Consider the following 72,089-nt stretch of genomic DNA (forward strand, 5'->3'; position numbering starts at 1 on the left):
GAAAACTTACAAAATGAAAACAAAATGCTTATTAATATTTGAGTCATAAATCAATTACTTTAAACAAATGTGTATGTCACATGAAATAACATTATTATTAGTACTAGTATATAGTACAGGAAAAAAGGTTTAACCGCAAATCTTAAACTGACTTCTAGTAGAACAATCACCAGTAAAACATACCTGCTTAGGGGAATTATGAGATTTATCTTTAAGTCGCTCCAACATGTATTGATTTGAATGATGTCACATTTAAATCACCATCCTGATAAAAGTAAACTTATATGCTTGTTTATAACCCCACTATCCCGAAACATTGATGGTTGATGGTGGTTTCTATGAAATCTGTTTGGTCTTCTTGGCTGAGTGGGGTCAGTCCGTCACTGTGGCCTATTCAAAATTGACATGAAGGTTTCAAGTATAACTGAAGGTGTGAAGGTCATTCACATCCCTGATAAGATTTTACTAATTGAAGGTGGTTTGATTGGTCAAGTGTTCAAAAGAAGATTTTTTTTTAGTAAATATGCCCTAAAGTTGGACTCCACATTAGACCTGACTTTGGAATTGGTAAGATTTGTAAGCGAATAGGGTTTCAATGCATCTATTTTCTGAGTTAATCTTTTTGTCATTAATTTAGTAATTTGCACCTCAATTGATTGTGCTATTTTTTAAGATTATATTATTAGATAATGTGTTGGGTTGATTTGTCAGCAATATTGTTTTTAATTGGTGTTTACGTTCTGTGTTGGGTGGAAGACAAAATAATGATGTTGGATGGACATATTTTTGTGCGAATGGTTAATTGTTTTCGTGTGTAATAACAGGTAGACAAAGTGTGTGTTGGTTTAGGTATGGATGAAAAAATTGAAGGAGGATGCAACAACAATGTAGACATGGACGTTCACAATATGGATGGATAATGTGAAGTTGGGTGTTGTAGCAATGCACAAGGTGACATTAAAGGAATGTATGAAGAATGAAAAGGTGGATTCTGCAGCAATGTAGATGGGAACACTAATGGTATGGATGAAGAATGGGAAGTTGGATCCTGTAGCAATGTACAAGAGGACTTTGAAGGCATTGATGAAGAATCTGGATATGAATGGTGCAGCAACAAACAAGAAGAGATGGCACTGGTAATAGTTTGGTCATGAAGTTTATATGTAGTGTAAACATATAGTTAGTGGAAAAAATGTGTTGGTTTGGGCTGTTGTTTATTGTAGGTTTAATTTTTAATTTTTAATTTTTGTTGATTTGATTTGGTTCATTTAAATGTAGGGAGATGAGGACATGTCAGTGTACTCCAATGATCAGTGTTGGAGTGGTGATATGTTGATTGTGATGATGAGGTTTCTTCTCAATATGAATGTGAAGTAGACCAATCCAATCAGGCTTCTGATATAAATGAAGGTCATGCCATCGAATGTTTGCAAGATGTTGTTGATCTCGACATTAGTAGTATCAGTATTAGAGAATTACATAAACATCATTTTTCAAGCTTGGACAACATCTCAAGCTGAGGCACTTCACGTGCTGATTAAGAAGTTTGTTGGTTCACGGTCCAATTTGACTAAGTTTTGTTAGCATTACCAACTTTGTTTGAATTTCATGCGTTATAGGCAAATGGAGTATGATTTCAATTCTAGCTATGGCAACCCCATGCTTGTTACTAGTTTTCCACAACTTGAGAGGTCAGTTGCCAAATTTTACACCAAGGAGATATTTGCATTATTCATGAAAGTGTTGTTTAGGGCATCTTGGTTTAGAGTTATTAATTTTAGACATACATTAGGCTACACTATTTACAAAGTTATGAAATATAAAGTTATTGGCAAAGCATTCATCATATCATCACCATAAATCCCAGGTGTTTACGATTTTCATACTAGTAGTACTGTCTAATTTTAACTTTTTACATCACCATAAAATATAGAATAAATATTTTAATATGAATAATAAATTTAATTGATTCAATCAATAAATAAATAAATTTAATTGACAAAATGATTATCACGATTCATTCTGTTACAGTAAATCCTAATTAATTACTTCATAATTTTAATGGTTAAAATTAATTATGACTAATTTAATTTGTAGAGTATATGTTGACACACTTATCCCATGTTGACAGAAAAATGGATTATCATTCACGAAGCAGTAACATTAGTCTTTGCTGCCCTTTACCAGTACAATTGTAATCATAGAGTTATAGATAGTGACAGGTATTAGGACGGCAAGCATTGCCCCGCCCCCTCTTTTCCAATTTCTCATATTATATTATTATTAGATACATATATTATTATATATTAAAACAAAAAAAGTAAGAGAAATTTATTGGACAAGTTGAGATAAAATAATCTTTTCCTCACACTAAAGTAAAAAAAAAACTTTTTGTTTGTTTCTCTTAGTGGTCTTGCCTATTGGGAACTCATCATTAAAAATTGAAAAGGCTTTCTCGTCTCGCAGCTATTCTTCATTGTTCAACAACAAACCATAAATATTTGTTCCATTTTCTTGTCTCTTCCTTCTCAATAAGGTAACTACTTATACTTTATTAAATGAATCATATAATGCGTTGTAGCAACTACCAAGTTTTTTTTTAGTTTTTTTTATGCAGGTTGCAAGCTGTTACAAGTTTGTAACTCCTCTCTTTTACCTTTCTTAAATCAATCCATCAAGATTAAAGCTTTTAAAATGATATGGTATTGAAACATTCTTAATCAGTATTTTTTTATAATGATTGTAGTTTTTTTATTTATAATTATAGATTTATATTATTAGGAGAGAAAGTTAACTCAATGACTTTTATTTATAGATTTATGTTATTAGAGAATGATTGTAGTATGTAGACATAGTTTTTTATTTATAAATTAATGTCTAATTATTGTCTATGAAATATACCAGTATAAGAATACAAATCCAATATAACTTATAATTCAAATTTCAAAATACTTGCAATTTTTTATCTATAAATTTATGTTATAGTGGTACTATTTTATCAAATATTTGAGCGTTTAAAATAATTTGAATTGTTATCAATAATTTATATATTTTTGTTTCTAATTTTATTTTTTTATCAATAATTTTTGTAGAGATTGTTATGGGAAAACAACTACTTTTGATGCATATTATAAAAGACAACGTAATGAAGCTCCCCAAGTAATAAGTAATCCATCAACTCTTCCATCATCTTCACAAGAACAACAATTTAAAGTTCCTAGAAGTAGATATCTCCTCACTTGAGAAAGATCCAGGAAAGCATCTTTTTATTCGAAAATATTTGGTTGACCAACGTGACAAGATTCGTAGAGTTTACATCAATGTTGGACCATATCAACCTAAAAATATAGTGTTTCCAACTTCTACCATTGGAAAATATGTCGACAATTTCAACCTTCTTGGTATAATAAGTTTCCAAGTTGGTTGGTATTCACCTCAAAATGGAAGAACGTCAATGATGGAAAGAATTGTGCATTTCTATGTCATGAAGGAGTTAGTCCTAACTCAATGCATAAAAGATGTCTAAAATTTTGTGTTGATTTACTAGATCAATCTCAACATATTGAAAAAGTATTTGACAAACCAAGTGTTGAAATTATAGCAAACAACCGCTTAGGGCTAAAAACTTCTATTGATGCAGTTTGATGGCTCACATTTCAAGCATGTGCTTTTCGAGGCAATGATGAAAGTCTTCAGTCACTAAATAGAGGAAATTTTATTGAGCTAATAAAGCTTATGATGTCTTATAGTCCTAATGTTGCTAATGTTCTTGAAAATGCTCCAAGAAATGCTCAATATATCTCACCAAGTATTCAAAAAGAGATATTGTATATTTTTGCTAGAAGGCACGAGCTGCAATATGTGAAGAGAATGATATTTCTAATTTTTTTCATATTGATGAAGCTAGAGATGAATAAAAAAGAGAACAAATGGAAATAGTGTTGAGATTTGTGGATAAAGATGGGCATGTTCAAAAGAGATTTTTTGATCTTATTCATGTTGTTGATGCTTCTTCTTTAACATTGAAGAAAGAAATTTCAAGTGTTCTTTCTCGCCATTGTCTTGATATTCAAAATATTTGTGGCCAAGGGCATGATGGAGCTAGCAACATGTGTGGTGAGTGGAATGGGTTACAAGCCTTATTCTTGAAGGATTGTCCTTATATCCAGTGTCTTGCTCATTGCCTACAACTTGCTCTTGTTGCAGCTGCTAGAGAAGTTAGTCATGTTCATCAATTATTTTCAAGTTTATCATTGTTTGTGAATGTTGTGGCTGCTTCTACTAAGTGGCATGACCAATTGCAAGCTCCACATGCGACAATAATAGCAAATTTGATTGCTAGTGATGATATTGAAACGGGTAGTGGATTAAATCAAATTGGAACATTACAAAGAACCATAGATACTCAATGGGGATCTCACTTAAATTCTGTCCAAAGCCTATTGATGCTACTTGTGAAGTTCTTCAAAATGCTAGTGAAGATGGTAATTATTCCCTCCATGGTGATGCTAACGGTGCTTATGATATTCTCACATCTTTTGAGTTTATTTTTTTGTTACATCTTGTGATAGATATATTAGTGGTTACACATGATCTTTGTCATGCTTTGCAATGCAAGAATCAAGATATTTCGAATGCAATGTATTTGGTTTCCAAAACTAAAAGTTTGCTCCAAAAAATGAAAGAATCAGGTTAGGGTAGATTCTTCAAGGAAGTCACATCATTTGTGAGAAGCATGAAATTATTGTTCCTGGCATTAATACTTTGTATATTCCTAGAAGAGGTCGAGCTTACCACAATGTTGATCATATTACAGTTGAACATTATTATTGTATAAATTTGTTCATTGCTACCCTTGACACCCAATTACATGAGCTTAATAATAGATTATGTGACAATATGGTGGAATTGATTACTTTGAGTTCAACTTTAGATCCTAAAGATCTTTACAAATCACTTGCTGTGGAGAAAATTTGTGATTTGCCAACAAACTTTTATCCTGATGATTTTACTAAACAAGAGAAGTTGCATCTTAGAATACAAGCTCAACATTATGAACTTGATGCTCCTTTCCATTATGAATTGAGAAATCTATCAACAATTTTTTAGCTATGTCAAAGATGGGTGAAAACAAGAAAATATTTGAATTATCCTTTGATTGATCAGTTAATTCGTTTGGTGTTGACTCTTCCTGTTTCAACTGCCATGACTTAGAGATCATAAATTGCTATGAAGATTGTGAAAAACAGTCTCAGAAACAAGATGGAGGATGAATTTCTAGCTGATTGTTTGATTACCTACATTGAGAGAAAGATCAATAAAAAGTTTGATACAGATTCTATCGTTGATGAATTTTATGATAAGAAAGAACGTCATGCACAATTTAGATAAAAGGTACAACGTATTTTATCTACTATAATTTACTGTTTATTTAACATTTAACTTTTTGGCCTCCCCTAAGTTGAATCTTAGGTCTGTCCCTGGTTATAGACCTTGCATTTTTTAGCCACCAACCTTTTATTGCACGTACTAGGACGTGTACATCCGTTTTTGTTAAGCAACACACCTTTCTCATATAGGGAGCTGATAAAACTAATCTATGGATTTGAATTGAAAAATATGGTTTTGTCTTTCACTCGTGTGATTATTAAACATTGGCTTAGTTAAATATGTTTTTAATTTTTCATATTTAGGTCATTTTATTTTTGGTCCTCCAAATTTAAAGTTGATTTTTTTGTTCCTAGAATTTATCAAATATTCTTTTTAATCCTTCACGGTATAAGTCAAACACAAAATATGAAATTTGCAATTTGTAGCAACTTTTAACTATCACAATATAATTTTCTATTTATATTTCACATTAATCTTTTTTGGAAATTAAAAACCACAAGAATCAAATACTAAAAAAAATAATTTAAAACTAATTGACAACTTTAAAATCTGCTTTTATTTTTCTTATTGACTTAATTATGGAAGTTTTAAACAAATCAAAGTCATATTTTACACATTAAAATAGAAAATCAATTTGTTGTAGTCAAAAGTTGTCACAAATTATAATATCTTATTTTTCGTTTGGCTCACACTGTGGAAAGGGACTAGAAAAAGCAATATGCAAATTCTAGGGACCAAAATAGGCAACTTAAAATTTCAAGGACTAAAAAAGAAATAACTCAAATTTTAGGGACTAAGAACATATTTAAGCCTTAAATATTCCACAAAGAAGTAAAGTTCATGTCACTCTCTCCATAATGGTCCCCAATTTTTTAAAATCTTGAATTTGGTCCTCTAGTTCTCAAAAATAAAACAATTTAGTCCTCAAATTTTTAAAAGGTTCAATTTGATCTTGAATTTTTTTTAAATGAATCAATTTGGCTGTCAAATTCTTAAAAAATAATCAATTTGGTCCCAAAATTGTTAACAACTATAGCACAATTTTGAACGGTTTAAAATATTTTGATGACTAAATTGATTCATTTTTAAGAATGTGCGGACCAAATCTTACTGAGCATACTATCGTAATGGATTTACGTAGGAATCGAGTTACTGGTTTGTCAATGGTGGCAACATGGTCTAGAAATGAAGAATGACTAGAAAGAAAGATATTGTTGGTTGGGGAAGAATTTTTTTACCTTCCAAGTTGCAGAAAATCCCAGTTGTTTCAGAAGGAGTGGGAGCAAGTTTTCAAGTCGTGATGTGAACCATGAGGCAAGCTTCTCACTAACTAAGGACCACTTGTAGTTGACCTTGAATCGTTCATAGAATAGCTATGCTTATCATTGTGTACTATATTGTATTGAATGTCCAAGTTGTGAAGGCTTTGAGTGACCCCAATTGTACTACCATGGCCACACACACTTTCAATACCCCAGGATCAAATTAATTCATTCCACAAAATGTTACCATGCATACTATCATCATGGATTTATATAGGAATCGAATTACCGGTTTTTCGATGGCAGCAACATTATGGAGAAATGAACAATGGCTAAAAAGAACGATATTGTTGGGTGGGAAAGACTTTTTTGACCTTCCACATTTCATAAAACCCTAGCCCTTTAACATGGATTGGAAGCAAGTTTTCGAGTCGCGATGTGAACCTGGAGGCAACCTTCTCACTAACTGAGGACCACTTATAGTTGACCTTGCATGATTTATAGAATAGCTCCTATAGAATCGAGTTATCGATTTGTCGATGGCGGCTACATGGTGGACAAATGAACAATGACTAGAAAGAACGATATTGTTGGTTGGGGAAGACTTTTTCAACCTTCCACATTATGTAAAACCCTAGTCGGAGTTAATAAAATATGGAGCATAATGGGATTTGAAAGTAAAATTATCAATAAATTTCACAAAGACTTTGAGTAATATTTATATAATAATGATAAATTATTTATCATAAATATGGTATAAAGTATATCAAACAAATTGATTAATTATATTTTTACCATAGAAAAATTTTAAATTACTTTTTTAATAATATCATAAAATAAATTACATTTACTTATATAATGATAAACACCATAATTATCATTCATGGGAGACAATCCTACTTGTGTCAAGCATGATCATTACAAGTGGACAACCTTTTATTTTGAGTATTTAACACAACTTCGTGCTCTATGTCTCAACAGTATATTTTGAACAATTTACATAAATTTATTATGTTTGTCTCAATAAAAATATTTAATTTAAGAAACATATGTATTTTAAGCATGCGTGATGTGTCGTTATATCTCCTATTTCTTAACCTTTTTTATCCAATTTAATTACTGATTTACTCTAATTGTGAAATTTATTATTCAGTTTTATCGATTGGGCCCACTTGACTAATTTGATGTTTTTAATTCAATTTCAAGAAAATTATAAGCAATTGGGCCGAGCCAGATTAGACTTGAAGAGAAAAGATAATTTTATTAGATTTCGTCTAATTTCATTTTAGTGCGTTCAATTTTTATTTAGTATTTTTATTTCGTTTGAGGCCAAAATAATGTAATAGGACCCAGTGACTTTGAGTGACCCATATAAATAGTAGCCTTGGGATTCGTGTAGAGGCTATTCTATTATTCAGTAGAGAATACCTAAGCTGAGTGCATGGAGTTTTAGGGTTTTACGTTCTGAGCTTTGTATTACTGTTCATGTGAATGCATTTTCCATTTTCTGCTTTCAATTGCAATTTCATTTCTGTTCCTTCTTCTGCCTTTAGCTTCATTTACGTTTTCTGCCTTTAGCTTCATTTACGTTTTCTGCCTTTAGTTTCATTTATGTTTTCTAATTTTGTTGAACTTATGGAAGGCTAAATTTCTAGTGTTGTTTCCCCCCTGAGGATGAAGCACAATTCTCTTTAAGGTTCTGTTTTTAATGTTGCTCTCTTATCGGTTTTCCCTTCACCTATTAACCCGCATGCGTTCTATTAATTTGTGCACGCTTCGTGTTCGATTAATTGCCACTATGCTTAAATTACATTTGTGCTTAATGAACAAGGGGTTAATTGGTGTATGTGTTGCTTAATCACATATTTATAGCCCTAAATTGATTTTCGCTTAGTAAATTAAATTAGGGTTGGGATTAAGTGGTTAACTGCCAGGGGTGAAATCCTCATAACCTAGGATAAGAGAATGGCTTCTAAATAAGAGGAAACAACACATTTTTAATACTATTAACTTTGTATTACAATCTGCTTGTTCTTTAATTCACAAAACAAGCATCCCCCAATTGTTATTGTTATAACAAAGCATATTATGAACATTTGGTCAGTCATTGCTCGTTGGGAAACGACCTAGGATCACTTCCTAGTTACTGCATTTTAATGTTTATTTGATTCGGATACGGCCTCGATCAAATTTGGCACCGTTGTCGGGGATTTGTGGTCCAAAAGTTCATAATAGCTAGTGATTCGTGTTTTATGTTTAGTTGTTTTACGTTTAATTATTTTGTTTAGTATGTCCGTGTTGTGTTAGTGTGTTGTTCTATTTTATTTGATGTTCTATTTTGCAATTTAGTAGTATCCCTTGTTTAGCGCTTCCCCTATTTCAGTTTTATGTTTTGCTGAGAATAATGCTTAGTGACGGAATTAGAGACTGATTTTGTGTTACTGTTCACACAACATTACATTAGTGACTGAATTAGTGACTGCTGCTGACAATTTAATTGGTGATTTTTGTTTTGATAGTTAGGGTTGTTATTTTTGGCTGAATTTTGGTGTGGTAGGTTCTTTTGACTCATTTTTTGTGTGAAAAATACCAGGAACACTTGTTGTGGCTAGATTTGAGAGATTCAAAAAAATTTGAGAACTTGTGTTTAGCAAAACTTCAAACGGCCATAACTTTCGCTCTGGGTATCAGAATGACTATAATTATATATGTATTTGGGGTAGGAAAAAATTTCCCATCACGTGGCAGCCTGCCGTAGGCTAGTTGAGGTCTCTAACTAGCCATAATCGCATGTTTACTAGTTTTTTTTTATTTTTGAAGTTTTATTGTTTTATTTTTCTAAACTTTCCTTAGGTAGTTTCCATAGTTAGACTTTGAATTTTTGTCTAAAAATTTTTGTGCTATCTTTTCATGATTTTACAGATTTGCTCACAAAATTTCAGCTCATTTGGATATTGTTTGAGTATAGCTGTAGTTTTAACCCACCTCTTTTGCCCTATCTGAGAAACACATGAACTGCTGCATATAGTGCATGACTAGAGGCAATCCAAGTGACTTACAACCCTTTGATCCTGAAATAGATAGGACATTTCATAGATTATTTAGGCATAGTGTGCATCTTGATTACCCTGGACATTTTGTACCTTTTGAGCATCCTAAGCATTCTGTTATTGGTGAGTTTGAGCATTCTGTGGTTGGTGATTTTGAACATCCTGATTTTGAGCATTATAATTTTGAGCATTCTGATTTTGAACATTCTGAAAATATGGCTCAACATCCACCTCGTGAGAGGACTCTAAGGGAAATGGCTGCACCTGATTTCACTTATGAAAGCTTATGCATTCAATACCTTGATGAGGATGTCCCATATGTTCTTAAAACTGGACTTATCCACTTGTTGCCCAAGTTTCATGGTCTTGCAGGTAAAGACCCTCATAAACATCTGAAAGAATTCCATATTGTCTGCTCCACCATGAAACCTCCAGATGTCCAAGAAGATCACATCTTTCTGAAGGCCTTTCCTCATTCTTTAGAGGAAGTGGCAAAGGACTGGCTATATTACCTTGCTCCAAGGCCCATCACGAGCTGGGATGACCTCAAGAGAGTATTCTTAGAAAAAAATTTCCCTGCTTCCAGAACCACGGCCATCAGAAAGGATATTTCAAGCATTAGGCAACTCAGTGGAGAGAGCCTATATGAATACTGGGAGAGATTTAAAAAACTATGCGCCAGCTGCCCTCACCACCAGATCTCTAAGCAGTTTCTTCTCCAATATTTTTATGAAGGACTCAGTAACATGGAGAGAAGTATGATAGATGCTACCGGTGGTGGATCCCTTGGAGACATGACCCCTGCTGAAGCCAGGAATTTAATTGAGAAGATGGCTTCCAACTCCCAACAGTTTAGTGCCAGAAATGATGCTATTGTCATTAGAGGAGTGCATGAAGTAGCCACGAATTCATCTTCACCAGCTGAAACTAAGAAGCTTGAGGGTAAATTAGATGCCTTGGTTAACCTGGTAACCCAGTTGGCCTTGAATCAGAAATCTGTACCTGTCGCAAGACTCTGTGGTTTATGCTCCTCTGCCAACCACCATACAGACATTTGCCCTTCTGTGTAGCAATCTGGAGCAATTGAACAGCCTGAAGCTTATGCTGCAAACATCTACAATAGACCTCCTCAACCTCAGCAGCAAAATCAGCCACAACAGATCAATTATGACCTCTCCAGCAATAGGTACAATCTCGGGTGGAGGAATCATCCCAACCTTAGATGGTCGAGTCCTTCACAACAGCAGCAACAACAACAGCCTTATTTTCAGAATGTTGCATGATGTAAGCTCCATTGGAGCTTGTAGGCCTAGGATCTTCTTCATCAATGGATTCCTTTACTTCTTGGAAGATGAATGACAGTGGAATGGAGAAAGGAAGAGAGAGAGGAGACGCCACTTCAAGGAGAAGATGAGTCTAGAAGAAGCTCACCACCATAAGAGGCCATTTATAAGAGCTTGGAGGAAGAAGGAGATGAATGAAGGGAGAGGGAAAGAAGAGCATGAAATTTTGTGCTCTAAATGAGCTTTGAAATCTGAAGTTTAATATTCAAATGATCAAATTTAAAAAAAATGCACACACATGACCTCTATTTATAGTCTAAGTGTCACACAAAATTAGAGGAAAATTTGAATTTCAATTCAAATTTCACTTGAATTTGTAATTGAATTTGTGGAGCCAAAATTTCACTAATTATGATTAGTGGATTTTAGTTATGGTTCAGCTCACTAATCCAAGATCAATTCCAAGATTCTCCACTAAGTGTGCTTAGGTGTCATGAGACATGTAAAGCATGAAGGACATGCACAAAGTGTGACTATATGATGTGGCAATGGGGTGTAGTGAGCAAATGCTCACCTCCCCCTATAAAATATAATTGGATTGGGCTTCTACCAATTCAATTAAATTTATTTCCCAACACACATCAAATATTCACTTAATGCATGTGAAATTACAAAACTACCCCTAATACAAAAACTAGTCTAGGTGCCCTAAAATACAAGGGCTGAAAAATTCTATATTTCTAGGGTATCCTACCTACATTATGGAGTCCTAAATACAAGGCCCAAAAATAATAAAACCTTAATCTAATATTTACAAAGATAAGTGGGCTCGTACTTAGCCCATGGGCCCGAAATCTACCCTAAGGCTCATAAGAACCCTAGGGCCTTCTCTTGCATCTCTGGCCCAATCTACTTGAAGTTTTCTATCCAATGCCCTTGCGGGGTAGGATTGCATCACTGCTGGCCCAAGCAAACCATACATTTCTCCACTAAGCCAGCAACAACAACAACAACAACAACAGCAACAGCCCTAGAAACAGCAAACAGTTGAGACTCCTCCGCAACCTTCCCTTGAAGAACTTGTGAGGCAAATGACTATGCAAAACATGCAGTTTCAACAAGAGACCAGAGCCTCCATTCAGAGCTTAACTAATCAGATGGGACAATTGGCTACATAGTTAAATCAACAACAGTCCCAGAATTATGACAGATTACCTTCTCAATCTATCCAAAATCCCAAAAACGTGAGTGTCATTACATTGAGGTCGGGAAAGCAATATCAAAGACCTTAACCAGTAGCATCTTCCTCATCCACAAATGAACCTGCCCAACTTCACTCTACTCCAGAAAAAGAGGATGACAAAAATTTAAAAAGTAAGTTGCCTAACAATTTCTATGCAGGTGAATCTTCCACTGGTAATTCTGACGTACAGAAGCAGCATATCCCTTTTCCATTCCCTCCAAGAGCAATTTCCAACAAAAAAATGGAAGAGGCAGAGAAGGAGATCTTGGAATCATTTAGAAGAGTAGAGGTAAACATACATCTGCTGGATGCAATAAAGCAAATTCCAAGATATGCTAAATTCTTGAAAGAGTTGTGCACTCATAAGCGGAAGCTTAAAGGAAGTGAAAGAATTAGCATGGGCAAAAATGTCTCCGCATTGATTGGTAAATCTGTTCCCCAAATCCCTGAAAAATGTAAGGATCTAGGTACATTCTGCATACCTTGTATTATAGGGAACAGTAAGTTTGACAATGCCATGCTAGATTTAGGAGCTTCTGTTAGTGTTATGTCTCTGTCTATTTTTAATTCTCTATCTCTTGGTCCTTTGCAGTCAACTGATGTGATGATTCATTTAGCTAATAGAAGTGTTGTCTATCCTTCTGGTTTCATAGAGGATATCTTAGTTAGAGTTGGTGAACTAATTTTCCCTGTTGATTTTTTATATTTTGAATATGGAGGAGGGATTTTCTCAAGGATCAGTTCCCATCATTCTAGGTAGACTTTTTATGAAAACTGCTAGAACTAAGATAGATGTATATGCAGGCACACTATCTATGGAGTTTGGTGATATAACTATTCATTTTAATATTCTCGATGCTATGAAACACCCATCTGAAGATCTTTTTGTATTCCGTTCTGAAATAATTGATCATATTGTTGATGAATACATGACTGATCTTCATTCTAATCTGCATGCTTATCACTCTTCATGCATTGAATCTGAATTTGCATTTGATCATATGTCAAAATTTGATGCTGAGAGTGAATCTGAATTTGATATTGATTACATGTCTGGTGATGTTTTACCTCTTGAGATTGATTTTCTAGAGTCAGATAGAACTAACCATGCTTCAGGAAGTTCATATACCTCTGACTTTCTTTATGAGGTATAGGCTGAGAAACCATCTCTTTCTACCACTATCCAGCCACCCACACCAGAATTGAAACCTCTGCCATCAAATTTAAAATACGCTTACTTGGATGATAGCAAAAGTTTTTCAGTAATTATATTTGTCTCCCTTGCTGATGAGCAAGAGGAGAAGCTGTTATCAGTTCTCAAGAAGCATAAGAAGGCTATAGGCTGGACCTTGGCGGACATTCCTGGTATTAGCCCATCCACATGTATGCATCGGATAAATTTAAAGGATGGGGCTAAACCAGTAAGACAGCCATAGAGAAGACTCAACCCGGTGATTCTTGATGTAATGAAGAAGGAGGTAACCAAGCTTTTGCAAGCTGGAATCATTTATCCTATCTCCGACGGCCAATGGGTGAGTCCCGTCCAGGTAGTCCCAAAGAAAAGCGGCCTCACCCTGATAAAAAATGAGAAGGAGGAGTTGATTCCTACTCGGGTGCAGAACAGTTGGAGAGTCTGCATCGACTATACGAGACTGAACCAGGTTACCAAAAAGGACCATTTTCCCCTGCCATTCATTGACCAGATGCTTGAACGCCTGACAGGTAAATCTCACTACTGTTTCCTTGATGGTTTTTCTGGTTATATGCAAATCACTATTGCTCCTGAGGATTAGGAAAAGACCACATTCACCTGCCCCTTCGACACTTTTGCCTATAGGAGGATGCCTTTCGGCCTGTGCAATGCCCCTGGTACCTTCCAACGGTGCATGATCAGTATTTTCAGTGATTTTTTAGAAAATTGCATAGAGGTGTTTATGGATGATTTCACTGTATATGGATCCTCTTTTGATGTTTGTCTGGATAGTCTGGAAAAGGTTTTGAATAGATGCATTGAAACTAACCTTGTTCTAAATTTTGAAAAAATGTCATTTTATGGTTGAGCAAGGTATAGTTTTAGGCCACATTATTTCCAATAAGGGAATTGAAGTAGATCCTGCAAAAAATTTTGTTATTTCACAATTGCCTTACCCTTCTTGCGTGCGAGAGGTGCGATCTTTTCTTGGTCATGCAGGATTCTACAGGCGCTTTATAAGAGATTTTAGCAAAGTAGCCCTTCCACTATCTAACTTGTTGCAAAAAGAGGTGGAGTTTGACTTTAATGATAAATGCAAAGAGGCTTTTGATTGCCTCAAAAGAGCACTAATTACCACCCCCATCATCCAGGCACCCGACTGGACAACCCCTTTTGAGTTTATGTGTGATGCATCAAATTATGCGTTGGGGGCTGTCCTTGCTCAGAAAATTGATAAATTGCCTAGGGTGATATATTATGCTTCTAGGACTTTAGATGTTGCCCAAGCGAATTATACTACTACTGAGAAAGAGCTACTAGCCATAGTTTTTGCTCTTGAAAAATTTCATTCTTATTTTCTTGGTACTTGCATTATTGTTTATACTGACCATGCAGCTCTAAAGTACTTGTTGATGAAGGCTGATTCAAAGCCTAGGTTGATCCGATGGATGCTCTGGCTCCAAGAGTTTGACTTGGAGATCCGTGATAGGAGCGAAGCACAAAATTTAGTTGTTGATCATTTGAGTCGGATCGAACGTGTGTCTGATGAGGACTCACCCATTCGGGATGATTTCCCGGATGATCATTTGTATATATTGTATGGTATTTCTGATTCTTTTTCTACTCCCTGGTTTGCTAACATTGTAAATTATTTAGTTGCTTTTGTTTTTCCTCCCTTAGCATCTAAGGCTCAAAAAGATTAAACTAAAGTGATGCTAAGCATTTTATTTGGGATGACCCCTACTTGTGGAAATTGTGCAGTGATCAGGTCATTAGACGATGCATTCCAGATCATGAGACTGACTCAGTCCTGTAGTTCTGTCATTCTTCCGCACCGGGAGGTCATCTGGGTGTTCAAAGGACAGCTCGCAAAGTGCTTGACTGTGGCTTTTATTGGCCCACCATCTTTAAAGATGCGTGGAAGACTTGTAGCACTTGTGAGCAGTGTCAGAAAGCAGGAAGTGCACTTACATGGCGACAACAAATGCCTCAGCAACCCATGCTATTCTGTGAAGTGTTTAATGTCTGGGGCATAAATTTCATGGGTCCTTTTTCTGTCTCTTTTGGTTATGTTTATATTCTCCTTGCAGTTGATTATGTTTCAAAATGAGTGGAAGCCAAGCCCACTAGAACTAATGATGCTAAGGTTGTTGTAGATTTTGTCATATCTAATCTGTTTTGCAGGTTTGGAGTACCTAAAGCAATCATTAGTGATCAAGGAACCCATTTTTGCAACAAATCAATGCATGCCTTACTTAAAAAGTATGGGGTTGTACACAGGGTATCCACACCATACCACCCCCAAACCAATGGACAGTCAGAAATTTCTAACAGGGAAATCAAGAGAATTTTAGAGAAAATTGTGCAGCCAAGCAGGAAAGATTGAAGTACCAAGCTTGATGATGCTCTTTGGACACATAGGACTGCCTACAAAGCACCCATAGGAATGTCTCCTTATCGGGTTGTCTTTGGAAAGGCATGTCATCTTCCAGTGGAGATTGAGCACAAAGCATATTGGGCAGTGAAGACCTACAACTTCTCTATGGATCAAGCTGGAGAGGAAAGAAAGTTACAACTGAGTGAGTTAGATGAGATCCACCTAGAAGCGTATGAGAATGCCAAGTTCTACAAAGAAAAGACCAAGAAGTTCCATGATAGCATGATAATTAAGAAGGACTTCATGGTTAGGCAAAAAGTGTTATTGTATAATTCTAGGCTTGGACTCATGAGTGGTAAGTTGAGGTCTAAGTGGATTGGTCCTTTTGTTGTTACTAATGTTTTTCCTTATGGTACAGTTGAGATCAAAAGCGACTCCACAAACAAAAGCTTCAAGGTCAATAGACACCGACTTAAGCCATTCCTCACAAACCTTTCTTTAGTGGACGCAATGGTGGAAGAGACTTCCTTACTCCACCCTACTTTTCCTCCACCATGACTTAGGGAGTTCTTCTTTTCCTATCTCCTTCTTTGCTTTTATTACACTTGCTCGATTCTATTTGATGGTTTAATTGCTTTTAATCTTTTAATTGTGCTACATTGAGGACAATGTGTTGTTAAAGTGTGGGGGGAGATTGTTCTTTGTTTGAGTTTTGTTTTTCTAGGTTAAATTGGGTTAAATTTGTTATGTTGGTTTTATGTTTTGTGTACAACATTGCATGTTTCTCTTTGAATTTTGGGTTATGTACAGGAAATGGGTAATTGTTTTCGAAATAGGAGTTTCTTGGCATTTTGTGAATTGAAATCCTTACCTTCTCTACATGTCAAGTTAGTTATGAAAGGTCGAATTGAAAGTAATAAATTTACCATCGGTGAGATTTTAATTCATCATTGTTTATTTTATTCGGTGTGCTTTGCCCCATTAATTACTTGCACAATAGCCTTGGCTTGATTCTTGTTGATACTTCTTGGTTCACATGCATGTTGGGAGATGATTTAGGCATTTTATTCTTATAAGCTTCTTCTAGCCAAATGAGCCTACCTTGAATTAATTCCTTTGATAGCCCTTTTGAGCCTTGTTTCCCTTTCCTTGTTTTGAAGCTCACTACAAGCCTTAAGTGAAAAACCATGATATCACCGTACCCTTAAGGAATTTTGGAGCTTTGGAATTGTTTTGGGAATAAGTGTGGGGGGGTGTGTTTCATTGGAAGATATGATTTTTGGCCATACTTGATGTATATATATATTGCCTAGTTCTTTCTTTAATCTTAAAAAATTCACAATACTTTCAACTGCTGCAAATTCATACTGTTTAAAAAAAAAGTGAAGTTGAATAAATGAGGTCTTGTTCTAAGGACTTGATTTGGTTTGAAGCCTTGGTTGATTTTGTTGATATTAGAGGTTTTGGGTTTATTACTTTTGCTTAATTTCCACTTATTCCCCATCACTCCTCTTTTCATTTAGGGTTTTAGCTACTTATCCCATACTTCTCTCTACCTTGTCCTTGGCCCCATTACAACCTTTAAAGACCTTTTGATCCTCATTGCATGTGTTTGTCAAGTTTGTTTGTCAATTTTAGAATTTTGCCAAGTTTATGCGGTGTTTGTTTTCATGGGTGCTTTGAGAGTAAACAGTAGCCTAGACACTTGAGAGATAGAGTGAATATCTTGTGAGGCTATATCACTTATATTTTAGCTGATTGACTACCTGACCATGTTTGAGATGCTTGGATGATTTTCATGACTGTCTTGATTCTTTAACTCATTACACATTGGATATTACCTATTCCTTTCATTCCCTGAGACTCAGTGAGAAATATGTAATTGCTTTGGTGTTTGTTTATCTCTCTTTAATGTCTCTGGATTTGTTCTTTGCTTTATTTTTAATTTTGCCCAGGAGTGCAAAAAGCTAAGTGTGGGGGATTTTGATGTGTTGTTATTTCTCTTATTTCTAAACCCTTTTTGTCACCAATTTAATTACTGATTTACTCTCATTGTTAAATTTATTATTCAGTTTTATCAATTGAGCCCACTTGACTAATTTGATGTTTTTAATTCAATTTCAGGAAAATTATAAGCAATTGGGCTGAGCCAGATTGGACTTGAAGAGAGAAGACAATTTTATTAGATTTCGTCTAATTTCATTTTAGTGCGTTCAGTTTTTATTTAGTATTTTTATTTCGTTTGAGGCCAAAATAATGTAATAGGGCCCAGTGACTTTGAGTGACCCTTATAAATAGCAGCCTTGAGATTCGTGTAGAGGCTATTCTATTATTCAGTAGAGAATACCTAAGCTTAGTGCATGGAGTTTTAGGGTTTTACGTTCTGAGCTTTGTATTACTGTTCACGTGAATGCATTTTCCATTTTCTGCTTTCAATTGCAATTTCGTTTCTGTTCCTTCTTCTGCCTTTAGCTTCATTTACGTTTTCTTCCTTTAGCTTCATTTATGTTTTCTGCCTTTAGTTTCATTTATGTTTTCTGCTTTTGTTGAACTTATGGAAGGCTAAATTTCTAGTGTTGTTTCCCCCAGAGGATGAAGCATAATTCTCTTTGAGGTTCTATTTTTAATGTTGTTCTCCTATCGGTTTTCCCTTCACCTATTAACCCACATGCGTTCTGTTAATCTGTGCACACTTCGTGTTCGATTAATTGCCATTGTGCTTAAATTATGTTCGTGCTTAATGAACAAGGGGTTAATTGGTGTATGTGTTGCTTAATCACATATTGACAGCCTTAAATTGATTTTCGCTTAGTAAATTAAATTAGGGTTGGATTAAGTGGTTAACTGCCAGGGGTGAAATCCTCATAACCTGGGATAAGAGAATGGCTTCTGAATCAGAGGAAACAACACGTTTTTAATACTATTAACTTCGTATTACAATCTGCTTGTTCTTTAATTCACAAAACAAACACCCCCCCAATTGTTACTGTTATAACGAAGCATATTATGAACATTTGGTCAGTCATTGCTCGTTGGAAAATGACCTAGGATCACTTCCTAATTACTGCATTTTAATGTTTATTTGATTCGGGTACAGCCTCGATCAATGCGTCAGAACGCGGCAATGACATGTGCAGGTGCATGGGTACCATACCAATATAGTAGTAAAATTATTTGTTTAGAAATATTAAATGATACATTTTGACGATGACCAAAACAAATGTCACCTCCGATTTCAAGGGTACTTCAATAATCAACATGAATATGTCGATTTTTAAAAAAATTTATGGCAAAAACAAAATATTGTTAATCAACATGAATATGTGGATTTCAAGGTTACTTACTTTGATTTCATTTTGTTAAGGGAAGGGATATCTCTCATCAACTTTCCAAAAAAATTATCATAAAATCAAAATTTGAATACATTTTCACTTAAAAGAAAAAAATGAACATCATGTTTCTAGTTTCTAGTTTTCCATTAAAACAACAAGAACATCTTGTTTTTGTATAGATGCACATCTTTGGCATTTGATAATTGATATCTAAGAGTATTAAGTTACAACAAGAACATCTTGTTTTTGTATAGATGCACATCTTGTTCTTTGTCACTTAATGCACTTCTCTGCAATAGCCATTTGCACTGCTCACTCTACAATATCCTTTGTCTTACACACGATCTCTATCTTATCCCTTAATGCACTTCTTTACAATAGTCATTGTCTTCTACTCAATCTCTATCATTGTTATTTATGATAAAAAAAAATATCAGTAAATGTGTTGTTCTTATTTTCCATGGTTTGCATGATAATGTGTTGTGCTTGTGAATTTTATATGGAGTGATTATTTTATTGGTGGAGAACTACAATGTGAGAGAAAGCCTACTTGACTGGTGCTTGGCATCGTAAACTCCTGAGTGTGAAGGATGTCACAATGATCTTGATGTTGTTCAATTACATGATTGTACCAATTATATGATGCAATTTCCTTCTCTTGCAAAGAACCAATTTCCTTACAACTATTGGGATAGAAGCTAGCATACTAAATTATGCATCTCTTGCATTATAGATCATTTTAAGCCTATTTTAATTAGCATCAATATCATTTTTATAAATCAAAATATGCGGTTTAGTATTTTGTTCTATTGTCTATTCTAATCTTTAGAATAAATATCATAAAAAGTTTGTATTGATGTATATTATAATTTATGCATTTATGCAAAACAAAATAAACATTAAAAGAATAGCATTGATGTCTAGAAACCTATCTTAGAAAGTATACATTCTAAGACGATCTCCTAAAAATCGTCTCGAAATATATACTTTCTAAGACGTTTTTTTTCTTTAAAAAAAATTGTCTTCAAATCCTATTTTTTAACTAAAAGATAGCACATAACAAAATCAATGTAAGAACCAACATTATAAGACGGTTTAAAAACCGTCATAAGAAATGTTTCCTTTTCACGATGATAATTTCAAAGACGATCTTAGAACCGTTTGAAATGTACTAAAGAATCATCTTTGAAAGATTTTTTTTCTAGCAGTGAAGGTTAGTATGATCAAATTAAAACTTCATCAAACAAATTTATAGAAACACAAAAGAACTCAAATTTAATGCTCCTCAATTTAATTGCAGAGTCAAGAGGCATGTCACACTCCTTATCATGCGAATAAAAGAACACAATTAAGAAAATAGCCAAAATAACGAGAAACACATTTTAATTTGCACAGTCATGTCATGTTTGTGAGAGAATGGTTATGCAAATGCAACCCAACAACCTCAACTACTTCTGTGGGTCTCTAGTTTCTGAATTCTACAGCAAATTCAACACTCCACTACGTATCTTCATTTTTGTCATCATTACAAAGGCTGATTGAAGGGATGATTCTTGTGAGGCTGCTGCAAGTTGGAGTTGCTCAAAAAGCATGGGAGGATTATTGTGTAGGCTAGATTATTTATCATCTTATACTACCCTGCCATTGGAAATTAACTGCCGTTTAGAGAAGATGGCTTTTCTTTGTTGACAACATGTGGTTTAGAGGCTGTAGTTTCAGGTAGCATAAGAAGCTCGTGAAGTTATTTCGGTAAAAAAAAAATGTTGTTGCAATAACAGGATGGTGATTTTGCTAAACAAACCCATCATGAATAAAAATAGTGTGAGATATGTGACTACACACTAATCTTGTATGCTTGAGTGATGTCCATGTACCTCTTACTAGTTCTTAAGTAAACTCAAAATACAAAGTGATTTATAAAAGATTTCACAACATCTAAATTCAAGTAATGCACATATTACAAGAAGAAAGAAAATTCCCTCGATAACATATGCTACATACGCTCTACAGCTTGTATGTTCACACTACCATGATTGAGAGCACAGTGACAGGGACTGGAATTAGAGAAAAGTCTTATGAGCCAAAGATTGTACAAAAATAAAATAAAAAATGCTGCATTGACAATGAAGGCCACACCGTCCACTTTGCAAGTTCCACGCAAAACACATAACTAAAAACTTGTATCGACCATTGAATTGACAAATTGAATAGGACCTGTTAAAACAAGGTAGTCTGTTAAAACAAGGTAGTTGGGTACATGTCGTCAAGATAATCACAACCGCCATAGCAATCCCCACAAGAATTAGAATATAGATGATTTATAGAGCAAAAAAGGAATCTTAACCACCGCTAACTAAAGATCCTAGTCATCATTGTCGGATTTACTTTTAAGCTAATAAACATTTTAAGGCATCGTCACCTTCGAAGTTAGATCCCTTCTAGTCTAAGCATGGTCTTTGAAAGATTTGCATAAACAGCTGTATACGCGCTTGAATTCGAGGGTATACTTATCTTATTATAACACAGCACAATGACAAGGACTAGAAATCTAGAATTAGAAAAGTCTAACAAGGCAGAAACTTATAAAAACACGACGTTTGACAATCAAAATGGTCCTCCACTCCGTCCACTGTGCAATTTCCTCCCGTAATAGAAAATCAAGACTGTTTATATTCATGGAAAGGAATGGAATTGAATAATAGCAAGTTTCATTATTTAGATTGTTTAACATGGGTTAGGACGGAACATGATATACATGCATTATTTCATCCAATATTATATCCTCTTTACTTCTTTCATTAGGGAGTACGAACCACATTATTTTTTCCATTTAATCTTAAAATTTTCCAACTAATAGGAAAGGAGTAATGCTACATCCTTGTACTACATCTTACAATTTTTTTCTACTACTTAATACCTTAAAAATATAAAACACATTTAATATTTACTACCCATGGAAATAAGAGGAATAGGAGGATGAAGTAGGAAGATTTAGAATCATTAGATAACAAAGTAACTTCTACTCCATTTTATTTTATTCTATTTTCCGTGAGATATGTAATCATAACCAAAAATGTGGTATCAACCATTATAACAAACTGATTAAGACCAGTTAATGAAGGTAACAGACTAATGGCTGGCTACACACACTACAAGAACAATGGCATGCTTATGGACAAAAATCATCACTAGATGTTAAAAATGCATAGATAAATGTAATAAAAACTTTGTCCTATGGACATTGTGGTCGTCGACTTTGAGGGGACGTGCAGTGACGGATTATCGTATGTCAGTATAGGTTTTACCTACTAATTTACTTTCACCTACAATTCACAATGTGCTTAGGTAAAAGTCATTAATTTATATCTACAACCTCTAACTGTAGGTAAAAATATTAACTTGTACCTACAACCTCCAACTGTAGGTAAAAGTCATTAACTTATGCCTACTATGCATTAAAAGACTATAGATATAAACCATTTACTTGTACGTATGCCTACGGACAAAAATGAAACATATAAACCAAGGAACAAGAAAAGTAGAAAGAAAATAGTGGATTGCATACTTTCTGGAAGGTGCAACTCTTCTTAGTTCATTCAACTCTGCCTTGGCAGATTTTCTATCAGGAGCTAATTACCTATCAAAACTTACATTAAGTAGATCAATTTCATATGTCAAATCAAAATAGATTAAAAACAGCTTAATTGAAGGCTTTCCAAAGAAATACCGAATTCAAACCAAAAAGAAAAGTTCAATCATGTCCCAGCCTGCTCCTATGTTTAATAGAGAAGACATGCTATTAAGACAATGACCCTAATTTGAACTAGAATCAAGTAAATCAAGACTGAGAAGCCCCTCGTGATATGAACATAACAATAAGTGGATTTCTGGTACACTAAACAAATTATAGTGATACAACATAATTGGTAAAGGTGTATCAAATACTGTTGGTCTTTTTATTGTAATTTAATTCCAAGAACTTAGAAACTATATTGTAGATAAAAATAATAATAACACAAGTTTACCACACCAGCGACCATGTCAAGTGCATACACAAAATCTGTCGAAATGTTTCGAGTTTTATTGAAAAAAGAGCACTGCCCATAAACAAGCCAAGGAGTCTACCAACCTTTGCTCTTCTTACACTGAGAATCTACCATCTTTCCTTGAACTGCCATAGCAGCCTCACGAGCCTGTTCAAATATGGCAGAACAAAAAGCTCACTGTAAGATAAAGATATTATCCAAATTATCATATATAAATCTTATTGACATGTATGCATTGCAATAAATACAACAAGTAAGCCCATTGGAGATAACCATTCTTAGCATTGCTCTCACCCAAACATGCACAGCACCAGAAGTATAATTCAATTGAAGGCAGAAATACAGCAGAAAAAAATGGTCATTGACCAAGAACATTAAAAGGAAAATCCAACATAAGAGAACATAAAGATCCTGTAGTGAAAAGTCAAAGAAGGAAAAAAGGAAAGTTTCAATGAAACAAGGAGAACATTTGTAGTGATCCAAATCCCAACTAATAAAGGCCCAGAGCATGGGAGTTTTTGACACAAGGGGAACTACCTGTTTATCAGTTCAAAGGATGTGCCATTAAGTGTTCAATAAAAAGAAGCATGGACACTGAAGCAAAATTAATTTTAACTTATGGGATAAGTTAAAATTAATTTTGTGAATGTAGTGCAAATAAAGCCTTTTTTTAATGGAAAAAAAAATCAGAAAAGGATGATAAAAAAATTTATATAAAATATGTTTAGGTCCTCATAATAAGTTTTATAAATTAATATTTTTTATCCACTATGTGAATTTTGTATTTTACTTAAGTTATATCCACCATTTGTACCATTTTTTTATTTATTTATACACTGTTTGACTCTTCTTATGTAGTATTTATTCTCCAATTTTATTTATCCAATAATTTTAATTATATATCAGTTTCTACAGCAACTATTATTCACAATGAAAATATGTATTTTTTTAGTTTTTTGGAATTTAAAATCTAAAAAATTGAAACATTTCATCGGATGAAAATTTTATATACTTTCAAAATTTAATTCCTAGAAATATGAAACCAATATAATCACTTGTTGCTTATTAAAAATAATATATATAATGATTTGAAATTAAAAATTGAGGTGTGAATAAGAAAGAAAACTGTTGAAAGCAATAGCCCTTCTCTAATTGGATTAGTGGTCTAAGCCCAAAGATGGAGGAGTACCTAGTGAGTATCAAATATTGTATAAATATTATTCTTTAAGACCTAAGCTTATTGTATAAATATTGGTGGAAGCAGGCACACAGCACAAGCCTGAATGTTGAAGCGAAAGAAACGTCTAGGCTGAATGGTGTAATAATATATGGATTTACTATTTCCTAAAAGGAAGGAGAAATCTGGAAGTAACATTCCAGAAATGGTTATTTTGGTCAAGTATGAAGGTAGACTATTAACTTATACCTTCTATTTTTTTATGTGAACCTATGTTAGCATCCTCCTATATATATTAATTATAATTATAATTTGTACATGGATTTTAATTATTTATATTTATTTCACCATAATGGTTAATTAATGCTTTGGGAATGTAAATGGAAGAATTTTTTTATTGCAAGGCCTAAGGAATGAAAAGGACCGAATAAAGCTACAGGCTGACAATGTATCACGTGCATTATATCAATTATTTGGCTGGGCTTGTCTTTCCAAGAATCCTCCTTTGCTTAATTAATTAAATACAAAAGCCAAACAGTTCAGAATGATGTTGAGGCAGAATGATGTTTCTTACTTGGTGTGTACAAACACAGGAGTAGCCATGTATTCCTCATGTTCAAGAAGCTTATCTTTCTCAAGCCCAGAACTAGAGCTCTGTGATTAAGAAGTCATCAAGGATGGGTCTGAGATACCATGCTTCAACAAGTCAACCTACATGATAGTTGAAATGCATTTATAGAATAGAGGTTGACAAACAAATATGAAAATCTTGATGAGCAAAGTTCTGGAACTTACCCCAAGGACTTTCATATTTAAACACTTTTGGATTAACAACAATGATCCTCCGTGTCTAGCATTGCATAGAGGAGATCCAAATTTTTTTTGTACGGCTGCAAACATGAACATGAATACTATGGGCTACTCATTCATTCCAATATATGTTAAACCCAATCAACTTTGCTGGTAATGATATAACAGAGTATTTTTCTGCTTCCTCATTGTAGGTGCTTCCACAAAACTCAACCTTAATTAAGGATATCGTTAGTTTTATAATATTATTTTTCTGTTTTGTTTATTTAATTTATTAATTTTTAGAAAGGTAGGAATTTTTAGAAGCATGAGATTTGGAAGTGGAAATAAATGGAATCAAATGCAGATAGAGAAAGAGAAAAAACCTTTTTCTATCAACAAATAACAAATAGTTACTACTAACATTTTTCTGTTAAAAAGCCCAACAATTAGTTACTGCTAATAACAATGTTTCAGAATAAAATACTATCAAGTTAACCCCACAGCTATCCTAGACTATATAATGGGAGGAAAAGAAATGTAAAGTAAAATAAAAGTTAAGAAAGGTCATTCCTTTCAAATGTAAAAACTGCAGCTTTAAGTTCATTAAATTTAGGAAATGAGTGAGAACACCTTTCACGGTAATAACATTCACAGAATCACAGTTTTAAGTTCATTAAATTTTGCAATTTCATTTGTTTGGGTCATTATTAAAGGCAACAGGAAAAAGCAAAGCCAAGAGAAAATGAAAAGCAAAAGATATCAAGAGAAAACGGAATATTACCTATCAAGGGATGGATACAAAATTCCTATCAAGATATCTTCCTCAGCCATGTATGAAGCAAGGCTGTAATGATTAGTATATGTTAGTAATTTATTTGAAAACAAACATCTAGTGACATCTAACCAGAATTAGGAAAATTGAAAAGGAAGATGCAATTTAAATCAAATGAAATTAGTGATATAATTTTCATCATATAACTTGAAGAAATGCACTGAAGATAAATAGTACTACTTGAAAACCTATGGCAAGTGCATGTGACTACCAACTAGTGCACATATTTTCTAGACAAGCACCTGAGTCGAATCTCAACCATTAAAATTAAGAAATTCAATTACAGAAAAAGCTCATACAGTACCAAAGCAATCAAAGATGTCTATTACATTTATTTATTTAATATAATTATTGAGGGATATGACATGATAGAATTAATATAGTAGAAGGTAATTACCTCCTCATTAAAAATACCACCAACGCCAGACAAACCAAGGAGCACATGTGACCTAATCTTCTTAACCTAAAGAAAAATTGGTTTAAGAATTAAAGGATGGCTATAAAAGTGTGCATAATCTTTAAAATTAGCTTCAATAAAGTAAAGAGGGTGTAGTCTTTTTATATCAAAGTAATTCTTTTCAATGTCATAAAGTAGATCATTGAGCCAAACGAATTTTCCTTGATGAATCCTATAACATTTACCACTTCAATTATACTAGCACCCTCAGTAAGCCCTTCTATGTCTCTTGGATTTTTAGCAAACGGAGCTGCAGCTGGGTCTAGACTGTTCCTCTCAGTTGTGACTAGACCCTGCATAAAAAGATGGCATTGTTATCAAACTTAATCTAAACATTTAATGAAATAAACTGCACACCCTACATACAAATATGAAATAGCCACATCAAAAAATTATTTATTGCACACTATTAGTTATTTCTTCCCTCAAGCCAACAACATTAAATGCAAAGACAAATCAAGACAAAGAATATGATGAAAAAATTTAAAACAGTGTTTATTACGCAAAATTCATAATTGAAAAGGACCTTTTATTATGGATATAAAAGTCAACACAAATATGTAACTAGAAGGACTAACAATGCAAGTAAAGGTCATCAAAGCATACATCTTTATCAATCAAACTATACATGTCACTAATAGAAAAAAAACAAGCTGAACTAAAATGCCACTTTTAAATCTCCTATATATATATAACCTCATATGCAATAACCTCATATGTAATTTGTTTCAAATGACATCAGGCTATTATAGGTTACTGTAGTTTGTTGAATTCCCAGTTCAGCCATCAGTGCAAATGTCTTACGGGCCTTTTCATAACTTCCAGCCTTCTTATGTATATAAATCATCATATTAAACATCTTCGGGTCTGGTTTCAAAGCTGAATTTTCATCATTCAGTAGGTTGTCAAACAATTCTTCAGCTTCCCTAAACTTGTCACCCTGTAGGTGAATTAAATATATAAATGCAAAACTGAAAGTCAGAGACTCAAAAGCAGTACAATATTTAAGAAATGTATGCTGAGATCACCATAGTCATCAAAGAAACACGAGGACATGTGTTGGGGCTGAACAATCATTATTATAGGAACAAGTAATCAAAACTTTTGAGCCCATCAATCTCCGTGTTTAAACTCAGATGAAGGGATGTGTTGGAGTTGAATAGCCATCATTGGGCCCTTATTTACAGCTTAGAATTTTATGGCAAGACTGAACACATTCATCAACAAAATCCAAAAATTCAATTTCCATTAAGGAACTTGTTACTTTTACCTACAGTAATTTATGTATGTAGGCAAAAATTTCCGTAGGCATGTGTCATTTTTCTTGTAGTGACATGGTTAACATAATAACAACCGCCATAAGTAACCCCAGTAGGAAAACATAATTCAGTGACCAACATTTCAAGGAACATGTAATGTAACTGAACAAACGAGAACACATCCAACAAACATTGGAAAAATGGCAATAATGCATTACCATTCTTACAAAATAAATATCATTGAAAGCTGGTACTTGAGATGTCATCAATGTTGGCCCACTTTCTGAAGGCACATGGCACCAAATTCCTACCAGCCAAAAATCCAAACTTGTTCCTGAACATAGACAATCTGTTGTTGTTGTTGTTGCTGCTGCTATTATTACTGCTTGAAGGAGGATCATCAACCATGGACACTTGTGTTGTGTCGATTGGAGGAGACGCCATGCTACTTTCCTGAGCGCCAACATCACTACCACTTCCATCCAAAGCCTCAACTTCAGTACTGTAATCAATACTAAACACCAGAGAACTCCTCCTCTCACGCAGCCACTCCACAACTTCACCATTAACCCTTCTGCACTTCCTCACCTTGAGCTTAACCAAATTGGGACACCCTGAAGCCAAAGCCGCAATCCCAGCATTCGACACGGGGCACCCCTTAATGCACAGCTTCCTCAGTGCCCCACACTTTGCCACAATGCTCTCTATCTCTGCATCACCAACCGTACAAATCCCACAAAGTGCAAACCTCTCCAAACCCTGGCAACCAGAAACAATCGCAGCCAAACTCAAAGACGTGGGATACATAGCAATCAGCACAAGCTCCTGCAAGTTAGGACAGTGTTTGGCAACAGACATCAAGCCACAATCCCCAATCCTGTTGGTCCTCCACCCATCAATGTGAAGCTTCTTCAGCATCTTACACCTCTCCGCAACTTCGCAAAGTCCCACGTCGGAACACTCGGGTGTTTTCACAAGGTGCAAAGACTCCAACTTCAAACACTTAGAAACCCCCAAAAGTCCCACATCGCTAACCTGAACCTTCTCTAAATGAATCTCAACCAACCCTGAATTCAACTTTCCAACACTTTCCAGAGTCACATCCCAATCCCCCAAACACCGAATCAGCTTCAGCGTTTCAAGCTTCTTCGAATTAACTATTAACGGCGCGAAACAGTGGCCGTTAACGAGCTCCTTGAGGCAAATCGATCTCAACGAAGAGGAAGTAACGGAAAGAGGAAGCGATTCGGCGCCGTCAACGCCATCGTTATTATCTTTTTCAACCCCTCGAAGCCTCTTGATAGAAACCTCTTCAAGAACGATGGAGTTGTTAACGAAAGCGTAAACGCCCTTTGCGCCGAACGCGCACGAACCGCACGAGAGCTTCTTCAGATTCGTGCAGTTCTTCGCCACGTCGGCCATTCCGTGCTCGGTGACTTCCCTGCACCCGCGCAGCTTCAGCCGCACCAGATTCCTGCACCGCAGCGAGATCAGGACCAAAGCGTCGTCGTTTACGCTCGTGGACTTGCGGTCGCACCGCAGGGCGAGCTTCGTGACCGAGTCAAACCGCGAGAAGAGCGACGGAACGAAGTCAACCAGGCTCGCCTTCGCGTTCAGGGAGAGGCGCTGGCGGTTCTCGCCGTCCACGCGCAGCCACCGCCGACACACGGCGGAGCAGGTTTTCCGGTCGACGGAGCTTAGAAACTGGAAGATTCCGGCGAGGCACTCGTCGGGGATGTCGGCGGTGTAGTCGCGGCCGATGGATTCGTCGGTGGTGAAAATATCCCGGTGACTCAGGTCCGTCGAAGAAACCGGCGTGGACGGTGCTTGTCCCATTGGAGAAATAAAAAAGAAGATAATGTGAAACGCTGGGTTTTGGTGAGGTATGCTATGTACTAGTACGTGTTTATCGCGCATGAGACATTGGAGAGAGACATCATATACTAGATAGGTTTTTTCAATGTTTTCACCCGTCAAAGGGTGCAGCGCGTGTCGTCTCCGCAGGATGGAGGACTGGGTTATTACCGTGTGGTTTGGTGCACCGTAGTCTAATATGATTGTTTGCGTGTGATGTTGGGCGTTCAATTGGGACCCGTTTGATTGAGAATGTAGGTTAGTTAGATGTTGTTTTGGTTTGGATTTGGAGTGGGACTACTTTTGGTGGGGACCACTTCGTTCGGCGTTCGAATCTCTTGTCTTCACAATAACAATTATCGTGGCTTGTTCCAAGAACCACATTGCTACGACTTTAACATGGGGTTGATGGGGGTGACAATGAAAGTGGAAAATTTGACTTGGACTTGGTCCCTGGTGTGCTTTACTTTTATGAGGATGTTCTCATTTTGATTTCAGATACTTTGAAAAGACAAAGAGAAAAAAATTTAAATTCTTTTTTTATTCATTTTAGTTTTTGTATCATTATTATTTACGGACTAAGATTAGGAGTCTTCAATTATTTTGATTTTGTTAAATTATTTTTTTAGAAAAGATTTTGTTAAAGTTTCATTCAATCATATTGATTTAAAATTAATTTAATTTGATCCGATCTAATTTAAAGTGATTTGGATAAAACTAATTTTTTATTTTATTTTTTATTTTTTAGAAAATACTAAATAAAAGATAAGATATATAATAAAAATAATTTAAAATATTAATTTTTATTTATATACCACTATATGTATATATTTATGCATGTTAACTAAAATAGTTACTAAAAATATTTTTGATTAAATATGCTTTTCATGAACAAGAATATGTTATATGTATAAATATGTAAGAAATAAAAGTTGACGAAATTTATGAATATATATATATATATATATATATATATATATATATATATATAAAAGTTTAATTTAGATAGATTAAATCAATTTTAAAATAAAATTTGATATAACCTAATAAAAAATTTAATTTTTTTTTAATTTTTGATCCCTTTAATTTTCAGTTTTCTAGATCGATTGATTTGATTTGTAATTCTTTTTAAATTGGATAAAATTATTATCAAAAATAAAGTTTTTTCTTAAATATTTAATACATTTACATATTTAAAATTTGAACTTAAGATATTTGATTAAGTTGTAATAATTTAAGATTAATTATTTCACTTTAATTTGTATTTGTTAAACTAATATAACATAAAATGAGCTACCCATATAAGAATTAATGAAATTTAAGGGTTTAATTATTAATTTACTCCCTTGTTATTTAAATTCTTCAATTAGGTTCGCTGTAATTAAAAGTTCCAATTAAGCTTTTTATTTTTTTTAAATGTTTCAATACTTTGCGTCTAATTGAAGCTAACACGGCGTTAGATAGCTTTTAATTTTTAAGCCTCTTATTTTACATTATTAATTATTACCATAATTGTGATATTAAATATTTTATTTAAATATTGTAAACTTTTAATAGACTATATAATTAATGAAATATGAACTCTCATTCTAACTGGTAGGTATTTTATATATTACATGAATAATTTAATTTTAATAAATTTTGAATTTTTTAAAATATTTTAAATAAAAACTATTTAAACGATAAAATTAAAACATATAACTCATTAATTATAATATAAAAAGCATAAATTAAAAAGTGTTGCAAATCATCAAAATAATATTATAATTAATTAAAAATAATATTTAAAATTTTAAGAAGTGAAATTTAAAAACGTTAAGTTATCTATACAAATATATATATATATATATATATATATATATATATATATATATATATATAAATTAATTTAATTTTTAAGAACTAAATTTTATTTTATTTACTTTAAATCAGTTTCTTAATTGATCCATCTTTTTAATTGTGCTTTATTTCTCATTGATACGTCATTTTCATGGTTTGTATCTTGAAAGGGTATATAATATTTGACCTTGAGCCTTAAGATGTGTACAAGCTTCAGCTTTGAATTCATGGAAAATATTAAAAACAATGTCATTTTTTTACTCTTGATTGAAAGTTGAAAATACTACTGAAAAATTTAATCGTGTATTGGAACATTTGACCAGGCTTGAACTCCTTTAACAAATTTTGTAATTTTATTTTCAATATATCCGTCTCCTGGAAATTAATTTCCGGAAGAAAAAAAAAATTAGATTGCAAGTGGGACTTGTTACTTGTTAGTCATTCACTACTACCTACAACAATCTGGAATCACTTACCATTCGAGGAAACAACGATGAAAACAAATCTGGTTCCATCGCGATTAAGGAACACTTTTGTAGGGTTATAAACCACCAATCACTGGTGGTTGACCTTGATTAGTTTCCCAGGAACTTCAGGAAGAGTTCACTTGCAATCCTAATTTTCTTTCCGAAAATCCGTTTCCAAGAGAGGGGTATTTCTGGGAAAAAATATAAAATTTATGAAGTGGGTATATATAATAATTAAAGGAGGTATGTTTATCAACTACCTTAAATGATAATTGATGGGGCCATTGTTGGGCTTGGAGTTGCTTAGCTATAGAGTGCTGCTAGGTGCACCTAACAGTTTTGCTGGTGCACCCAGCAATTGTTGTGAAAAGGTCATAATGTCCCTTACTAATTTAAAAAAAAAATGAAACTTCTCTCTCTCCCCGTGTTTGCGCTTCTGCTTCTTCTTCTTTCGGATCACCTCTTCTTCTTCCTGCTTCTTCTTCATTCTTTGGGCGTCTTCTTCTTCATTCCTTGCGCGTCTTCTTTGTGCCTCTTCTTCTTCTTCGTTGAGGAGGTTGCCGAGGTAGCTTGCGGTGGTGCTGCGAGGAAGCTTCCGCGAAGAGCAACGGTCGTTGAGGAGGTTAGCGCGTCCACCGTCGAGGTAAGCACCGTGAACCTTAGCTTTTTATGGTCTAGTGTTGCCGACGATGGCGGAAACCGCTGTCAGAAATCGTTGGGAGCTTTACGGATCACTTAATCCGTAAAGTATGTTGAGTAGTTTACGGATCACTTGATCTGTAAAATACTCAACATACTTTACGGATCACCTGATCCGTAAAACTCACAGTTTGATTTTAATTGAAAAATTGCCAAATATTATTTGATACCTTTGAATGTATGCTAAATATTTGATAAATAGTGTCATGAATATATACTGTTTCATACAAATTGCCATGAATGTATGCTAATTATTTGCTAAATACTTTATTTGATTTAATGCGAATATGTAATTGCCTTTTATGTGATTACATACAAATTCATTCCTTTAACTAAGTTATGACTAATATGATTGATATCCCTATAAGCTAACTTCCATGTGCTTCCATATAAGCCAACTTCCATGTGCTTCATATAAGCCAACTTCCATGTACTTCCTTTAACTAAGTTATGACCAATATGATTGATATCCCTATAAGCCAACTTCCATGTGCTTCATCTCAACATATCGAGGCACACAGTCAGCACCCAAGCAATCTGCAGCTTCTTGTACCTAAATTCATATCTAACAATTTAATTAGAGGAGAACAACAATGAATAGAAATAGAAAATCCAAATTCTCCAGTTCAGGCATACAACTCAACAGGTATATATAGATAGATAGATAGATAGATGCAAATACTTGCAATTAATGGATTAAACTAGGAAATAGGAATTTGACATGATAGAACTAGGAATTTGGCATGATGGTAGTTTGCTTAGAACCTCTGAGCCTGTATGTGAAGAAATGCATTTGGAATCATGAACCAACTATCCCAAAACCTTAAGTTATTTAAAACTCTAAGCCACATGGTCGGCTATAATATAATATCACAAATGATGAACCAACTACTCCATACAAATGGTTTTATATCAAACACTTTCCATTTCAATGCAAATTTTAGAGCAATAAGCATTTTTATCAAATTTTAGAGAAATATGGCAAAGCAGGTCAAAAACATATTGGAGTAAACATTAATTTTGGTCATACAACAATCACTTCCATAAATTTACCGTTTAATTTAAAAAAAAATCACAACTTGCATGAGATATTAGAATGAATCATAAAAACACTTGGTAAACTACTTAGTAGTTAATATTTCAATTAATATTGCTTGGGGCTCATAGGAATGCACTTCAGTGCCAGTATTAGAAAAGAAATAGCTCATAAAGGATAGAGTATCCTTTAACTAAGTTATGACCATGTACTTCCTTTATAGGTTGAACCAAATGAATAAGCATAAAGCTTGACCAGTCCACATAAGTGAGGCTTCTATTTGCCAAAAGATGAGGAGTTGCTTCCATTTCAAAAAGATTGATTTCTTCTTTCTTTGGCTTTGTTCATCTAATATCAATAATATTAGGATTCATAATCAATTTCCATTCAATCATATAGTGTACTAAATAAAAACTAACCCGATAAAAGCCTAACATGTGTAGCCTTTCTTGACATGCCTTTCTTGAAAGCCTGACAGCTTGCGCGACTTTTCAGTCAATGAAATTTGCGTTAGACCAATGAAATTTGAGTGAATGAAATGGGTGATTGAATTTGCATCACTCATTTGCAGATCATGGTTAGGACCAGAGGATTAGGTCGTGCCTTAGGTCAGGTTACTGGCAAAGGTGTGGGCAGAGGAGATCATGATGATTCTGATGATGCTCCGCAGCGTCGGCGGCCTACTGCATCAGCACGGAGGCAGCGAGTCGCTGTGACTGCGGATCACGTCGATGAGCCAGTCATCCCTTCGCCAGATGTTCAGGATGACCCGATGGAGGCACCAGTTGCTGTAGAGGACATTCCTGCGGACACAGGCGCAGAGGCTGCTGAGGACGCGCATGAGGGATTTCCGGGTGGTCCGAGCGACCCATCCGTGTTGACCTTGTATGCGGATCACGTTGCTTGCAGCGTATGAATGGGAGAGGTATTTATACTATTTAATTTTAGTTACTTGTAATTAGTTTTCCTTTAAATGATGATTTTAACGAATTTTGCGTTCCTTTATACTTCAATTCAGGAGCGTCCTGAATTGAAGCTATCCTCTCATGGGAAGAAGGTCCACAGTTTAGGCAGGCATGTCCTTGCCATTGAGGGACTTGTTGCTGGTACAGGACTAAGTCCTCTGATCATGTGTTCGGTAGACACCGGCGATCGGGGACTTTTGTCCGTGTTTATGGAGCGGTGGCACCGGGAGACATCTAATTTCCATCTCCCAGTGGGAGAGCTCACCATCACATTGGACGACGTCTCCTCGCTTCTCCATCTTCCCGTGATTGGCGACTTACACGCTTTTGAGCCCTTGCACGTGGACGATGCGATTCACATGCTGGTGAACTTGTTGATGGTCTCTCCAAAGTTTGCTAGGGCTGAGACAGTCCAGTGTTGCGGATCATACGTATGCCTGCAATGGGTACGTGATACATATGAGCGCCGATGCCAGACAGGTCATTGGACAGCTGCGGCTCCCGCATATCTTCTTCACCTTCTGGGTTGCACTCTATTTACTAACAAGAGTGCAACCAATGTCCATGTTGTCTACTTGGAGGCCCTTCGTGACCTCAGTATGACAGAGAGGTACGCTTGGGGAGTGGCTGCTTTGGTGCATATGTACGACCAGCTGAACGATGCATCTATGAGCCACAACCGACAGCTCGGCGGTTACATCACACTGCTGCAGGTAACAAATATGTTTTTTATTCGTTCAGCCTCAACAATGTTCAACTTTAAATTTTGTTACACTTTCATTATTAATGTTTATAATTTTGATGTTACATCTGTAGTGCTGGATTTACGAGTACTTTCCGTCGGTCGCGGACTCCATTGCTGATCAGGAGTACGACGAGGATTCTCTGCATGCGTGTAGGTGGATTGTGACCAAGAAGACCGTGAAGAGCATTCGTACGCCGGCGTACAGGAAGCGCCTAGACCGACTCCGGATTCCGGATGTCTTTTGGATCCCTTATGGGGAGCACCGAGAGGTTCGGGACTTCCACGTCAGATCATGTTATTCCGCTCTCTTGCGCTGGGGGCCTGTTGCTGTTTATTACCGACCGGAGAGGGTCGTGCGGTAGTTTGGCTACACGCAAACCATTCCTGCTCCTCCTGTCGATTCATGGGTCTCGTATGATGATATATACGACAGGTGGATGCACTACGAGGATCATATCGTTCCAGCAGGTGAGATGTGCGTTGTGCCAGGGGCGTGTTCCAGTGACTACATGGACTGGTTCTTCCGCATCTCCCATCCTTTCATGACACCAGGCCACGCATTAGATCCTATGCCTCATGGTCACGTCCCGCAGCCCCGAGTCGTCCCTCAGGCCCCGCAGACAGATATCCTTCGCGTGCCGGAGCCAGGAGCATCGTCGACATCTGCGGAGGAGCCTAGACATGCAGTGATAAGTAATACTAATAATTTACATCATTTACCTCAATATTTGCATAATAATTTGTGTAATTAGTTTGTTTTGTATGTAACAGGAAGTTTGTGATGACATTACTGAGAGGTTGGAGCGCCATCTGAGTCTAGGGGTGGTCACGCCTAGCTCATCGGCATATGAGGTGATCGAAGAATGCCTCAGGTTGGCCAGGAGTGTGACACAGAACCATCTTGTATATGTTAGGTCTAGACGCAGGTGGTGCATGGATCAAGCGTAGTTTATGTACATATTTTATATTGATATTCCATGTATATACAAATATTGTACATGAACTCATTCCATGAGTATTGTTGGTTTTATTTATTTTCATTAGTAATGTTAGTTTTATTTATTTTCATTGATTGTGTATTCCATTTGTGTCTATATATACGCGTGTTATTAAAATGGTCTAGTTAACTTAGTTATAGTATATGTAAATTATTATAAATGGTCTAGTTAACTTAGTTTACCAACTAATAAAAAATAATTTGAAATATGACTTTAAATATAATTGAAATAAAGAAGTTGAAAAGGGTGTAAAAAAAAATTAAACAAAAAATGGACATCATTCGTTATCTAAAATCCTTATTTTATATAACGTACTAATATTTTTAAATTCTCTTATAATTACTATTTTCCAACTTATACTAATGATCATGTAAAAAAATGTATTATAAACTAATTAGTATTTTAATTTTTAATATAATACTAATTATTTTTTATATTCTTTAAAATATTAATGATATGATTAATTCTTTATAATATTATCTTTTATGTATTTATTGATTTTTATTAATATGTATAAAATAACCTTAAACAATTATTATAATGGGACTGAGTAAGTATTTTAATATCATCTTCTAAACAAATTTATTCTAAAAATATATATTAAAAAATTAATTAATTATAATAAATCAATATTTATAAATATATTATAATTAATAAAATAAATAAATATATTTAATTATATTATAAATAAATATGCTGTATCTTTAAAGTATATTATAATTATTTTTTCTCTTACGGATCAACTTGATCCGTAGGAGGAAAACCAAGTAAGGGTAATTTTGCCATTTTTTAAGAATGCTGGGTGCACCTAGCAACACTCTTAACTATATGACCTATGGGTTAATTGAGTTTCTTATTTGAGTTGCAAGGAGGCAACGCAATTTACTTAAGGCACCCAAATTTTCTCTTGGTGCTTTTTATGATTGGAAGGGGTTTTTAGCCTATGACCACCACACCTTACCTCCACCCAACACCAACGCCGCATCCCTGTGACCTATTAAACCTTCATGTCATACCAAATCCACCATTTGCATTGCACCATCCACAGATGTGTTACGGATTGAATAATTTGTAACATATTTGTGTTAGAAATTGCTCAATCTATAAATTATTTTTTTTGTATTACAGATTGAGCAATCCATAGTACAAAAAAATACATTATGGATTGAACAATCCAAAACACATTTGTATTATGGATTGATCCATAATGCATTTTTATATTACGGATTACTCAATCTATAATACAATTCTAGTGATGTGGCATGATGTTGAGTTTGGAGCAATGTCAAGGTTTGTGGCTCACAACAATGTGTGTGGTGGTGGTGGTGGTGGGAGGGGGCGAAGTGGTTCCTTTGGTGTGGTGTGGAGGCATTGGGTGATGGTGTTTGGGTGCGACAATGGTTGTTGGTGGAGTCGTGGAGGTGTTTGGGCATGTTTGGTGCTGTGTTGAGATGTTTGGTGGAGCTGCAGGGAGGCTTCCATGGAGGTTTGTGAGAGAAGAGGCTAGGATTTTGCTTGGGAGAAGGATAAAAAGGGATATAAGGAAATTTGGTAGTGCACCAAGCAAAAATAGGATGCGTTAAGTAATTAGTGGAAGCAGGAGCATGCCACAGTTTTGGATTTCTAGGGTCCAATTGAAGGTTGCCTCTGGGAAGCCTTTTTGTCACTGTTTTGTAATGAACTATTTTTTTTTTCCTTAAATGTTACGAAGTAGTTTTCTATCAGTGCTATGCACGGTATTTATTTACATTTAAATTTAATTTTTAATAAAAAATATTTAAAATATTAATATGCAATAAAATAAAAATATAAGATATAATTTTTTTTTAAAGATAAAGATACTTATACCATTTCTTTCAAAATAGAGCAAATACAACCAATAATATTTTGAAAAACATGGTTGCTAGCAAAACATCCTCAAGCCTCAGCTAAACTATAGGCGACATGATTCGGTGAGCTCCGAATGAAACTCACCATAGAATTTGGAAAAGAAAATAAAACAACTCTACATTTAGATAATAATACATGAAAATCAGAATTTCTCGTAAAGTTTGCGAGTAAGCTATCGTCCACGGTTTTGCAATCTAGCTCATATAAAAAAATTATATCTTGACACTAAAATAAATAATAATAGTTTATAATGTAATAAAAAAATCAATATGATCAAAATAATCAATTAGGCTAATTTAAATTATTGCTAATTCAATTACTCAGATAAGAAAAGTATGTTTAAGTAATTTCATTAATTCATATAAAAATTATTCTCCCGTAAAATTGTAGATGTTAAAATTCGTTCATATATGGTAAACAAATAAATACCAGCATTTGAATTTAAAATCATGTTTAAATACATATCTCTTAATAAACCATTATATCTTAATTATTATTATCATGTGTTTCTACACAATTGAACACTATATTTTAGGTGTTGTTTTTATATTATCTATTTAATGATTTTTTAATTATAATGTAAGTGAATTGTGATTTAATACAAATTTTACTTTCAATATTAGAAATTCAAGCATTATTACTTTAAGAATGACTTTACTTGAATGTCATTCCTAACTCAAAGATTGTTTTCTTATTAGGTAAAAAAAAAAATATTTTCTGTTAGATAAACGACCTTAGATATCTTAAGAAGGGAGTTGAATTAAGATATCACAAAAAAATTTCTAATTAAAAATTTTATTTTGATTTTAACCCAAATCCCAAAATTCCTTTCAAAATGAATTCCTAAATAATTATGCAAATTAAACTTACTGAATAGAAGCAATAAGCAATAATGTTGGATCGAGTGGCTTCGGAATAATTAAGAAGAGGGGTGAATTAATTATTAATGTATCTTGACTTATTAAAAACTTATCATTCTTAATATTACTAGATTCAATTAGGCTTTACTACTAAGTTATGTAACTTAAACAAAAGTAAAGCGTAAAAGTAAAGTGCACAGCGAAAATTAAAAAGAGTAGGGAAGAAGAAAACAAACACAAGAATTTTATACTGGTTCGGCAACAACCCGTGCCTACATCCAGTCCCCAAGCAACCAACGGTTCTTGAGATTTCTTTCAACCTTGTAAAAACCTTTATAAGCAAATATCCACAAGGGATGTACCCTCCCTTGTTCTCTTTGAACAATCAAGTGAATGTACCCTCCACTTGAACTGATCCACAAGAGATGTACCCTCTCTTGTTCTCAATTACAACAACCCAAGTAGATGTACCCTCTACTTGTACCACAAAGGATGTACCCTCCAATGTGTTAAGACAGATTTCTCAGCCGGTTAGTCCTTTGAAACTTTGTAAGGGGAAATAAAAGATATCTTAGGCGGTTAGTCCTTTGAAATCTTTTGTTTAAGGGAAAGGGAAGAATCAAAAGAGTTCTCAGACTGTGTCCTTTTGAATTCTCTTGAAAAGGGAGAAGGGAGACACAAAAGAATTCAGGCGGTTAGTCCTTTGTTCTTTTGGAAAAGGGAGAAGAGAGACACAAAAAGAATTCAGGCGATTAGTCCTTGCTGAATTCTTTTTGGCAAAGGGAGAAGAGAATGAAAAGATATAGCACACTTTTTTTTTTGTAGAAGAATAAGGTTTGGAAAACAGAAAACTTAGAAAGCTTTTTGGCAAAGGAAGAAGAAGAAAGATGAGTAGCAAAGGTTTCAAGAATTCTCAAAAGTTGTTCAAGAAATTGTTCAAAAAGTTATATGAATGCAAGTCAAGGTCTTGCTTTTATAGACTCTTCATGTCTGGTCAAGAAAACCATTGGAAGAGTTATAACCTTGAGAAAATCCTGAGAAAACCATTGGAAGAGTTACATCTCTTGACCTTTTCTTCAAAACTTATCACTAGTAATCGATTACCATAACCATGTAATCGATTACATAATGCTCTTAATGAAAAGATATGACTCTTCACAATTGAATTTGAATTTCAATGTTCAGATACACTGGTAATCGATTACCAATATATTGTAATCGATTACACCATTTAAAAATCATTTGGAACGTTGCAAATTCAGTTAAAAGCTTTTGAAATCAAACTTTATCACTGGTAATCGATTACAGGAAACTGGTAATCGATTACCAGAGAGTAAATACTCTGGTAACTTAGAAAATTTTGAGAAAACTCTTTTAAAAAACAAAACTGTGCTATGTTTGGTTTTTGAAAAATCCTTTTCAATACTTCCCTTGTGAAGTCTTCTTGATTTCTTCTCTTGAATCTTGAATTCATCTTCTCTTGAATCTTGAAATCAACTTCTCTTGAATTCTTGAATCTTCTTGATTTCTTCTCATGAATCTTGAAATTAATCTTGATCTTGAACTTGTTGACTCAATCTTGAAATCATTCTTTTGGGCTTTTTGTCATAATCAAAACTACTTGATTCATACTTGAATCATCATTATGAAACTTGCTTTTACAAATAATAAATAAAAGAGTTTAAGGGAAGAGAAAATGCAAACTCAGATTTATACTGGTTCGGCCACACCCTTGTGCCTACGTCCAGTCCCCAAGCAACCCGCTTGAGAGTTCCACTATCTTGCAAAAGCCCTTTACAAGTTCTGAACCATACAAGGACAACCCTTCCTTTGTGTTCAGATTGCTTTACAACAAGAGACCCTCGGTCTCTTAATCCCTTTTTAGAAATAAGATGAAGAGAAGAAGAAATCTCTCTTGAAAGAGATAAATTGAACAATGGAGCACTCAAATAATTCCTTATTGAATTGCAAGTGTATTGCCCAAGGAATTTTTTTAAGAGGATAAGACAATTTTGCTTTTAAGAGGATAAGACATTTTTGTTCTGAAAAACTCTAAGCAAATTCGTGTTCCAAGTCACATATAAATAGACCCTTGATGGCCATTCAAAAACCATTTGAACAGATATGACTATTGGAAATTATTTTCTGAAAATCTCCTCTGGTAATCGATTACAAGATTTGGGTAATCGATTACAGGCTTTAAAATTTGAATTAAAACATTATGTAACTGCTGGTAAATATTTTCAGCTGCTGGTAATCGATTACAATCCTCATGTAATCGATTACATTCTTTCAAATGTATTCAAAATCATTTTTAAAAGCATTTCAGGAAGTGTTTTGGCCACTGGTAATCGATTACATCCTCTGGTAATCGATTACATCCTCTGGTAATCGATTACCAGAGAGTAAATCTCTTGTAAAAGCATTTTAGCTTAAATTCATTGGCCAAACCTCTTGTTGTTTCAACTTGGAATTCCCTTCCTAAATCTCTAGAGATTTTCTTGATGATGTATCTTGAATTTCTTGGATTCTTGTCTTGAATTAAACTTGAAAAGGGCATGATCCTCTTGAATTAAACTTGAGAAGCACATGATCACATGGCATCATCAAAACATCAAAGTCTTTGCTCCTACATTTTCTTTATTATTCTTATAGGAATACCTTATCAAATACAAAGAAAAAGAATCTCGAATGATTTCTCTCTTGACAAAAAAATAATAATTATATTTTCATCTAAAACTTAACTCTTATTATACATTGCATGAAGAAATTAAAAAAAAATCTTATTCATGATGATATTTAAGAAATGTTTTAACCTATTTTGTTATAAAATAAATTTAATAAAATTTATTTATTATATGTTTATGTAAAAAAAATTCATATAAATATTGATCAATTTTTTATATATGAAGTTATGAAAGATAAATCAAAATCCCATTTGTACTTAATATATTAAAAGATTATATTTAAACTATTTTTCCATATAAAATTTTAAAATGTCATAACTTAAATATTAATATAAAATTATTTATGAGTTTATTCAAAATGATTTTATACAAACCACAATGAAAATAATTTTTTTGATGAAATTATAATTAATTTTAATAATTACTTGTAGAAATTTATCATTACTTGATATGAACAATAATATTTTATCCAATACTATGCCGGTTATGTAGAAGCAAGCTTCATGATGATGAACCAAACAATTTTGATGATGCCAAAAGCCCAAGTGATTGATTCAAGACTTCAAGATCAAGCATCAAGAATCCAATCCAAGATTCAAGATTCAAGAGAAGAAATCAAGAAGCAACAAGTCAAGACTTCATATAGGATAAGTATTAAAAGATTTTTTCAAAAACCAAATAGCACAGTTTTGTTTTACAAAAGAATTTTCTCAAATTTTCTAAGTTACCAGAGTGATTACTCTCTGGTAATCGATTACTAGTTATCAGTAATCGATTAGTAGTACCAGCTTGGTTTTCAAATGGTTTGCAACGTTCCAAAATGATTTTCAAACAGTGTAATCGATTACACTATATTAGTAATCGATTACAAGTGAATCTGAACGTTGGAATTCAAATCCAATTGTGAAGAGTCACAACTTTTCATAAAATGCATTGTGTAATCGATTACACCTTTGTGGTAATCGATTACCAGTGAACAGTTTTGAAGAAAAAGTTAAGAGTTATAACTCTTAACATGGTTTTCTCAAAAGTCATTACTCTTCCAATGATTTCTTTGACCAGACATGAAGAGTCTATAAAAGCATGACTTTGGCACACATTCAATAGATATATATGATATTCTTCCAAAAATTTTTTTTTCACAATATTTCTCTAATCATTGCCCATTGCTTTTTCTTTGCCAAAAAGCTTTCTAAACTTTGTTTCAAAACTTTGTTTTTCTGCAAGTGGAAATTCTGCAGAAAACAAAAGTGTGCTATCTTTTCATCCCTTCTTCCTCTTGACAAAAGATTCAAAGGACTAACCGCCTGAGAATTCTTTTGATTCTCCCTTCCCCCTCTTGACAAAAGATTCAAAGGACTAACCGCCTGAGAATTCTTTTGATTCTTCCCTTTCCCTTTAAACAAAAGATTTCAAAGGACTAACAGTCTGAGATATCTTTTGTTTTCCCTTACAAAGATTCAAGGGACTAACCGCCTAAGAATTTTTTGTCTTAACACATTGGAGCGTAAATCCTTTGTGGTGCAAGTAGAACATACATCTACTTGGGTTGTTACACTGAGAACAAGAGAGGGTACATCTCTTGTGGATCAGTTCAAGTGGAGCGTACATCCACTTGGTTGTTCAAAGAGAACAAGGGAGGGTACATCCCTTGTGGATCTTTGCTTGTAAAGGATTTTACAAGGTTATTGGAAATCTCAAGAACCGGTGGTTGCTTGGGGACTGGATGTAGGCACGGGTTGTTGTCGAACCAATATAAATCTTGTGTTTGTCTTCTTCTTCTCTAAACTCTTTAATTTCCGCTGTGTACTTTTTATTTCCGTTTTACTTTTATCTAAGTTATTGTTTCTGTTCTTTACTTTCTCATAACTTAGTAGTAAAACCTAATTGAATCTAGTAATATTAAGAATGATACATTTTTAATTAGTCAAGACACATTAATAATTAATTCAACCCCCCCCCCTTTTTAATTATTCCGAGGCCACTTGATCCAACAGGTTAATATACTAATTATTACATGACAATATTCTATAATTTTATTAATACATATGTTTATAAATAAAATATTATAAATTTTTATGTATAATAAAAAAATATGAAAAATATTAATTGAATATTCGCTAGATTTAATAATAATATTGTAAATATTGAATTATTATAATGGGATTATTATAGTAGAATGACCAAACTGGTCATCTCTTAACAGGAAATGTAAAGAAATGAATAGTAAAGGAACTCTCCTAAATTGTAAAAGTTATAGAAAAGTGCATCAATGTGCATGTTTTCTCCACTGTAATTTTGTAAGTTTGATATGTTATGCATGCTACATAGCCTTGATTTAAAATAAAAAATTGGATCGGGTTGAAAGGAATGAGCTATCAGGACAACCACTTTCAGTGCAACTAAGTTAGCCTCTAATAATTCCTTTTCCTTTTGCAAAGCCATCTATAATTCTGCACATCATCTAATGTTATGTATGATTGATTTTGTATACATAGCTTACATAAATTAATTCACACAAAATTGTTTTAACTTGATTAATGATATTTAAAATCTAAATATGTAATTGTTCAACTTATCCTAAATATCCAGAACAAATATTGTCGTCCATAATAATATTATTTAATCTAATCATGTCAAATTATATAAAAATGGATAAACATACAATAAATATATTCATACAAGAGAGAAAAACTTATAAAAATCAAACAAGATAATAAATCTTCCTCACATTATAATAGAAGCATATGTGCATAAATAATAAATAAGTCATAAGTCATCAAAACATAAATCATTTGTCTAAGTCACTTGCATCTAGAAGTCCTAATTCTCTTCTAATGGTGTAGAAAGATTATCTGGTTAGTGGTTTTGTGAAGATGTCTGCAATTTGGTTTTTAGTATCTACAAATTTTAAGAATACAGTCACCTTTTTCCTAAGACTAAGTGCTAATTAACTATCAACACTTACCAAGATGAGTTCTTATTAACATAAATTGTTTCATCACATCAAAATGATTTTATTTGAAATAAAATATAATAATTTTGAAAAGCATAAAAAATATTTTGAACAATCAATCAAGTAATTCAAACATATCAAACAAGAATTATACAAGGATTGAAGGATATAGATCACAGGCATTATCAAACATTCAGATTTGTTATAGATAGTTTAAAAACTTAAAAAGTTCAAAGAACTCAATCAATCATGTAATCATTATTTTCTCTGAAACCTACATGCTCAATATCTTTATCATGCTCATGCTTGATAACACATTTGTTAGAATAAAAAAGATACTTTATATATGAAAAAAATAAATAAATATAATATAATGAATTTTGAAAAACTTTATGAATGAACCTTAAGCAAGTAATTCTCATGTCATATTAAAAAATATGCAAGAATCATACAAGAGATATAAAATCATACATAACATTCATAAATGACTAATCACATATTACATAAAAAATCATGCATAATTATTTTAAAAATATATATTATCAAAATAATCAACATAACTTTTAAATATAAAAAATCATAATAGCTTTCAAGAACAATCAATCATCAATCATTTCAAATTAATTAAATTTAATTAACAATCAACTAACTACGCATAATACTTTAAAAATTTTCAAATTTCAAATTTTTTAAATTTCAAATTTCAAATATTAAATTTTAAATTTCAAATTTTAACTTCCAACTTCCAACTTCCAATAACTTCCACTTCTAATTTTCAACTTCCATTTTCAACTTTTAATTTCTAGTAACTTCCATTTTCAACTTCCAACTTCTATTTTCAACTTTTAACTTCCAATAACTTCCAAATTTTAATTTTCAAACTTCCAATAACTTCCAAATTTTAATTTTCAAACTTCTAAAAAGTTGAACACAATTACAAAAAAAAATCAATCATGTATATTGAAATTCTTTTAAATTAAATATAGTTAATTAATCATGATAAATTTTAACATAATCAAATAATTTTGGACTTATCTTTAATTTATAGAACAAAGTCTGTTCTACTGTAATCAATTATCATACCAGAGAAATTAAATTCTAAATTTTAAGTATCAAATAACAATCATCATCACATATCATGGTAATTATTTACTTAATTCAATTATTCTATCATGTCAAAACAAACAAAACATAAGCAATTCAAGCATTAATCAATTCAAACAAAATTCAATTAATCATCGAACCCTGTATGACGAGAGATCCCATTTGTGTTAGTTGGGGGGAAGGGGGAGGGAAGGGAGCGAACAACATTTTACTTTTTTCTATGAAATGGTTTTTTCAAAACTTGGAATTAGATTGCCTCTTACTGCTTTCGAAAAAGGGGTTTTATGAAAACTAAACATAGCGCCGACCCAGTTGCACCTAAATAGTTGGGCTTTTATAAATGCTTTTGAAATATTGTGTAAAGTTCTAGGCATGATTTCGATGCTAGGAAAATAGTTGGGCCTTTATAAAAGCTTTTGAAATTTTGTGTAAAGCTCCTGGCATGATTCCAACGCTAGGAAAATTCTACTTTTTTTAATTTTCTAACACAAATAAGATTGCATGGGTGTCGATGAATAGCATCGACAGTCGAGGAATCTTAACTTTATACACAATATCATATAAAAACTTTAAAGATAAATTTTTGTAGGTACATGTATCCAAGAAAAGTGTAGGCTTGCTTGACGGGCTTCCCAACCAATGGACAAGCAACCCTCGAAACTATAGAGGTTATGATTATGACTCATTGTTGGTATCCGATCAAGCGGATGTGGAGGGTTTGAAGCAACTAACCTTCTTCACCACAATGTTTAAATCCTCCAGAATCATCGACCTGGAGTATCAGTCGATGGATTTAAGGGTGCATATTGGTATATTCTAGTCATTATTTATGATTTAATTAGTTTGAAATTAATATGTGCCTCATGAAATTTTTGACACTAGCATAAAGTGTTAGAGATAGGGGGAGCAACATGAGCAACATGGTGAACAACCTAAGGCTAAAGCTTGAAGAAGTTTTTGGCTTTTACATGCCCAACTCCCTTGAGTACCATTTGTATTGGTTGTTATCTTGGTTGTTGCATCTTAGTACATTTGATATCTATTTTGCATTGTGCATAATCATATTGTGTGTGAAGAAAACTTTCTAAGTTAGAAAAATTTCTTTAGAGGTAAAAACTCTTTGTTTTAATTGATTACAACCTCATTGTAATCGATTACAATAAGTTGTCTGAAGTTTGTAAAGTTAAGTCTTGTATTGGTTTAATCGATTATCGATATCTCGTAATCAATTACACTGTTGTTTGAGACAATGACTGATTTAGTCAGGAGTCTCTACTTTAATCGATTACCAAGTGGATTAATCGATTACTTCTCTCTTATTTGAGTGTTTAGGGGTGAACAAGAATACTTTAATTGATTACTTAGATCATCTAATCAATTACATTGTTCTTGAGTTGTTTTCCAGATGTTGGATGAACACTTTAATCGATTACTTAGATAATCTAATCGATTACTTTGTTAAAATAATCGATTACCTTATAGATTTAATTGATTACAGACGGTAATAATTATTTTATCTATAAATAACCAACTTGTGTTTACATCTGCACATCAATAGATCATTAAAGAATACTCAATACATCTCGAAAATAACTTCTTAGTCTCAGAATGAGCAAGATTTCGTGCTTTCATTAGTGGATAAGAGAAGAGAAGACAAATTTTTTTTAGTAACTCAACTTTTCTTAATTGTTTGGTTATGAAGATCTTTTCTTGAAAATAACTTCTTAGTCTCAGAAAAAGGATTTTGTGGAAAGATTGATCAAGTTGTATCTCTCATACTTGGTTTTTCTTGTGTATGGTTTTTACCCAATCTTTGTTTTTATGCGTGAATTGCTTACAACATGCTAGAATAGGGTTTTCTAGTTTAGGCTAAGAGTAGGGTTCTCTTAGGCTTATATTCACAAAGGACCCTAGTGTTGGGTGCCTTGGTCTCTTTTTTCAGGGTGGGAATTATAGATTGGTGCTTGTAAGGATTTTTGGTGCATAGTAAAAATCTAATTTAGGTTGTGGATTAGATAATTGGATTAGCTTATCTAGAAATAGAGAGTGAACCAGTATAAAAGAATGTGTCATTCTTCTCTTGTTCTAATCTTTTTCTCTCATTCAAGGTTTAATCAACTCATTCAAGTATTAACCTAGTTTTTCACAAAGATTCAGGTTTTATGATTGTGAAATAAAGGATTTTAATGAAGGATCATGTTTAAGGAAGGATTGATTACGTATTAATTACATTCGATTCATATTTGTTTTGTGATACGATCCATACAAAAGTTTTTTTTTGTAACTCTTTTTTTAAAAGGTATATTTTGTTTTGAAATCCAATTCACCCCCCCTCTTGGTTTATTAAGTTCAATCATCTTTTTCAATTGATATCAGAGCTAAGTCTTGAAAGATACTCAAGACCACAGTTTTTCTAACAAGATGGGCTCAAAACAAATCACTTTCAAAGAGGGTGCATCTTTGAATCTGCCTCTTTTGTTTCAGGGTGAACATTTTTCTTTTTGGAAAAAGAGAATGGAAATCTTTATTCAATCAATTGATCCCGGTTCATGGAATGTCATCATTAAAGGTAATTTCATTCCTACTAAAGAAGTGAATGGTGAATTAATAATGGGATGAAATGAGAGATGAGGAGAAAAGAAAGGTGCAAGATGATAAAAAAGCTTAAAATATTTTAACTTCTGGTTTATCTTCTAATGAATTCTTTAGTACTGCAAGGTGAAAAAGTGCAAAAGAAATTTGGAATATGCTTGAAGTCACTCATGAAGGCACAATGGATGTGAGAAGAACCAGAAAGCACACTCTCGTATCTGAATATGAAGCATTTCAAATGAAGAATGGGGAAACCATTTCAGAACTTCAAACAAGACTCCTTGGTCTAGAAAAAATGTTTAAAGATGAAGAGCTGAACATCGAGATCTTAAATTGTCTCACAAGAACTTAGGAACCAAAGATTATAGCAATCAAGGAATCCAAGAATCTAGTTACAATGACGATGGAAGCTCTCTTCGGTAAACTGCTAGCCTATGAACATGAACTGACTCAACAATCTTATGTAGAAGGAACAAAAAAGAAAAGGAAAGGAATTGTATTGAAAGTCAACTCCTCAAGGGAAGAATATCAAGATAGCTCCATCAATGAGGAAGATGCAGAAAAATTCAATTTAATGGTAAGAAGATTTGGAAAATTTCTCAGGAAATCAAAGGACAGAAAATTCTCCAAATCCTTCAAGAAGGTTGACAACAACAACAACAACAACTACACATGCTTTGAATGTGGTAAGCAAGGCCATATTAAATTCGAGTGTCCTATCTACCTTAGAAAACATGTTGGTGAAAAGAAAAAGAAGAAGGACAGAAAGCAAAAGAAAGCCTACATAGCATGGGAAGATAGTGCATCAATAACTTTCGACTCCTCAAGTGATGAAGAAATTGCAAACGTGTGCTTAATGGCAAAGTCCATGAATGATTCGTCAACAAGTGAAGAAATTGAGGTAAATCCTGATTTTGAAGAACTTTTAGAAGCATTTAATGAGATGCACAAGGAAGCTCAAAGGCTTGTTGTGTTAAACAAAAAGCTAAAAAGCGAACTGAAAATACATGGGTCAATAAATTGGCTTCAACACAAGATAAGCTGAACAAAGTTAAGCAAGAAAATGAAAATCTTGTTTCAAAATGTAAAGCCATAGCTTATGATGATACATCCACTTCCTTTAACATGGATAATTACAAGTTTTTGCAAACTAAGTTTGAAAATTTCTAAGAGGATCACCATGCTGAATGTATGAAATTGCAAATTGAGTTTTCCTACCTTAAATATCTATTTGGAAAATTAAATAAAGAAAAGAGTGATCTTAATTACATGCTCATTATGCAAAAGCATACTACAGATAAGATCAGCTTGGGATATGACAAGCCAACCTCCTCTTCAAAGAGAACTCAGTTTGTATCCTCAAAAGGGATAAGTTCAAATAAGGTCTCAAAAAGGAAGAACATGGTGTATTCAAGGAAAAATGCAAAAACATGTCATTATTGCATGAAAAAGGGTCACACTTCATCTTATTGTTATGTTAGAAAGTTTGACATTCCAGGAGGAAAATTCATGTGGATTCCAAAAGATTTATTTGTGAAGATTAACTCCATTGGACCTAACTTATATTGGGTACCACCTATCTCTAATTAATTGTCTTGTAGGTGTGCTTAAAAGCAAGAGATTCACTATGGTACTTGAACAGTGGCTGCTCTAGGCACATGACGGGTGACAAGTCCAAACTCTTTGACTTTGTGTCAAAAGATGGAGGATATGTCACGTTTGAAGACAATAACAAAGGAAAAATAATGGGAGAAGGAAATATAGGGAATCAACACAAAACTCAGATAAAGAATGTGTTTTATGTGGATGGACTAAAGCATAACCTTCTAAGCATTAGTCAACTTTGTGATAAAGTTTCAAGATAGAGTTCAACAAAAATTGTTATCTTATAAGTGAAGCCATATCAGGTAAAGTTGTCCACATCGGTAAGAGAATAGGTAATATCTATATGCTGAATGTTGAGCATGCATCTTTTAATGAGCTAAGTTGCTTGGTGAGTAAAATAAACGATTCATGGTTGGGGCTGGACACATTAATATGTATCATTTAAATCATCTAGTTAGGAAAGACTTAGTAATTGGTCTTCCAAAACTCAAGTTTGAGAAAAATAAACTGTGTGAAGCTTGTCAAAAAGGGAAGCAAGTTAAAAACTCTTTTCATAGCAAAAATGTTGTTTCTACTTGTCAGACTCTAATTTTGTTCGGGTCCAAAAAAAGAAAGAAAAAGCATGAAAGAAAGAAAACAAGAAAAAACAGAGAAAACAAAAAAAAAGAAAAAAGAAAAAAAAGAAAACGTATAAAAAGTGAAAAAGAAAAAAAGAAAGGAAAAAAAGAAAGAAAACATGCAAAAGAAAAAAAGAAGAAGAAAATGTGAAAAAAAAGAAAGGAAAAAAAGAAAACGTAAAAGAGAAAAAAGTAGAAGAAGAAGAAGAAGAAAAAGAAGAAGAAAGAAAAAAAAGAGAAAAAATATATTTATTGTGTGACCTATTTGGCTCTCAAAGGGAGCCCATTAGGTCAACAGAGATGGGACAATGCATAAAAAGCGAAAAGGAACGTCTCTGAAAATTATTGCACAGAGCAGCACGGATTCCAAGGAAGGAAAATAGACCAATTATATCGCGTCATTTGGCCACGACGTCAAAGAAGAAAGAGGGGTCACCAAATAACCCTTCATTCCCTCACTCTCTCGCATTTCTTCTCCTTCTTTCTCTTTTCTTCTTCATCTTCTCCATTTTTCTTCTTCTCCTACAAAGCCTCGTCCTACATCTCGCCGGTGAGCTCCATGGTCACCGACGAGATGTCTACATGATGATATCGTTCTTTTCTTGGTGTTTTCGTATTCCGTCATCCTTCTCTTCTTTTTTTTTCTTCTTCCTTCTTTCATTTTCCGATGAAGCTAGCACGCCACCACCGTGGGCCACTACTGCCGTCGTCGTCCCTGTGGCTGCCTCACGTCGCGACGCATGCACTAGTGGCATCGGGGAGGTACGCCACCCTTCGTGGTGGCTTCTCCTATTGCGGCACTGTTATGGGGGGCTAGGTCATCTAGGGTTGTTTCAACCCTAGTGCCTAAATGTGGGTTGGGTCGGGTCACCCTGACCTGTATCCAACCCATTGCTAAAAAAACAAAAAATGTAAAAAAAAAAAGAACAACAATTGCTGTTTACACCATGTTTTTATTACATGCATCCTTTTTTTCATTTCGGCCCTAGTCCATTTTTGCAAAATCTGAAATAAGATGGAAATGCTATTCACATCATGTTTTTCATACATGCACTTTTTGGTTTTGGGCCTAACCCATTTTTGTGAAGTCTGAAATAAAATGAACACAATTATTTACACCCTTTTTCTTAACACATGCACCTTTTTCTTTTTGGCTCAGGCTGTTTTTTTTTTTTTTTTTGTGAAGTTCGAAACAAAATAAAATGATGGTTACATCCCTTTCTTTATATGTGCACCCCTACCACTTAAGATGGTGACTAGACCTGCCATATCAGAACTTCATCAGTGTTGACTCAATCCAAGTCAACCCTTTGACTTTGAAAATAAAAAAATAAAAATAATTATACATATTAGTGAATAACTCTTTATTTTATCATATTTCTTTATTATCTCTATCGTTTATTCTTTAATGTGATTTTTTTTATCATAGCTTGTTAGTTAGTTTAATTAATATTGTATTGTAAATATTTCATTATTCATCTTATTTTCCCACGTTTCAATCCCGCATCCTTAATTACTAAGTGTACTCCCCACTTCTATTATATCCCTTTTCATTTCCATTCTATTTATCTGATTTTGTAGCACCATGTCAAATATTTATTTATTTTTGCAAATCCACATTAGCATTCTTTAGTACTCGTTTATGTTCCGTGCATTTCATGCTGTGTCTTCGACTTGCTTGTTGGTGTTTCAATAACATGTGAGTAAATTTTGTGAATGACATGCTGGCTCTCTGACTTGCTTGAGTTCACAAAGTTTACCACAAAACTATAAAAATTGTAACCTTCTCAAATAAATAATCCCTTAATGTTACACACACTCCATGCTGGGTCTTCGACTTGCTTGGTAGTGTTTCAATAGAGTGAGTAAATTTTGTAAATGTCATGCTGGGTCTCCGACTTGACTTCACAAAGTTTACCAGAAAACCAAAATCTTTCAAAATAATAATAATAATAATAAAATCAACTAAACACAAACTCTTTTTCTACAAAGAACTACGTAAGTCTGATTTCCTCATTACACTTGGGGATACTTAGGAGCGAGGGAAAATCCCTTGTCGGCCCAACAAAAAAACTAAAAAAATAAAATCTTTTTTTTTAAATAAAAATTTATTTCCTTTTCTAAATAAAAAAATAATATTACAAAATATAATTTATGTTTTCTTGGGAAGATAAATAAATAAAAGTCACTTTATTTTTTTTAGCACACTCGATTAAAGATTGTTGTTTTCATGACGAACGCGTGGGGTGCTAACACCTTACCCGCACGTAAACGACTCCCGAATCCTTTTTCTCCAATTGTAGACCATTCCTTATCTTTTTGGTTTTTCCAACATTTTTCTTAAATAAATGTTGGTGACAACTCTCCAAGTTTTCCATTTTTTTGGAAAACAATTTATTTATCTGATATATTTTATTTTGCCATCCCGTCGTGATCCACGTTGCGACAGATGGCGACTCCACTGGGGAACCGTTAGAGAGTTAAGCCATTTGATCGAGTGTGCAATTTTATCGTGACTTTTTCTTTATTTATTTTCCCTTTCTCTTTTATCATTTTGTGGTGCTCTCGTTCATTATCATTTCATTCCGCAATCGTTCTTTTTGTGGTTTTTCTTCTATCTTGTTTCTTTTATTCTTTGTTTCGCTCATGCTTGTATATAACCTTTGCTACGCTGTTACTTCTTGGTGTGTACCCTTGTATCTATTACCTTCGTAGTTAGAAGTGAATTGTGTCATTGAATCCTAGGGTAGATGACATGTACTATACTTGTTGTATCTGCCTAGGAATTTCCTGGTTGTTTTGCAGGTAGGGTTAGGTAATTCTTAGGTTGCCCCGTTTATACACAACACCCATGCTTTTTGCACACACTTTGAGATATTGGGCCCTATACCCGGGTCTGTGTGATCCATAGGGAGTGGAGGTCGATCTGTGGTCATGTTGGGTCTCTGACTCACTTGATGACAGTGAAGCCTCATCTAGAGTTTTCCTCTTTTGGTGATGCATTGCTGCTGGTAGTCCCTATCGCCGCAGTGTTGTTACCTAAGAGGATGGTATCTCTAGAAGTCGGTGAGGTTACATGAAACTACCATTGGAAGTTGTCACTGTATAGTGGACTATTAGACCTTTTCCGTTAGGTTCCTGAATTAGGGACACGGAGCAAACTCACCCTGTCTTGTTCCTTAATCGCATCATGCATCTCTTCATGGCATCATGAGGGACATATCATTTCTGCATTCATCATTTACCATATTGATGCACCGCATTTGCATAAGTCATTGCATTTTCATACATATTCATTTGTCATGTTTTTTTGTTCAGACAATTACATACATTGTGTTGTCATCATTCACATGTTATGTTCATTCATGAATGATCTTGTCATATAGTTGCTCATGCCTTGCATTTTCCTTTGCATTGCAAAAAAAAAAAAGTCACAATGAAGCGTGAAAGTTTACACCACGTTCTCAATTACATGTGTTGGATACCATGATGATAGCTATAAACAAACCATGTCGGGGTTATACACTCCTTTTTTCCTGAAAATGATTGAAAATCATGTGAACATGGTATCTAATGCATTGTTAACAAGAAAGGGTGGTCTTTCAGGCGTCTCATGTCGATCTCATAAATACATTTGTCATGCATAACATAAGTATATCCTAACCATTCATTTCTATAATAGGTTGCCAAAGTATTGACGATCAAAATTTCTATTCCTTGGAACATGGGGTTGAACCAAGCATAGTCTTTTAAGAAAGGGTTTTATCAAGTCAAGGTGATGTGATCCTTATTAGGAGCGGATCGCTTGGTACAGGTCACGGAAACGAATGACGCCACTTCTAGAGTTGGAAGATAAGTCAAGGATAGATGCCACAAGGGTTCAACCTTGATAAGTCCGAGATTGGTTCAGCAAGGAACCCAAAGAGAAGCTCTTACAAAATACATAGGTATTTTCTCAAAAATGCCAAAAGTCATTTTCTTGAAAATAAGTTCAATACATATAGTGTAGCTAAGGTGAAACTGAAAAGGCACCAATTATTTAATTAAAATTACAAAAAAAATAGAAAAATATTTGACATAGGCCTTCAAATTAGTTTGGGCCATCAGCAACAATCAAGATTCTTGGTAGTGCCTCTGGGCCTTCATCCTTCTTCACTTGGGCCTTGTCAAGTATGGTTGATACCATTTGTTAGAGGGTATCCTCTGACTGTTTGGTCCTACGCCTGGTCATAGGTCCCTGTATTTGGGTAGCTTTGGGATTCTCATCATTCCCTCCTTCTTAGAAAGCATTTGCCCTCAAATCTTCATAATCATCACCTGTAAAAAATGGAGTCAAGTCAACAACATTAAAAGAGGAACTTACTCCATACTCACCTGGAATATCTATCTTGTAAGCATTGTCATTGATCTTCTCTAGTACTTGGAAAGATCCGTCTCTCTAGTACTTGGAAAGATCCATTTCCTCTAGGTTGAAGTTTGGACTTCCTTTGTTCAGGGAACCCCTCCTTACTCATGTGTACCCTAACCCAATCACCTGGTTCAAGTACCACTTTCTTCCTATTCTTGTTGGCTTGCTTGGCATATCTTTCATTCTTCTTTGCAATTTGAGCCTTCACTTGCTCATGCAATCTTTTCACATATTCGACTTTAGCTTGTGCATCCTTATGCTTAAAATCATAAATGTTAGGCAATGGTAACAAATCAAGAGGAGTCAAGGGATTAAAACCATACACTACTTCAAGTGGAGAGTGTTGTCTAGTGCTATGTACAACCCTATTGTATGCAAACTCAACATGAGGCAAACATTCTTCCCAACTCTTTATATTCTTTTTAATCACAACTCTAAGAAGAGAAGAAAAAGTTTTGTTTAGTACCTCAGTTTGGCCATTGGTTTGAGGATGGCATGTGGTGGGAAAGAGAAGCTTTGTTCCAACCTTACCCCATTATGTTCTCCAAAAGTGACTGAGGAACTTGGTGTCTCGGTCCAAAATGATGCTTCTTGGTAGTCCGTGGAGATGCACCACTTCCTTGAAAAATAATTCAGCAACATGGCACGCATCATCATTTTTCATACAAGGTATGAAATGTGCCATTTTTGAGAACCTTTCAACCACAACAGAAATAGATTCCTTTCCATTCCTTGTCTGTGGCAAACCTAAAACAAAATCCATAGATAAATTAGTCCAAGGATATTCAGGAACATGCAAAGGAGAATAAAGATCATGAGGCATGATTCTAGACCTTGACTACTTACAAACAATGCACTATTCACAAAACTTATGCACATCATGTTTCATATGTGGCCAATAGAAATGCTCCTGTAACATGTCAAAAGTATTTTGAATCCCAAAATGCCCCATTAATCCCCCCCATGGGTTTCTTTCACAAGCAATCTTCTTATGGATCCTCTAGGCACACATAATCTTTTTTCTTTGAACAAATAGTCATTATGCCGAAAGAAACCATTTTGAGTAGTATGTACACATGCATAATATTTTGAAGCAAAATCTGGGTCATGTTTATACAATTCTTTAATGTGCTCAAACCCAATGAATTTAGTTTCAAGAGTAGAGAATCAAGCATACCTTCTTGAAAGTGCATCAACAACTACATTGGACTTACCTTTCTTGTGCTTGATCACATATTGGAATTGTTCAAGAAACTCCACCCACCTGGCATGTCTCTTGCTCAGTTTGCTTTGTCCCTTAAGATGCTTCAAGGATTCATGATCACTATGTATGACAAATTTTTTGGGTAGAAGGTAATATTGCCAAGTTTGTAATGCCCTTACCAACGCATACAACTCGTTGTCATATGTGGAATAATTAAGGACAACCTCATTTAGTTTTTCACTAAAGTAGGCAATGGGATGTCCCTTTTGCATTAAAACCGCCCATATCCCAACTCTAGACGCATCACACTCAATTTCAAAGGATTTTCCAAAATAAGGTAATGCAAGAATTGGTGCATGCATTAATTTTTCTTTGAGTGCAGCGAATCTATGTTCTTGTTTCCCCCCATTTAAATCCTATATTTTTCTTAGAAATCTCAGTAAGAGGTGCTGCCACAACACTAAAATCCCTAACAAATATCTAGTAGAAACTTGTCAAACCATGAAAGCTTCTTACCTCACCAACAGTTTTTGGGGTTGGCCATTCTTGAATGGCTTTCACCTTTTCTTGATCAACCTGTACTCCCTGTGAGCTAACAACAGAACCAAGGAAAAATACATGGTCCAAACAGAACACACATTTATCCATGTTATTATACAAGCTCTCATGCCTAAGGGCCTCTAAAACTCTCTTCAAATGCACAAGATGTTCATCATGGAATTTGTTGTAAATCAAGATATCATCAAAATAAACCATAACAAATTTTCCTAGAAATTCCCTTAACACATGGTTCATTAATCTCATAAAAGTGCTAGGAGCATTGGTTTGCCCAAAGGGCATAACCAACCATTCATACAATCCATATTTAGTTTTGAAAGCTGTTTTCCATCCATCCCCCTTTCTAGTCCTAATTTGATGATACCCACTTTTCAAATCAATTTTAGAGAAAACAAAGTTCCATGCAATTCATCCAACATATCATTTAGCCTAGGAATGGGATGTCTATACTTTATTGTGATGTTGTTGATGGCTCTGCAGTCTGTGCACATCCTCCAAGTTTTGTCTTTCTTTGGCACCAGAATAACTGGAATGGCACACAGACTCAAGCTTTCTTGCACCCACCCCTTTTGCATGAGGTCTTGCACTTGCTTCTAAATCTCCTCAATCTCTTGTGGATTGCTCTTGTAAGCTAGCAATGAAGCTCCTGTAAGGAGGTCAATTTGATGTTCTATGCCTCTTGAAGGTGGCAGTCCATGAGGAATCTCTTTGGTAGAGACATCTTTAAATTCCTGCAATAGGAGCTCAACACTAGGAGAAACAGAAATAGTTAACCCATTAGAATTATCAGAAAAAATTTTATTGTCTTTGCAGTACAGTAGATAGAGTGGCTCACGAGCAAGTAGTACTCTCCTCACTTCACTCGCCTTTGCTAAACAATTAAATTTTCTCTCATGTGTATCACTCTTCTTTTTCTTATTCCTCTTTGGTGCTTCACTCTTCTCTTTCTCTTGCTCTCTCTTTTCTCTCATTCTGATTTGGTCATCACACACTTCTATAGGGGATAAAGGTTTAAGAATAATTTTCTGGTCATGCTGCTGGAAAGAAATCTGGTTGGTGAAGCAATCATGTACTGCTTTGGTGTTATACTGTCATGGTTTTCCTAACACTATACGAGTCACCTCCATTGGAACCTCATCACACTGCACCCTATCATTTTATCTTCCAATGGTGAGACACACTTCAACCTGCTGAGTCACTTTTACCTCTTCATCTTCATTAAGCCACTGAAGTCTGTGTGCCCTAGGATAGGGCTTAGTTTCCAAATTCAGTTTGGACACTAACCTGGAACTTGCAACATTAGTACAACTTCCTCCATCAACAATTAAAGAGCAAAGTTTACCATTAATGGTACACCTGGTGTGGAAAATATTTTCTCTTCGGGTGTCGTTCAGTGGTTGCATCTGACTTCCCAACAGCCTTCTGACCATTAACATGTCACCTTGCATAGCTTCTTCCTTAAGCTCTTCTTCCACTTCTTCTTCTTCACTGATTTCAGATTCATTGGTGATTTCTCCATCTGCCTTCATGATCATGGTCCTCCTGGTTTGACGTTCAGAAGCAATATGTCCTCTGCCTAAGCATTTGAAGCATTTTATATTTTTGGTACTAGTGTTGGATGAGGCAGGATTATGTTTGGTTCCAGCACTGGACACTGCTGACTTTCCATGTGGGGACACTACTGATGAATTGGACGAATTGCCTCCCTCCTTCTTGGATTTGTTGGTCCAATTCTGGTTGAAAGTGTTGGATGAGTTCCTTCTTGTTGCACTTTTCCTCTTGAGCTGTTGTTCAACCCATATTGCCTTATGCAACAAGTCGTCCAATTCCATATACTCTTGTAATTCAACAACATCTCTAATGTCAAGATTTAGACCATTCAGAAAATGAGCCATTATGTCCTCAGTTTCCTCTTCAATGTTGGCCCCCACTAGTGCCATCTCCATCTCTTTGTAGTACTCCTCCACAGTCAAACTTCCCTAGGATAACCTCTGGAGTTTCTATCGCATGGTTCTACTGTAGCTAGTTGGCACATACCTCTTTCTCATAACCCTTTTCATCACAATCCATGTATCTATCTCTCACCCTTCCTCTCTTATCATCTCTCTCTGATTTTTATTCCACCAAACAAGGGCGTTGTTTGAGAATTCAGTGGCTGCTAACTTCACTTTTTGCTCTTCAGTATAATCATTGTAGGAGAATACATGCTCAATTTTCATTTCCCAGTCAAGGTAGGCGTCTAGGTCACTCCTGCCTTTGAAAGGAAGTACATTGAGTTTTACTCCCTCAATTATGTTCTGCCCTTCCATTTTGTTTTGCCTCGATCCATCATTGCCCCCTCTATTCCCACCATAAGGTCTTCCAACATTCTGATTCAGTTGGTTCTCTAGTCCTTCTATTCGTCCATAGAGCTCTTCATTGTTATGATTCAACAAACGCTGCATTTGTGTAGTCATAACGTCTAGTAACAAATGCTAAGATTTTTCCAGTTGATGATGTTCACCACCACCGTCACCAACTCCTACCATAATTAAGGAACAGAGAAATTTGCAGTAAATTAAACAAAGGTTTCAGGACCTCACCATACTTTACTCACGTGATTCTCTCTTTGATGGAAGTACACTCGTGTTTGATGCTCTCAATATAGGCTTTTGTGTGATGTTTTTCACTCTTGCCTTTTACCACTCACTTCCTCTTAAGTTCCTGGATGAATCAAATTGGACGCACAAAGCAATAGAATAGGAAAGACAGCTTAATTATCACAGGCTCAATAATAGACAGCAACAAACAACACAAACTCAATAACAAACAACTCAATTCATAAACAAAAGACAAAAGGACATGGACAACACAAAATAGGTTGAAGAAACAAAGAAACTACTCAATTATAGAGAAGAAGAAGAAGAACACAAATAGCGAAAATGACATGTAAACTTCAAATGGTCTTAACTTTTGCTACGGTTGTCCGTTTGAGTATCAAAATGCTCAAAATTGAAAGGAGAATCCCTAGTTTAAAATCCGAAGGGGATTTGGTCCACTATTTTTGCCAAAAAATGCCTTTAACTGCCTCAAATCCGCATTCAAAGATCAAACACCCAATTTTTTTTCAAACTTTCTATAACTGTTTTTTCAAACTTTTTAAACTTTCTTCACAATTCCACTGGCCAGCCAATGTATTCTTTCAATAAGCAATTAGGCAATTAGGCAATTAGACCTAAACTCTAAATTGATCCAGCAAGCAGAATTTGAATTTAATAGGGCACAAATAGACCATCCACAACAAGAACAAAAATAAGAACGAAAATGAGAACAGGAACGAAAACCAAAACAAAAACAAGAACAAAAATAGGAACAAAAATGAAAACAAAAACAGGAACGCAAATAACAAGAACCGAAAATATCAGGAATCGAAAACATGAAGGAAAAAAATATCAGATAGGATAGAACCTGTATCAATAGCCGAAGCTCTGATACCAGATGATGTGATCCTTATTAGGAGCAGATCGCTTGGTACAGGTCACAAAAATGAATGATGCCACTTCCAGAGTTGGAAGATAAGCCCAGGGTAGATGCCACAAGGGTCCAACCTTGATAAGTCCGAGATTGGTTCAACAAGGAACCCAGAGAGAAGTTCTCACAAAATACACATGTATTTTCTCAAAAATGTCAAAAGTCCTTTTCTTGAAAGTGAGTTCAATACATATAGTGTAGCTAAGGTGCAGCTAAAAACACACCAATTTTATTTAATTAAAATTACAAAAAAAATAGAAAAATATTTGACATGGGCCTTTAGCAACAATCAAGATTCTTGGTAGTGCCTCTAGGCCTTCATCCTTCTCCACTTGGGCCTTATCAAGTATGGCTAATACCATTTGTTGGAGGGTATCCTCTGACTATTTGGTCCTACTCCTGGTCATAGGTCCCTGTATTTGGGCATCTTTGGGATTCTCATCACAAGGTCAAAGTATGGAAGTATCCAACTTGCAAAAGTTGGGGCAGAAAATGTGTCAGGTTTACATAGTTTCTTTGACTATTGCCAACACATGATTGAGCTAATAACTTACATAATTAGGAATCGCTGATGAGCCCGTGTTTTATTTCCAGTTGCACTTTGACTCTAACGGGGTGTAATGAACAATGTTGTTTTAATGAAAATTAGAGTTGATTTGACCCTATGTTCTATTGAGTGTCCTGTGTAAAATTCACAATACTTCAACAACTTATCATTTACATGCATTCATGCTTATTTGTTTTTCCACATTGCTCAGTACATTTTTTCCTTGAAATAAGAAAAAAAGTAATCATTGTGCTAAGAAGAAACGACTATGCTTTACGGCACCCATACCAGACGCATGCCAAGACTAAGATAATGAGCGACAAGAGTAGATGAAGGCCGATATGGAGGCCATGAAGGGGAAAATGACAACAATGATGGAAGTAATGATAAGCATAAACAAGATGATGAAGGAGGTGTGTGAGGATTTCAAGATCCAACACCATGATTCGGCACCTTATCGGTCCAAGATGAACGGTGCAGTTGAGGCCGCCAATAAGAATATCAAGAAGATCATTCAAAAGATGACAATGACATACAGAGACTGGCACAAAATTTTGTTGTTCGTATGACACGATTATCAAACTTCTGGGCACAATTCTATTGGGGCAACCCTGTTTTCGTGGGTGTATAGGATGGAAGTTGTCCTCCCTTTCGAAGTAGAGATTCCTTCTTTGAGGGTTCTATCGGAAGCGGAGTTGGAGGAGGTGGAATGGGCCCATGCATGTTTTGATCGGTTGAATCTTATTGAGGGAAAAATATCGGATGCTATGAGTCATGGGAAATAAATAAGAGTGAAGAATGCTTTCGACAATAAGGGTGTGCTCGTGTAAATTCAATAAGGGAGACTTTGTTTTGAAGAAGGTGTCACATGTTCAGAAAGATCTATGAGGGAAACAGGTCTCAAACTATGAATGACCTTTTATGGTGAAGAAAGCTTTCTCAGATGGAGCATTGATACTTACAAACATGGATGGTGAAGAGCTGTCTTCGCCTGTGAATTTTGATGACGTCAAGTGATACTATGCATGATGCTTGGGGCAGTTTAAAGGTTCGCTGCTGGACATTCCAGGGACACATTAGGATTTTCATGTTGATGCTATCGAAACTCTAATAATATGGATGAATTTGATGCCATCATCTCTCATTCTCTTATGATTTAACTTTCACTGGAATATGCATGTACGTCGTTGGTTTGTTTGCTCGTGTGACCTACGCTTCGGAGTTGATCTCCAAGTCTGCCCAATCAGAGATGGTGCATTCTACACATTTGGTGAGGGTGTTGTATGCGACGAGTAAAGTTGAATAAACATTTGAGTGACTGTGTTTCAAATCAATAATTAATAAGTATAGACATTCATGCGAACTCATCTTATCTTTCTTAAAAGTTGTATTAAAAAAACTTGTGAAGAGCAAGAGTCATTTGGCTTAATCTGTCAACTGAAAATCCTTTAAATATTTATTGTCCTTGAAAATTCTCTTTTGAGAACCTGTACAGTTTCTTTCATTTCTTCTTGTTACAAGGCATGACAAATGACAGCAGCAGATACCTTTGAACCCTACACTTGGGCAATGACAACACCAGGCATGAGCTTTAAGCAAACTAGGGGGCAGATAATAAGTTCTCGCCCGATAGGTTGAAAACCCAAAAGGGCGGCCTAGGCAAAAGTTAGGGTAATAATAAAAAAAAGAAAAAAACAATCAGGAGTGTGTTTATCAAAGGTTTTGGTCTTTAGTCAAGATTTGAAATGACACATGGTCATGTTTCTTCACCCCAAACACTAATTTATCCTTTGTTACCCCCTCTGAGCTGAAGTATAATTGTTTTCTTAAAAAAAAACCGAGTAGGAACCACTGCTAAACTGGCGGAAAGAGCAATGCAAACAACACATGCATGAGGTTTACTATGCTCTAGGTTGGGCAACAATGATATATATATATATATATATATATAAAATCCGCCAGAGGCGAGCACAACAAAAGGAGACAAAAGATCTCCAAATTTTACAAGGAAGACACAAAGGTGCAATAAGGATTAATGTAGACAAATGGAGTAGAGCCCAACACAAAAAGTTGAAATGAATAAAAGTACAAGCAAGGCTCTCAAGGTTCTTACTCAATATAACCCTTAAACACTCTTTGAGCCTCTTTGATCCTTTATTTCATAGCCCTCTTACCCCCTGACCATGTTACATACCCAATAAAGCCCATGTTAATCAAGGAATGACTAATTTTGCTTTTGAGTTTGGATTCTGAAATGGAACCCGCACACGCTTATGATTGTTAAAAAAATGAAGAAGAAGCCTCGAGGTTTGCACTTGCACATTTCGACTAGGAACTCATGGAAGGTGCCCAAAGACAATTGTGATAGTAGGGTACATCTAATGTTAGTCACTCACGCAAACTCCCTAGGATTCCTTTCGAATCCAAGGGTAGTCTTTGTTATATAAATTCTTTTAGGATCAACCCATCTCATCAAGCATCGACAGGATTGACAGATCCATGGCATGCCTCTATGATCTTAAATTAGGAAAGTTTCACTTTGTCATATACCAAAGTGTAACAATCCATTGCCATCCTTCAATGGTGCACACGGTTGGTCCCAAAGCCTCACATTTCCTTGTTGTGCAGAATAATCGAAGTTTTTTTAAAAACAAAAAGAAAGGTACAAACCCTAGGACCAATATTTTATTTGATTGATTAAATGTCAAATGGCTCCACTGTCATCATCCAAAATTGTCAAGTGATTAAATCAAACAAAACATACACTCTGAGGGAGTCTCTGAAGGGATCTGCAAAAGATAGGATGAGGTTACATGAATTATCACATCTTTCAGAAAGGGACAGTCAATCTGTGTTTTTCACAAGAAAAATAATCACAAAAAGAAGGAAAAAAATGTCATGAGCATTGCACAGTTTTCATGATTCAAAACCTTTTGCATTGCATTGCTAGATACAAAACCTACATTTAATGCATTCCAAAACTCATATGTTGCATATCAAGCTATAAGTGCATAGATTTCTCTTTATATGCTAGTTTCCAAAATCCAATGTCCTATATTTTGAGTGGCCCTTTTAAAGAGTCAACCTCTTGCTTTCTTATATGCCAGATTCCTCTATATTTATGTTTCATATGACTCAACGTGTTTGCCTTTATGTTCATAGGACTCTACGTCCTTTGCCTTTATGTTTCACAGGACTCAACGTCCTCGTCTTTATGCTTTCAAAGAACTCAACGTCCTCGCCTTTATGTTTTCATCGGACTCAACGTCCTCGTATTTATGTTTCACAGGACTTAACGTCCTCTGTCTTTATGTTTCCATAGGACTCAATGTCCTCTATTCTTATGTTTAATATGACTCAACATCCTCTGTCTTTATGTTTAATAAGACTCAACGTCCTCTGTCTTTATGTTTCATTGGACTTAACGTCCTTTGCCTTTATGTCGATAGGACTCTACGTCCTTTGCTTTATGTTTCACAGGACTCAACGTCCTCGTCTTTATGCTTTCATAGAACTCAACATCCTCGCCTTTATGTTTTCATCAGACTCAACGTCTTCGTCTTTATGTTTCACAAGACTCAACGTCTTATGTCTTTATGTTTCCATAAGACTCAATGTCCTTTGTCCTTATGTTTCATAGGACTCAACGTCCTATGTCTTTATGTTTCATAGGACTCAACATCCTCTATCTTTATGTTTCATAGGACTCAATGTCCTCTGTCTTTATGTTTCATAGGACTCAACATCTTTTGTCTTTATGTTTCATAGGACTCAACGTCCTCGATTTTATGCTTTCATAGGACTCAACATCCTCGCCTTTATGTTTTCATAGGACTAAACATCCTTGTCTTTATGTTTCTGTAGGTCTCAACATCTTCTGTCTTTATATTTCATAGGACTCAACATCCTCTATCTTTATGTTTTCATAGGACTCAACGTCCTCTGTCTCTATGTTTCATAGGACTCAACATCCTTTGCCTTTATGTTTCGGAGGACTCAATGTCCCCGTCTTTATGCTTTTATAAGACTCAACATCCTCGCCTTTATGTTTTCATTAGACTAAATGTCCTCGTCTTTATGTTTCACAGGACTCAACGTCCTCTGTCTTTATGTTTCCTGAGACTCAATGTCCTCTGTCTTTATGTATCATAGGACTCAACATTCTCTTTCTTTATGTTTCATAGGACTCAAGGTCCTCCATCTTTATGTTTTCATAGGACTCAACGTCCTCACCTTTAAGTTTCATAGGACTCAACGTCCTCTGTCTTTATGTTTCCTAAGACTCCATGTCCTCTGTCTTTATGTTTCATAGGACTCAACGTCCTCTGTCTTTATGTTTTCATAGGACTCAACATCTTATGTCTTTATGTTTCATAGGACTCAACGTCCTCTGTCTTTATGTTTTCATAGGACTCATTGTCCTCATCTTTAAGTTTCATAAAACTCAACGTCCTCTATCTTTATATTTTCATAGGACTCAACGTCCTCCGCCTTTATGTTTCATAGGATTCAATGTTCTTTGTCTTCATATTTTCATAGGACTCAATGTCCTCTATCTTTATGTTTCATAGGACTCACAATGCCCTCTATCTTTTTGTTTCATGAGACTTATTTCCCTGCTTTGTCGTTGAACTCAAATTTCTTTATTTGTTGGTACACCAATTTCTATTTTTTTTCAAAGATTCTTCATTCTCATGTTGTGATCTTTCAATGAATCATCCGAACAAAATTAGTGTCTTTGTCTTTACTTATCTTTTACTTTCAGACCTTAATTTTGTCCGAGTCCAAAAAAAAAGAAAGAAAAAATATAGAGAAAACAAAAAAAAAATGTATGAAAAATGAAAAAGAGAAAAAAGAAAAAAAGAAAGAACACGTGCAAAAGAAAAAAACAAGAAGAAAACGTGAAAAAAAAAAGAAAGGAAAAAAAAAAGAAAACGTAAAAGAGAAAAGAAGAAGAAAAAGAAGAAGAAGAAGAAGAAGAAAAGAAAGAAAACGTGCAATAACAAAAAAAGAAAGAAAGCAAAAAAAAGAGAAAAAAATGTATATTGTGTGACCTATTGGGTCTCAAAGGGATTCCATTAGGTCAAGAGAGAGAGAGGACAATGCATAAAAAGCGAAAAAGGAAGGTCTCTGAAAATTAATGCACAGAGCAATGCAGATCCTGAGGAAGTAAATTAGACTAATTACATTGTGTCATTTGGCCACAACGTCAGAGAAGAAAGAGGGATCACCAGGTAACCCCTCATTCCCTCACTCTCTCACGTTTCTTCTCCTTATTTCTCTCTTCTTCTTCCTCTTCTTCGTTTTTCTTCTACTTCTCCTACAAAGCCTCGCCGTTTGTCTCATCGGTGAACTCCATGGTCGTTGGCGAGATCTGTACATGATGATATCGTTATTTTCTTTGTGTTTTCGCATTCTGTCATCCTTCTCTTCTTTTTCTTTTATTCCTTCTTTCATTTTCCGATGAAGCTAGAACGCCACCACCGTGGGCCACTTCGACTCCACCACTATAGTCGTCGTCCTCATGGCGGCCTCACGTCACGACGCCATGCTCTAGTGGCGTCGGGGAGGTGCACCACCCTCTGTGGTGGCTTCTCCTATTGCGGCGTCATTTTGGGGGCTAGGTCATCTAGGGTTGTTTCAACCTTGATGCCTAAATGCGGGTTGGGCCGAGTCACCCTGACCCCGATCCAACCCAACCCTAAAAAAACCAAAAGTGTAAAAAAAAAAAAAAACAACAACAATTGTTGTTTACACCACATTTTTATTACATGCACCCTTTTTTTCATTTCGGCTGTAGCCCATTTTTGCAAAATCTAAAATAAGATGGAAATGCTAATCACACCATGTTTTTTCATACATGCACTTTTTTGTTTTTGGCCTACCCCATTTTTGCGAAGTCTGAAATAAAATGAACACAATTATTTACACTCCTTTTCTTAACAAATGCACCTTTTTCATTTTGGGTCCAACCCGTTTTTTTTAGAAGTCTGAAACAAAATAAAACTGATGGTTACACCCTCTTCTTTATATGTGCACCCCTGCCACTTAGGATGATGACTAGACCCGCCATGTCAGCACTATGTCAGTGTTGACTAAGTCCAAGTCAACCCTTTGACTTTGAAAATAAAAATAATAATAATTATACATATTAGTGAATAACTCTTTATTTTATTGTATTTTTTATTATCTCTATCGTTTATTCTTGAATGTAATTTTTTTTTATCATAGCTTGTTAGTTATTATCTCTTCTTTATATGTGCACCCCTGTCACTTAGGATGGTGACTAGACCCGCCATGTCAGCACTCTGTCAGTGTTGACTAAGTCCAAGTCAACCCTTTGACTTTGAAAATAAAAAATAATAATAATTATACATATTAGTGAATAACTCTTTATTGTATTGTATTTCTTTAGTATCTCTATTGTTTATTCTTGAATGCGATTTTTTTATCATAGCTTGTTAATTAGCTTAATTAATATTGTATTGTAAATATCTCGTTATTTATCTTTTTTTCCCACGTTTCAATCTCACATCTTTAATTACTAAGTGTACTCTCACTTCTATTATATCCCTTTTCCATTTCCATTCTATTTATATGATTTCGTAGCATTATGTCAAATATTTATTTATTTTTGCAAATCCGCATTAACATTCTTTATTACTCGTTTATTGATTTCGTGCACTCCATGCTGCTTCTCCGACTTTCTTGGTGGTGTTTCAATAACGTGAGTAAATTTTGTTAATGACATGTTGGGTCTCCGACTTGCTTGAGTTTTCAAAGTTTACCACAAAACTATAAAAATTGTAACCTTCTCAAATAAATAATCTCTCAATGTTACACGCACTCCATGCTGGGTCTCTGACTTGCTTGGTAGTATTTCAATAGTGTGTGAGTAAATTTTGTAAATATCATGTTGGGTCTTCGACTTGCTTGACTTCACAAAGTTTACCACAAAACAAAAATATTTCAAAAAAAAATAATAAAATAAAATCAACTCAACACACAAACTATTTTTCTACAAAGAACTACGTAAGTTTGATTTTCTTATTACACTTAGGAATACATAGGAGCGAGGGCAATTTCCTTGTCGACCCAAAAATAAACTAAAAAAATAAAATCCTTTTTTAAAAAAAATAATAAAAATTTGATTTCCTTTTCTAAATAAAAAAATAATATAACAAAATATAATTTATGTTTTCACTGGAAGATAAATAATTAAAAGTTACTTTATTTTTTAGCGCACTCGATTAAAGGTTGTCATTTTCATGACGGACACGTGAGCTGCTAACACCTTCCCTGTGCGTAAACGACTCCTGAATCCTTTTTTTTCCAATCGTAGACCATTCCTTATCTTTTTGGTTTTTCCAAAGTTTTCCGTAAATAAATGTTGGTGGCGACTTGCCAAGTTTTCCATTTTTTTTTGGAAAACAATTTTTTTATCTAATATATTTTATTTTGTCGTCCCGTCGTGGCCCATGTTGCGACACTACTTCAAAACCCCTTGAACTACTTCACATTGATTTATTTGGTCCCTTAAGAACTATGAGGTTAGGTGGAAATTACTATAGCTTGGTAATAGTGGATGATTACTCAAGGTTTACTTGGACCTTGTTTTTGAAAACCAAAAATGAAGCTTTTGATGTTTTTCGCAAACTTACCAAGGTGATTCAAAATGAAAAAGGTCTCAACATTTTTTCAATTAGCAGTGATCATGGAGGTGAGTTTCAAAATGAGTCCTATGAAAACTTTTGTGAAGAAAATGGAATTCACCATAAATTTTCAACCCCAAGAACACCTCAACAGAATGGTGTTGTGGAGAGGAAAATAGATCTCTTGAAGAAGGTGCTAGAACCCTTCTAAATGAAACAAGGTTACCTAAGTACTTTTGGGCAGATGTTGTACATACTATTAGTTACACCTTGAACATGTAGAAGCAAGCTTCATGATGATGAATCAAGTTGATTTAAGAAATTTTGATAATGACAAAGATGTTGACAAAAAGCCCAAAGAATGATTTCAAGATTAAATCAAGAACAAATTCAAGAATCAAGAAAAGTTTGATTTCAAGATTCAAGAAAAGATGAATTCAGGTTCCAAGAGAAGAAATCAAGAAGACTTCACAAGGGAAGCATTGAAAAGATTTTTCAAAAAACAAACATAGCACAGTTTTGTTTTTCAAAAGAATTTTCACAAAATTTTCTAAGTTACCAGAGTTTTTACTCTCTGGTAATCGATTACCAGTTTCCTGTAATCGATTACCAGTGGCAAAGTTTGATTTCAAAAGCTTTTAACTGAATTTACAATGTTACAATTGATTTCAAAATGGTGTAATCAATTACAAGATATTGGTAATCAATTACCAGTGCATCTGAACGTTGGAATTCAAATTCAATTGTGAAGAGTCACATCCTTTCATAAAAAGCTTTGTGTAATCGATTACAAGGATTTGGTAATCGATTACCAGTGACAAGTTCTGAACAAAAATCAAAAGATGTAACTCTTCCAATGATTTTCAGGTTTTTCTAAAGGTTATAACTCTTCCAATGGTTTTCCTGACTAGACTTGAAGAGTCTATAAAAGCAATACCTTGATTTACATTTGAAGAGCACTTACAATACATACAACCTTTACAAACAACTTTTCCACATATTCTTTTACAACCTTTGAATCTCTTTGAACTTCTTCTTCTTCTTCTTCCTTTGCAAAAAGCTTTCTAAAGTTTTCTGGTTTTCCAAACCTTGAAAACAAAAGTGTGCTATTCATCCTTTTCATTCCCTTCTCCCTTTGCCAAAAAGAATTCGCCAAGGACTAACCGTCTGAATTCTTTTTGTGTCTCTCTTCTCCCTTTTCCAAAAGAACAAAGGACTAACCGCCTGAATTCTTTTGTGTCTCCCTTCTCCCTTGTCAAAGAATTCAAAACGACACAGTCTGAGAATTCTTTTGATTCTTCCCTTTCCCATAAACAAAAGATTTCAAAGGACTAACTGCCTGAGAACTTTGTCTTAACACATTGGAGGGTACATCCTTTGTGGTACAAGTAGAGGGTACATCTACTTGGGTTGTTGTAACTGAGAACAAAAGAGGGTACATCTCTTGTGGATCAGTTCAAGTGAAGGGTACATCCACTTGGTTGTTCAAAGAGAACAAGGGAGGGTACATCCCTTGTGGATCTTTGCTAGTAAAGGATTTTACAAGGTTGAAAAGAAATCTCAAGGACCGCATGTCGCTTGGGAACTGGATGTAGGCACGGATTGTTGCCGAACCAGTATAAAACTCTTGTGTTTGTCTTCTTCTTCCCTACACTCTTTAATTTCCGTTGTGCACTTTAATTATCGCTTTTACTTTTGGTTAAGTTTATATTTTTATTCTTTACTTTCTTAACATTATAGTAAAAGCCTAAGAATGGTAGATTTTTAGTTAGTAAAGGTTCGTTAATAATTAATTCAACCCCCCCTTCTTAATTATTCCGAGGCCACTTGATCCAACAGAACAGAGTACTTATTAAACCTATTTTGAAGAAAAATCCTTATGAATTGTATAAGGGAAGAAAACCAAACATCTCACACGTGAGAGTTTTTGGTTGCAAGTGTTTCGTTTTAAATAACGGTAAAGACTCTATTGGCAAACTTAATGCAAAGGCCGACAAGGCTATCTTTTTTGGTTATTCATTTCATAGTAAGGCATATAGAGTATTCAATAAAAGAACTTTTACTGTTGAAGAATCTGTACATGTGGTTTGTGATGAAACTAATTCTATTATTCAAGAAAATTCTTTCGAAAAAGATGCAGGTTTTCAGGAAAAGAATTCTGCTCTTGAAGATGACATCAAGGCTGAAGAACTTGAGCAAAGCAAAGATATATCTACAACAATGCCTAGAGAATTTCCTAGAGAGTTGAAAACTTAGAAAGATATCTCCTTAGACAACATAATTGGAGAAATCTCAAAGGGTATTTCTACACACTCTAGACTTAGAATTCTATGTAACAACATGGCTTTTGTTTCTCAAGTTGAACTAAGAAACATTGATGAAGCCTTGTGTGATGAAAATTGGTTAATGGCAATGCATGAAAAGTTGAACCAGTTTAAGAGAAATGATGTATGGGATTTAGTTCCTAAACCAACCTCTCACAAGTCAATCAGAACCAAATGGGTATTTCGAAGAAAACTTGATGAATCCAACATCATAGTAAGGAATAATGAAAGATTGTTTGCAAAAGGATACAACCAAGAAGAAGGAATCGACTATGATGAAACCTACGCTCCAGTTGCAAGGTTAGAAGCTATAAGATTGCTACTTGCATTTGCTTGTATTATGAATTTTAGACATTTTCATATGAATGTAAAAAGCGCATTCCTCAATGGACACATCGAAGAAGAAGTATATGTAGACCAACCACCTGGGTTTGTGGATTATGAACATCCTAACCATGTCTACAAACTGAAAAAGGCTCTATATGGTTTGAAGAAAGCACCAAGGTCATGGTATGATAGATTGAGCAGTTTTTTAATTGAACAATCTTTCACTAATGGTCAGGTTGACAAAACTTTGTTTATTAAGAAAGCAAACAATGATTTGTTAATTGTTCAAAATATATGTTGATGATATTATATTTGGCTCTACTAATGAAACCTTGTGCAAGGAATTTTCATATTGTATGCAGAAAGAATTTGAAATGTCTATGATGGGAGAATTAAATTTCTTTCTAGGACTCCAAATCAAGCAATTGAAACATGAAACCTTCCTCAGTCAAACCAAATATTGCATAGAATTGATAAAGAAATTTGGTATGGAAAAATGCAAAGAAACATCTACTCCTATGGCTACATCAACCTACCTTGACTTAGTGAGAAAGGTTAATTAGTGGATGAATCAAGATATAGAGGTATGATTGGATCACTTCTCTACCTAGCTGCGAATAGACTGGATATCATGCTAAGCATTTGGTTATGTGCAAGATACCTGTAGAAGCAAAGCTTCATGGTGAAAGTGATTCAAAGGTGTTTTGATGATAACAATAATGACAATAAAAGATGATGACAAAGGTGATGAACAAAAAGCTCAAAGATCAAAGAACATCTCAAGTGAATCAAGAACAAGTCAAGAGTTCAAGAATCAAGAAGAATTCAAGACTCAAGAAGAAAGCCTAGAATCAAGAATCAAGATTCAAGATTCAAGATCTCAAGAATCAAGATCAAGATTCAAGACTCAAGATTCAAGAATGAAGAAAAGACTCAATCAAGATAAGTATTA

At 34.5% G+C, this 72,089-nt stretch overlaps 2 protein-coding genes across 9 annotated transcripts; one reads left to right on the forward strand and one right to left on the reverse strand.

Annotated features, from left to right (window-relative positions):
• Window positions 1-20,941: 20,941 nt before the first annotated feature.
• On the reverse strand, window positions 20,942-29,685 carry LOC114412426 (F-box protein SKIP2-like). 8 transcript variants are annotated; one of them, XM_028376328.1, is made up of 9 exons: window positions 27,921-29,685; window positions 27,146-27,374; window positions 26,620-26,727; window positions 26,375-26,440; window positions 25,927-25,989; window positions 25,149-25,243; window positions 24,928-25,064; window positions 23,260-23,323; window positions 20,942-21,344 (listed from the first exon to the last, which is right to left on the reverse strand). In XM_028376328.1, exon 1 carries the CDS (start codon window positions 29,608-29,610, stop codon window positions 27,931-27,933), a length of 1,680 nt encoding a protein of 559 aa, XP_028232129.1. In that variant the 5' UTR covers window positions 29,611-29,685; the 3' UTR covers window positions 20,942-21,344; window positions 23,260-23,323; window positions 24,928-25,064; window positions 25,149-25,243; window positions 25,927-25,989; window positions 26,375-26,440; window positions 26,620-26,727; window positions 27,146-27,374; window positions 27,921-27,930. The 8 variants fall into 8 exon arrangements, with proteins under 8 accessions (XP_028232129.1, XP_028232127.1, XP_028232130.1 ...); XM_028376326.1 differs by having other exon boundaries at window positions 27,912-29,685; XM_028376325.1 differs by having other exon boundaries at window positions 20,983-21,344; window positions 27,463-29,684.
• Window positions 29,686-34,162: 4,477 nt separating this feature from the next.
• LOC114411238 (protein MAIN-LIKE 1-like) lies at window positions 34,163-36,246 on the forward strand. The gene is made up of 5 exons (XM_028374982.1): window positions 34,163-34,498; window positions 34,607-35,266; window positions 35,370-35,656; window positions 35,732-35,984; window positions 36,070-36,246. The coding sequence occupies exons 1-5, from the start codon at window positions 34,163-34,165 to the stop codon at window positions 36,244-36,246; spliced, it is 1,713 nt and encodes a 570-aa protein (XP_028230783.1).
• The last annotated feature ends 35,843 nt before the right edge of the window (window positions 36,247-72,089 follow it).

The sequence above is a fragment of the Glycine soja genome, chromosome 5, assembly GCF_004193775.1.
Source record: "Glycine soja cultivar W05 chromosome 5, ASM419377v2, whole genome shotgun sequence".
Classification (NCBI taxonomy): Eukaryota; Viridiplantae; Streptophyta; class Magnoliopsida; order Fabales; family Fabaceae; genus Glycine; species Glycine soja.

What these genes read in the sequence shown, in the direction of transcription:
- LOC114412426 (XM_028376329.1), bottom strand. Translation starts at nt 29,610, where the DNA reads ATGCGCGATAAACACGTACTAGTACATAGCATACCTCACCAAAACCCA.
- LOC114411238 (XM_028374982.1), top strand. Translation starts at nt 34,163, where the DNA reads ATGGTTAGGACCAGAGGATTAGGTCGTGCCTTAGGTCAGGTTACTGGC. An exon ending in CGGATCACGTTGCTTGCAGC is followed by an intron (nt 34,499 to 34,606) that starts GTATGAATGGGA and finishes ACTTCAATTCAG; the next exon opens with GAGCGTCCTGAATTGAAGCT. An exon ending in CGACCGGAGAGGGTCGTGCG is followed by an intron (nt 35,657 to 35,731) that starts GTAGTTTGGCTA and finishes TATATACGACAG; the next exon opens with GTGGATGCACTACGAGGATC.